Genomic DNA, 72,089 nt, shown 5'->3' on the forward strand with positions numbered 1-72,089 from the left:
TGCTCTGTGTCATTGCTGTTCTTTGCATAGAAAACAGAGAAAACATTTGCATGAGAGTGAAGTGGCCTGAGCAAACCCAGAATTGGAGGAATTACTGGATTTGCGACATTAAAAAGTATTACCTTGCTCCACTTACTGTGAGAAGTCAGGGCCAGATTCGGCCCCAACATTTACACACACACTTGTGCAAGGCCTCCAAGCAGTTTCCAAAACATATCTGTGATCCTCGTGTGACATGATGAAAACAACAGGCTGAGAAATGAGGCATCTATCTGAGCCTTTGTCGCAAGCTGGAGGCGACATTTAGTTGAGGCATGCTCCACAGCAGCCCTCAAAGAGAGGACCTTGGAAGGTTGCTGTTGTCTGGAGGAGCTGGTCTCCAAAAATGTAGTTTCATGGGCTATTTGCCCAGTTTGAAAGAAGGTGACACTCAGAGCCCTCTCACCAGTTTGGAGGTGAATTCCTCCTCCACAGCTCTGAGTTCTTCCCCTGGACAAAAGCTGTTTACTGAAAAATTGAAAAAATTAAATACTGCATGTATATTTAGCACTCTGAAGCCTTTGTAGCTATAATTCTAATTACAGAAGTCTAATGAATGTCTTTATGGCTTCATTAAATCTTTGGGATATTTATATTATCCAAAGAAATAATCTCCATCCATTAAGAGTGCATAAATCCTGAAGCAGAACTTTAGATATTGCTACAGATATGCTTATTTCATTGCAAAACACATATAGAGAATTTAAAGAAATCCATTAATAGGATTATATACCTTTCTTCTAAAATATATTTTGAACATAATATTTTATTGCAGAAGTCTGACTGCTAGCAAAGCAGTACAGGAGAGGGCATTCTTAAGCAATTACTCAGATGGTCAAATGGACAAAAATTATTCAGCTAATGTTTGAAAGATCTTTCATAGAGGAAAAGTTTAGTGTAGTTTTCATCTGTATAAAGAAGCCAGGTTCCTTTCATCTCAAAATTAAATACTAAGGGTACAAATGTCAAAATCTGGAAGTTAAAAAAAAAAAAGAAGGATATTTTTCAGGGTATATTTCTCTCAGGCATGTGCACAGGGCTTAAAGGTTCTCAGGACAGCAATAAATTGCACATGCAAAGCACTAGTTTTGCAACAAGATGTGCGTTTCTTATGGGATTGAATCTGTTACCTAGACAAGGGGGCTGATGTCACTTGAGACGCCCTTGGACAGCTGGGATAGGCTTCAGCTGCCTCCACAGATGGGCATGGGTCTCCCACAGATCCTGTGTCACTCCACCCAGCCTGAACAGACCCCTGAAGTGGCTAAGGACATCTCCAATGGAAGGAGGCAACCATGTATTGATAACTGAGTTTCACCCCATCCATCTTCATATAAATCTCATGCAGCTTTATCCCAGAGTGCATCAGAAGGTGTCCCCAGACCCTGGGGAGCTCTTCTTTCCAGACACCCAATGAAAAGTGGATCTTACCATTTGAGAAAAAAAACCAAACCCAACACTTCTGAGGCACAGATGGATTTCTTGCTCTCTTTCCTTAGTGTCCAATCTTTTCCCTTTCTTCTTCCTCACTCCTGTGGAAAAATGAGCCTCAGATCCTTCCCTGACCTGACTCTCTCAGATCCACTTATATCCTGATTGCCAAGCTGAAATCAACCAAGAACTTTTCCCTTCATTTCTCCATCTATTTCCTATTTGGACTTTCAATTCCTCCACATATATCAGGACTGTGGCCATATTCTTTCATTCTTTAACAGCTTGAGAGCTGGGGCTCTAGTTTGCAGCATGATTTTGAGCACGGTAGTAACTGGCATTGGTTAGGTTTCTCAAGGAGAGATAATATAGTTATTATTCCAGCCTTTCAACTTCTGAATGGGCTGCATCAGATCCACGTTAGGTTTTACACTTCTGCATCATTTCCCATTAATATTGCAAAGAAAAGCAGTATTCTCTCTCAAATTGGCTGAAGTGTGCAGCATATGTAGGAGCAACCTCAGCAGGAGATAGACAGTGGCTGTCCCCAGGGTATCCCATGGCTACTGATGAGGACAGGTTCAGCCCTGTTCAGACATTACATAGTGCTACTGAAAGCATATCAAGCATCTCTGCATGGAACATTTTCAGAAAAAAAGGAATTTGCTGTAAAATTTTGTGTGTGTATTCATAGATCTCTTACTGGGAATAAACTCTCTGGCCTATGGCAGAAGGTAAGGGCCATGGCAGATTGATGTGGAAAGCAAGTAGGTTGGAGGGATGCCATAACCAGAGGGGTTTGCAAGTGTATCATGCACCCAGGTGTGCAGAGCTGGTGGTTTGCAGGTGCTGGTATTCTGCGAGCAGTAATAGCTGAGGGCTGTGCTGAGCAACACAGACTGTGCACTACACTGAGATAAAATACTGGAGCTTATGTTGAGATTCAGCTGGAAGAGGGCTGAATGACACTTAAAGGGCTCATCATTGGCAGCATTTCAGGTTTTCGCAGGGGCCTGTAGAAGAAAAAGCAAAACTCTCCTGACTGTCCCCAATTACTTCATATTGGGTCATGATGCAAAACAGTCTTGGACCACAAAAATTAATTTTGGAGGAAAACGAACTAGAAGATGATCTCCAAGAGTGTACCTGATACACTCTAGCTGCTACTAGGTGTTCAGTCATGGGGGTCAGGCTAGAGTTCATCCCAAGTAAAAGCCCAAAGAACTTAAAGTGTGTGGTCAGCATTGAATGTTTTATCCTGCACATGCACTACTGTTAGGTGGCTTTACCTGTACAGGTAGACAGAGCACAACTAACTATCCACAGCTAAAAATATGAAAATATTTATATGCCTGGGGAGAAAATAGAAATTTAGAAGTATGTCTTCCTTCTGCCTACACTCTTCACCTTTCTTAACAGAAACAGCTACCATTTGTTATGCTTTACTCCAGCCCCACTGAACATAATTATAATGACTCCTTGTAGTTCAGTCAGCTTGGGTGAGATTCTTAGCTCATTTCTATATACACCAGGGACTGGCAAAAGTGCCTCAGAGCAACATATGCAAGAGGCTCATTCTGGTTAGCTTATCAAAACAATTATACAATTACTTTTAAAATACTAAATACTGTGGGCATTGTTTCTTTTTCTTTTTGATACTGCAATTTCATGATGCCTGTATTTACAGGCAAAGGAGTCAAGAGGAAGATTGGTTGAAAATGGAGCTAAGATTTGTGAAAGGAATGTTCTTGAGCAGAAAAAGTCTTTATAATTATCTAAATGGGTGAATCCACAGTATATATACATACACAGTGTGCTAGGCATGTTTGCATTAGAAATAAAGTCATGATTTGCCTCACCTGGAATCAAGTCCCACGGTTTCTCCTTAAACAAGAACATCACCGCAGCATCTGGGATCTCTGAACACAGGCATAATCAATTATAAGCTGAGATGAGCTTCTGAAGCCTCTGTGTGAAGAAGTCAAAGATAGGTGTTATGAAGAACATCTCCAAAGATATATTTCCATTTTTGAAGACTATGCAATTCTTCTGTATTCCCAGTACTTCTTTAGGAAGTGTCCCCTTTACTTCTGCCTTCTGCAAACTGTGTGGAGTGCCAGCCTGGAGCCCACAACAGATCACCCAATACCCTGAATTCCTACTGCATCTGTACTTTGCTGTCCAAGCTGGGGTCACAGTTGTCACTACCTTAGCACTAAATAACATCTACCAGTTGACTTTCTATGTCAGAGAGAGAAGTTGGTTGGACAACTGCTTATAACCTTTTTTTGTCTTGTATTTCTTGAAATGAACCATTAACAAGCTGAATGTTTGGGATAATTTCTGTTTCTTAAAATCTCCACACCAGTCATCAAAAATTGTCAGAACTTCATGGAAAGGGAACTTCTAGGAATGGGTAGACTAGAGTAGTTCACACCTGAAAATCAACTAGCAATATCCTGGGAAGGGAAACTTTTACTTCATACATTACAAAATAAAGTAATTCATCCTCTTAAACACGATTAAAGTAGTTGTATGTATGCTATAAATAAAGTGATGTCTTTCTTTAAATGGTAAACTTCATGAAATTTGTGATTTCAGGAATATAAACAGTAAAAGCTATTTGGGATTCCAGCTACCAAACATCAGTGATGATCCCTGGACTTTTCTCAGTTTTCTTAAAGAGTTTTTTTCAGTAGCATGTATTTTACCTCTGAAGATAAAATGGAGGTCAGACTTCACTTTCTGTGAAGGTAAAATTATGCAGAAGATGGAAATACTCTTAGTATTCTTAATATGTACTTTTTCTCCTGACTGTTAGGAGTCAAGGAATTTAAACATTTCAGAAGATGGTATATTATAATGGAAATTTTTATAATGAATGTCAGTGGACCTGAAAAGCCAATATAATGCACCTATAAGCAGTCTTTCATCAAAGGATCCAGTTGTCATTGTCAATGTATAATGTATTTGTTTATATTGTAATCACAGTCAAAGACTTCCTCCCTTTTTTCAATTAAATGTATTCAGAATATTATGAGTTTCTTCTGAGATAGCTCTGTGGAGGTTGATGGAACTCCAGTTTTAATTGTATGTTTAAAATTTTATATTTTTGTTTCAATCCTCCAAAATTGTTTTTTTAAATGTTTTTCATTCTGCCTCTCCTGTTTTTTCATTTGCGACCCGATTTTTTGATATCTTAACTTTTCCTCCATCCTAGCAATTCTAAAGATTGAGTAGCTGAAGGTGAAAATGTTGACCCAGGATGCTGCAAATGCCAGACAATTTCTGGATGATAAACACTTGCTAACACTCTCTTCTTACCTGTCTGTGTCTTCCTGACTTCTTCTCTCCTGTCTCCACAGAAACAGCACAAGGACTAGACAATATTATTTTCAACTTGTCAAATCATTACTGTTGGGTTTGAGACGTATTAGGCAGTATTTTGGTCATAGTTGCACTGTGGTCACAGGTTTACCACATTAAACTTGATACTTTCCAATTTTCCCATTTGTTCAAGGGGAGGTTTACAAATGTTGGAGAGGCATTTTCTGAGATGCAAGTAAGCAGAATAACTAGGTAATATTCAGGTTTGGGTCCTCATTTCCCCTCCCCATCCTACTCTATAGTAGGGAGAACTATGCTCTTTTACATACGAAGTCGATCTGTATCTACTAGAATGACTCTCCCTCAGTTTGAGCCTTGGTACGCTCAATGACAGTGACAAAATTTTAGTGTGAGTCTGCCTCTCTGTGAAGAAAGATTTATGCATATAAAATGTGTAAGACTGCACTTGTCCACGTTTTTTCATATGAACCTGCATATGCATGTACATACACAAACAGAAGCCACCCAGACTACAGAACTGCACCACTGAAGACATTCCTCAACTGATATGAAGGAGGAGAACATTGGGAAAACTTTGTCCATGTTCCTGTAGCACCCAAAATAGTCAATATGACTTAAGTGGGACAATTTTGGCTTTTCCGTTAGGAACCACAACAACTCTGGTCTCAGTGGATCTGCACAAGACACCGTCATTATCACTGGATCATTGACACGATAGACCAAAACAGCTCCAGTCTATCGTGTCAATGTGCACTTAGGGAGCCCTTAATCCATGGATCATTGGCATACGATGCTGTAAAATCTCTGTAGGAGACGTTATGGTGTAGCGAGTCAATGCACACTTAGGGACTCCTCCATTTGTGAATCATTTACAGTGCATCATGCCAATTTATACTCAGGGAGCCTTTAATCTGCAGGTTGGCGCATTTAGAGTAGCCCTGTATTTGGGAAATTCTCGTAGGTTAACTGTTGTACTGTAAACATAAAGTTCACTTTCTTAAATAAATTTCGGGTTCTCCAAAAGGAGCTCCTGAAGGCATATGAATTCCACTGGCACAATGATGTATCATGCCATGAAAATTTGTAGCTTGCTGGGGTTCTAGGGAATCTTTCAAGATCTCAGTGTAAGAACAAAGGCCAAAAAATGCTGCTGCTGAAACCTTTGTGGCTTTGACCCTCCTGTAAGTTTTTAAAAAATGCTTGAGCCAGTCTTTTTAGCACACTGCTTACAAAATAAATTAATCCCAGGGGCCTTCTGTGCTAAAGGATCATTGATCATTTTCATAAGAGCACAGAAAGTATCCTTTTCTGCAAATAATGAATGAGTTGCTGATCCAAAAATGAGACTATTGAGGCAGCTAAATATTTACCAGGGCGATGAATTTTTTTAATGGTTTTCTGTTTTGCAATGTGTATTTGACAACCTGCAGATGCCTATCTACCTAGTGACATCTGCCCATCAAGCCTAGAAGCTATGATTTGTGACCACAAGTGGGTCCAGTTATTGAAAACGGAGAAAAGACAGCCTTCCTGTTAAGTATCCATCCCCCAAGTCTTCATCCTGGTATAAATCACTGTCATTCCATTGACTTCAGTAGGTTTGCACCAATTAACACCAGCTGACAGCCTAGCCCCATATTTAGTAAAAGCTAGTTTCCAAGGCTAATGGGGTTGATCCAGACCTTTTGCTTACCAGGCAGCTTTGCCACAGGGAATTTTAAAATTCTTTTCCTCCTAAAATGGACGTAAAATTTACCAAAGGCCAGTTCTGACTGCCTTGTTATTTATGATCCTGTGGTTCCTTTTATGAGGACAAGGTATTTCTCTAATGCCCTTTGCCAGCATCCCCTGGATACTGGTGAACACGAGTGCTGGGAACCACTTGGTTTCTGCCTCTCTCCCAGCTGCATGCACAATTTGCACCATGTCCTGCTGCTCCACAGCAAAAGGGCATGGTGGGCACACCAAGCATGAACATGCCACCTCACTTCAAAAATCTACAGGAATGCAAAACCTTTCTCTTCTGTTTGACCTCAACAAAGTGCCCCAGACATTCAGCCTGGGATTAATGTAGTGTCTTAAGGGCTTTCCCTGCAAGCTTGTCAGGACTACTGCTGCAGGCTTGCGCTTCAGTCAGCCCATGACACCCCACGTGCATGGGCACTGCGGGCGTGTGTGGGAGCATGGGCAGCGGTGTGCAGCCAGGCTGAGGCTGCTGCTCCCTGACTTGGAAACAAAAGCGCTTGACAGGGGCAAGAGTGCAAGCACAGTCAGAGCCAGGGAACCAGTGAAGCAGTAATCCAGGGAGTCAGTAGATCAGCTGTGGGGATGGGGGGAGAGCGGGGAGCAGAGGGCGGTGGTGAGGAGAGGGGAGAGCTGGCAGGTCTATTTGAATATCAGGCTCTGCCACACTCGAGGCTCCGCTGACAACTTCATTACCTCCACATATAAAAATGACTGCAGGGTAATGCAAATGGCTTTTGCGTTGTACACTCGCCTGCGTTCTGCGTGCTGGCTGCAGGCTGAAAAGACCTGGCAATGGAGCCTGGAGGCAGACAAGCTTTTGTCCAATTTAATAGGATATCTCTTCAAGGCATAATCCTCCCTTCCCACTCCCCATGCATTATGGAGTCCGGTGACCTGGCTCTTCAGGCACGGGGAGAGAAGGGGGGCTGTCTCCGGCTTGACCTCATCTGTCAATCACAGAAGAAAGAAAGCGAGGGGAGAAGGAGGGAGGGATATCTATAAGAAATTTCTAATGAATGTTAAGCAAATTTCCTACAGCCTGACACAGTGATCTAATTAATATTATAGAAATGTCGACGGAATATCATTCTGCAGATAGGATTTATCACCTTGAACTGCGGTATAACTGATGGTGAAGGAATGGGCACCCCTGTCCCCTCTGATGCTGATTAAATTAGACATAAGCATCAATATGTTACTTATTGGAGACTAGAATTTCATGCTATTACTCTTCAGTTAATCAGAGAACTGTATCTTTTTTTAAAAGATATCAGACTTCCAGTTCTGCTTGTCTGATAAAACAGATGAACAGTTTGACTATACAACACTCACTGTGCGGGGGAAAAATTCAAAAAGAAATCCTACCTAAAGCAGGTCGAAAGGTCCTGCAACAACTTTGGGAAAGCTCATTCTGAATACACCTGACCCAAAATTCAGGGTGGCATTGGTACAGACAAAAGGAGCAGGAATATAATATTACTGCCCCTTTACTGAGCATGAAGAGACTATTTAGGAGGAGGTCTGCCATTCATTTGCCCAAGATATTTGGAGATAAGTCTTTTCCTGCTATACAAGATGCATCCAAGCCTTATTTCCTGGAGCAAGGGCACCTGAGAGCACTGGGTTGTGGCACAGTTCTGCTGCCTCTTGCTTGAACGAGTCACAACCCACTGGGCTCTAACATTTACCTCCCTGCCAAAACCTGGAAATACAATGTAAGCCTTAAGCTCTTCTTGTGAGGAGCTTTATCCTAATTATTTGTTGTTAGGGGACTCTTGTGTGTGAGTAGCAAACTCCTCTTTCCACAGTAGTATATAACAACTGAAGTTGGTGGGGTTTTTTCCTAGACTTACTTTTGTTTAGCCTTTATCATTCTTCCTCAAAGGATGTGTGCAGAAAACTCTTCCTCTTGGAGTAACTTTGTTCAGTGCAGAATGACCAGGGCACCTGAGCACTGGCACACCACCAATAATGATAACCAGTGATTGAAATAATTGACTTTTCCTTTATGTGTTTACTGCCTAGGAATCATTATACCAAAAAAAAGTGGGGGGTGGTAACTGTCATTATGTTTTGCAATAATGTGGCTATAAAAGAAGGCAGAGCTGTTCAAGACCATGTAACTAGGTAAAAATGCATGAGTCTAAGCATAGGAAAATTGTGGCAGAATATCAGGAAACATTTCCTCACAGTGAGGCCTTCGATTGTGCAATGGTCACCCCAGGGAAGTGATAGAAGTCTTGGCACTTGAGTAATTTAAAATCAGAGTGGATAAAGCACAGGGGAATATACTGTTGGGAACAATCCTGTATTGATAGTTGAATAGACAGAGTCACCTAATTGGTCTTTTCAGGCAGAAGTGGGAGTCTGTGATGACTGATCTGTCCCTTAGGCATTAGGTTGCAGAATGACCATTTTGCATCACTAAATGCCTGTTCCTGATTTTCTGGTTGGACAGTTTAATGCATTTCTAAGCTTGACTAGCAGAGATGAATATTGTTGCATCCTACATGGAGCATAAAAATGTTAAGCTTGAAAGAAGTTCTTACGGCAGATAAGAGGATTTGTGATTCTGATCCAAAATGTTGTGATTAAAATCTAACAGTGTGATACAAAATTTAATGAATGGCTGTCAGCATCCTTTTGCTCTGGGTTCAATTTCACAATCTGTTTGATTTTGCACTGCCACCTCACAACATCGGCAATCACTGCCTTTCCATCTTTCTCCCTTGTGCCAGCACTAGTGACTGTGGGGCTGCATGGTCAGCTAGATCTCTAAAAATGAAAACTTACACTGCAACACCCCCCAAAGACTTGTGCTCAGCCAAATCAACTCTCAAAGCAGCTGCCTGCTGCTCTGTGTGGATGCTGAGGCCAGCAGAAGTGAGGGATACGGATATAGCTATGCAGCTTCAGGCTGGGGGGTCTCAGTGATAGCCCAGACTTAGGTCAGCCTCTGCTGATCAGCAAATCCAGTCCTCTTTATTTTAATGTTTTGGAAAAATAAGGCACAGCCAGCATAAGCATTTTGCTATGGTTGTGTGGTCAGTCTCCCCGAGCTTCAGCTACCTTACGGTTGTAACTTGATGACCTTTCCTTAAAGATCCCCAGTAGAAGTCAGATCCAGCTGCATAATGCGGGATTCAGCTCATCTCATTTAGCAGACTAAAAGTTAGGCTTCCAGTATCAGCTTTCTGCATCCCAAGAAGAGAGCTGGTGTCTCCAGAGAGTGATTCACCTCCTGTAACTTAGGCTTAGCCTCGAGCACCAGTTTCAGGCTGGGTTGAATCTCAATGACTGCAAAGGGAACCCAGATGACTAATTCAGACTAGATATCTAATTTTCCACAGCAAAAGTGAGCTGGGGTGAATGCCTATCCTTGAATATAGAGAATTAGCCCATGAAGTGCTTGTGATAATGATAAGCTTCAAAATGATACTGAAATATTGTTTTAAATATGCATTTAGCAATCAAATATTCTTTCAGAGAGGGAGCTCTGAAAAATACCTTTTGGGATTGAGAAAGATTTTTTGTGGTCTCACAATGACAATTCTCTGTCTCAAACAGGTGTTTCATTTCTCTCACACATTTTTCTCAGACCCCAGAAGGCATAAACTCACAGATTAATTTTGTTTTGTTTTTTATTAACTAGAACCATTTTTTCCTTAATTTGCAAAAAGCAAAAACAACTTGATAGCAAGCTAAGATGAAGGGGTGATAAGAGAAACATGGGACATAGCCCCACTCTTAAAGCCTATTAGCTGGCTTGTATACTCCTGGGTCCAGGCACAGCCACACAGCCCCTCGCTCAGGTCACCGCCCTTGGCAATGCATTAAGGTTTGTGTTCGTGTGGACCAACTCACACATGGTCCAAGAAGTACTCAGATGCACCACTCCACGCGAAATAGGTGGTCTTGTGGTTGTTATACCTGGCTACAAACTTGGACCTCTAAAAGCTGAGCTTTTCTAATACATGTGTGCGCTAGGCAGACATGCATTGTGTGAAGATTGTGTCTGTGTGACTTCTGCTAAGGCAGGACATGACACACAACACGAGCAAACACAGACTGCATCACCCACCATTTTGTGCTGCCTGTGTCCTACCTCCCCGACAAATACACAGTCATATTTGTGCTTGTGCGTAAGCACTCATTCATCACCCTCAGTTCTAAAATTCCAGGGGATAAATACAGCGAAGTTCATCCCTTTTAAACACTTGGGAACTCCTGTGTCCTAAGGAAAGCAAAACTGGGCTATAACATTGGCTTTAAACTACATAAAGCCGTCTGTTTCCAGAGTGACGACAAAGTGCATTTTCCCAGCACAACTTAAAGACTGCTCTTATTACACATTTAAAACAGAGATGAGGAAAATATGTAACGATTTACTAACATTCTGAAATGATGAAATACAGTAAGAGAGGAATGATAACTTTCCTTTTCAGCAACTGCTCTAACCTACACTAATGAGTAGACTGTTAGGAATTTTCTTCACTTAGCATTTCTCATTATTAATAAATTTTGCACTGACAACTATAAAGTGAACACTTTGGATTTATGCACCTAACCTAATTACATATGCTGCATGTACGCATTTCATTATTTACTTGACAGATTCATTCCTTGATACCATAAATAATTAAAGAAGGATCAAATATTAACAATCAGATACATGTTAATTCTCCTCAAATCCGGGGAAACAAACACATTTTATTTTTTGTTCAATAAATATGAAATAAAATAAAATGCTTTTATTAGAAGTATTTAAAAAATACATAAGGTTCTTGAGTGTCATTTTTATTTTGCATAGAGTGAAAATTAAAATGTCCAGCTGCTCTCTAGTCCCTTTACAGGAGCACATATAGCAATTTTAATAAGTATAAAAGGTTAGTAATTCCCTTTTGACAGTTTCTAAATGAAGCATTTTGGTTTAGTGCTTGCCAGACAGTTTGTCAGAGGGAGGTGACTTCAAATGTAAAGTCTCATCCTGTCCCCATGAATGTCAACAAAAAATTTGTACTGAACTTCAAGCAGGACAGCATCCATCCCATTATTTTCTATTTATTAGCAGTTCATTTTTTTCCAGACTGAAAACCCGAATTTACCCTCTCCCACCAAGCACAGTCAGCTGAGCAAGGGCCTGATCCTGCTCACTGGGAAGCCCTGCTGCAAATAAAAGGTGCAATTCTGCTCCTGCCCCTTTCTGTTGCTGTGTTACATCCCCTCTGGAAGTGTCCTGCTCCGGGTTTGGTGGGGTTTTCTGTAGAGGGCATTGCACAGCAGGAACCAGGCAAGGCAAGGAACTATGTGGCCTTTCCTGCGCTGCCAGACAGTCCTGGGAACTGCTCAGGGCCTCCAGAGTTAGGGCTCTTCTCAGAAGAGTTACTGCTTAAGCTTTGAGTTATAATTAAATCTGCAGGCGAATTATTTGTGACGGAAAGCTGCTCCCAGTCACAAACCCGTACAAACTGTCTTGCCTGCTGTGCAATTTAAATTGATGTTTAAATATTTCTCTACACATTATTCAATATCTCAATTTGATCAAAAATATTCTCCAATTTGAACAAATTTACTTTTGGATATCACATTCCACAATTTTATCATTTTAAAGGTGTTAAAAATTCATAGATTGCCACATTATTCATCATGCAAGATTAATGCCAGCCTGACAGGTTTTGCAAAGATGTGGGCTTTTTTTTTCTAAGTGCATATACCATATCTGTATAAGATGTACCATAGTTGTTGAATATTGATTATTCACATCTCCTTTCTTATTTCTGATGCTAAAGAGAGAATATTAGGGTGTGATTGTCAGGGTTAGCATCTCTCTGACCTACACATGTACTATTAATAATTTATGAGTTGATTTGAAATAGATCTCTGTGAAATGAGCTGGCAATAAGCAGGGCTGTCTAAGATGACAAAGATTCAGAACAGGCCAACTCATGTACATTAGCTTCCTGGTTTCAATCTGAAAACAAAATGAAACAAAACCTCAGTGTGCCTTACGCAGTAGTTAGGGATATATTATTTGAATACACAAAGCAATATCACTGTTCCATATAAAAATTTATGTCTGGATGATGCAATTGATATATTAGTCAAACTTTCTAAAGTATTACGATTGTTTACTATATAAATATATCTACGTGATGCATAAATGAGCAATAAAAAGTACGGAAATCTGTTGGTCAAGCAGATGAACATCTGCTTAAAAATACAGAGCCAGCTCACAGCTCACTCCTAATTCCATTTAAGAGTTGTCTCCCTGAACCCAAAGAAGATAAAAATAACAAAGGTCAAGCCTGCAAATGCAGCTGCTGGATTGGCTTGAGATTGCCAGCATCTAATGGGAGCTCTTCAAAGACTAACATTAAGGGGTTTTCTACATTAAAAGCCTTCTTTCTTTGCACTTTATCCCTTAATTTAGAAAGCAGCTCTGCTTATGTCCACAGGCTTACCGAGGATGCCCAGATTGCATTTAAGGGGTGTTCTCAGGAGCAGACCTGGAAAAGGCAGCCTGTCCCCTGGTTGCTGATAGCAGGCACACCCTGACAAGGTGCCTCTGGTAGAGCAGGACCATGCCAGAGCTGCTCATGGCGAGGAAGGTATCCCCTGGCAAGGGGCAGTGGGACCACAGAGTGTCCTGCTGGAGCAGGGAAGGGGTGGCCACACTCAGGACCTCCTGGCACCAGCTTAGGTGCAATGGCAGTGAGACACAGCTCAGAAACCACAACAGGGCTGCCCACTGCTTTCCAGAGGGCACTCCTAGCAATTTCATAGTAACACCGACTTCTGCCAGCTCCCCCAGAAGAATCCCATCTACTAAACTTCAGGCCTCATCAGCTAATATTGGGCTTCTCTCTGTCTATGTCCTTTTCTTGACTGCTGGGCTACATGTGTTACTCACTGACGAGGGGTATTTCTGGTTTCCTTGTCATGTGAACTGTTGGCAACCTGAACCCTTAACCTGCATGGAAATATGGCATATAAAGTTGTTTGTTTTTTTTTTTTTTTTTTTAATGTGATGCAAAATCAAATGGTAAAAGCAAAAATCCAGCTGACCTGAACAGGAAAGAGACTGTTACTTAAACAGCAAACAGCCAACAGTTAGGCATAGGGAAACTAGTTAATACCTTGTTACAATTCTAAAATAAAGATGTTCAACCAAGGAAATTACATTGAACTGCACAAGCTAGGGCAGCACAGAGCAGTGTGTCAGAGTCACAGGGGTGTTACAGTGACACAGAGACAATGAAATTGGATGACACCAGCTCTTCTCAGTGGGAGGGTTTTCTCTGTCTGTCTCCTGGGAGTTTTGCTGCATATTCTTTGCAGGAAACCTTTCCACCAAAAGTGGCAGCAAGCCTTTTGGAAATCTTATTAATATTCTTCCTCAGTGCTGTAAAGTATGCTGCAGACAGGAGATGACAGTTGCCTTACTGTGAGCAAGGGAAGAACAGGGGACTAAGACCAGCACTGACATACTCCAGTAAAATTGCATTGCTGGTATCTCAGAACAAGAAATGAATCAGGAGGGAGAATTGACTCATAATCCCAAGCCCAGCCAGCAGCCAAAGAAGTTATTTATTATTTGTGGTATGGCACACCGAACACATTCTTCCCAGACAAATTGGAGGGCAAGGTCCTTGCCCTGAAGAACATACAATTTATGGAGCCGACCCTGCAAGATGCTATGAGCCCTCCCGGGAAGAGTGGAGCAATTTCATCTCAGGATCATTTTGGCACATCTTGGGAGGTCTCACCTCTCTTGCTAACACAAATGGTTCTTCTGACCCCAGGGGATGACTTCTGTAAGTGAGGATGGTTTGGTTTTTAATCTGTGACTGGCGAGAAGTAAAATCTTATATCTGTCTGTGGAGTTTCTGCATGTGCACAGTATTAATAGCTGCATAACTGAGAGGGAAGCTTGAACTTCTCAGATCTATCAGGGGAGCTGCACACCATCATGCATTCAGGTGGCAGAGGTCAGCACACATTTCTCAGCAGGCTCCAAAGCACCATTTTCTGGGGGGAAATGTAGGCAGGGCAAAACCACATGAAAAAATGGGGAATGAGCAAGAGAGGTGACTCTCCTGCTGCTGACATCCCTGACACCACTCACAGCCCTTGTTGGGTCAGAAGAGCTTTAGCCAGGGGCCCCTTCATGTCCTCCCTGCTCTGGCAGACAGAGAAACTGAGAACTGCCAGAGGAACCTTCTTTAGGAACAGCAATTCACTTTACAAAGACAAATCTTCAAAGTCTCCTTCTTGAGTTGTTCCCACAGGGGAATTTGGGTCCTGTCTTCAAAGAAATTTCAGGGGGTGCTGACATCGATGGTTATGAATTAGTGCAAGCACATCACCACCACTGTCATGATCTCTCCCCCCAAATCATGTTTCACTAAATTTAACATTCAGATCTCTGCTTCCTTTTGTTTCACCCAGAAGAACACCAAGTACTCAGTTCTCAGACCAGCCAAATTCCTTGTGGAGTTCTAAGCCCTGAAGTAGCCCAGAATACTCTTCCTACAGGATGCAATGCATTAGGGAACATTCAGCTCATCAATCCAAAGCATCAATGAGTTCGCCATCTTCAGAAGGAAACATAAGCCTCATCTTTTTACAATGGCTCCAACATCATCCAGGAACAAGGAGGAACAAACTAAACCAAGGAATTTCCTAACAGCTCTCTTTTGTGGGAAAGAGGAAAGATAACATTGTACTCCTGGCTTTTGGAAAGGACAAAAACTCTCATATTTACAGGCAGTGGCCTGCCCTGATATATGTGCTGTAGGAAGCCATTGTGATTAGTAAGGAACAAAGTGGGAGGGAAGAGCCAGGAAAGCTCCAGGAACAGCACAATGCCCTGTCCTTGGCACAGTCTTCATCTCCTGCTCAGAAGTCATCATCACTTTCTACAAACAATACAGAATTAAGGATAAGCTTGCAGAGCCTTCTGGTGAAGTGTCTCTGTCACCACTCCAAGAAAAAAGATCTGGTCAGAAAGCAAAATACGAACCTTAAATATTCTGCTTGGATTTAATTAAATGGGTTGTTGTAATCTAGAAAATTATATTTACCTATAATGCTTGCATTTTATGTCAATTTTTGAGAATTGTTTTTATTTATGAAAGATCAGGTCATACATCCCACCAGTAAAATAAACTCACATGGAGCGGAGGTCTGCTGAAATCAGCTGAACAGGCAAGACAACTTTGGAAAAAGAAGTCTGCAGTACTCACTTAACACCAATGGTCTTTACTCATGCTAGCAGTCCCAAATTGTTTTAATAACTAGTGTCATGGATGAATGAGCAAAGACTGAAGGATCTGGCCAAAATCAATCTTTCCTATACTTTTTAGTCAACATCAGCTCTGCTTCCTTCAGTCCAGTTCCAATGATAACACCATCTAATATCAACAAGACCGCAGCACTTCTGCAAGTGTCCCTCAGAGAAAATCCCGTCAGTACTGCTTATTTAACCAAGCTAAACAAGGTACCCTAATTACCTCTCTCTTCTCACCTCCTGTTTTTATGATTAGTGAGAAGAGTAAGTCTCTTTTTCCAAAATAGACGTCTCTGTTATGAATGCTGCAACCCAAAAGATAATAAGCCCAAAATTTTCAAATGCAATAAACGCCAGAGGGAGTTTGCTTTCTAAGTGCCAGAGTGCACAGTGCTGGGAAGCAAAAAGCAAATCCCTTTCAGGTGTTTCAAGTCAAACATCAAAAACTGGGACCCCTCTGCTACCTCTTTGGAGTGCTTCGTGCTGATAGCTGGGGTGAGATGTTCACAAGGAGCGTGGCACTTTGTCCCTCCCAGCAGGTAATCCAGTGGAGCCCAGCAACAGGAGGAACACTGTTCCTCCCTCATCTGAGAGACATGCCCTGTACATCATTGTGGCCACCTCACTGTTCCTCAGTTTCCTCAGCTGTAAAACAGTAGATCCTGTTTATTGTAAGGCTGAATTAATTCCTAATCGCAAAAGACTTTGAGACTCTGGACAGGAAAGCTTTATCATAAACACAGACAAATTATTAACTTCCTATATCCAGCCCATGATGTGTAGACTCTGGTGCCAAGGTGGACGTTGATTTCCCAGCAAAACTCAAACTATCCAGGAGCTGAACTTGCTTTCAGACTTGTTTTTGTGTGTGACCAAATTGGCAGCATTTTTAAGGACAGACACTCATATCCTACCTCCTCTCCCAATGCCTCAGATCATTAGATGCAGCAAGAGTCTTGAGCCTTTTAGAGAGCAGGAAACAGTAATAAAATAGAAGATTCATATAAGCAGCACTTAGAGGGCATTTCTTGGCAAAAAAATAAGAAGCAATCTTATATAAACAGGTTACTCTTCCAACAAAGTTATTTCTTGGGGCTACAAGAATGTCCCAAGGTGGACATTCATATGGTTCCATTTCTATCCTAGGACCAGGTCTTCCAAGGCTCTTGTACATGAGGGGAGTGATGGGCTTCTTCAAGGAAGAGCAACTAAATTTGTTTAGGAACCAAAATCCCTAGGTCAGTATCAGCTTCTAAGAAAAGCTCTCCCCACAATTTTAGTGCCTCAGTCTCATAATTCAACACACAAAGCCCTCAAATGACCATCGAAAGTAAAAAGTGTTGTGCAGACACAAATGGGAACACAGGAACCCTGAACATGGTGGGTGAACTCCTGTCCCACACTGAGGATTCTAACTAAAGCCCAATTTCATGAGATGAGTGCTGGGTCCAGACCAAGTTCTGTGTTAGTACCTGACAGCCACTGCCTTCAAGAAAAGTAAGAACTGGGTCAAACCGCAGTCCTGTGACTCTGAATCTGCTCTCAGATAGGGGCCAGCAGCAAATGCTGAAAGTAGACTGAAAGGAGAAGACAGGAATAGGGTGGTGCCTCTCTCCTAGGAGACCTGCCCAGCTCTCAGCCTTACAGTGGCCGTTTTTATCCCCACCCAGGGATAAAAACACAAGCCCAAAATTTAGAATAAGCCAACCAACTCCAAAAAATAATCATGTGTCCAGAAATGCATAGGTCAGAGAATGAGCTGCTAAAATACCTCATCCAGCCTAAGTGAGGAGTGTTATGAAGAACTCAGGGCTGCATTTTCAGGTTTTTAACACCCTCATCTGACCCAGGCTTTTAAGAGGCTTGGCCACCTATAGCGGCTGACTGCCTTTTCCTTGCAGAAACCTTTCAAGAATGTATTGCTTATATAGGAAATTAAAAAAATCAAGATTTCTGAGCTTGGCTCAGAGGAGTGACTTCAGAAAAATCACAAGTACTCCCTTTCTGAAGCACAAGGAGATACTGTTCTTTTGAAACCATTTTCATTAACTGTGAAGTAACAGGAAATAAGAACTTATGAGAGGTCTTAGAAACTGGAAATATATGGCATTTTGAAAGCATGAACATGAAAAAAGAAAGGATAGACTTTGTAGTCCACTTTATCATCACTATTATTGATCACTTAGGACAAAGGAAATGGCTTTAAACTTAAAGAGGGTGTGTTAAGATTAGATATAAGGAATATATTCTTTACTGTGAGGTTGGTGAAACACTGGAACAGGTTGACCAGAGAAGCTGTTGACAACCCATCCCTGGGAGCTTTCAAGGCCAGGCTGGAAGGGGCTTTGAGCAACCTGGTCTAGTGGGAGGTGTCCCTACCCATGGCAGGGGGTTTGGAACTTTAATGTCCCTTCCAACCCAACCCATTCTATAAGCCTATGAAGACTCATGACTTAACATAAGTACACCAAAAATAGGAAATAAATCCATAAAAGAATCTCTCTACTGTCTTTCAGAAACAAACAAAAAAATCCCTGTATTTGAAAATGACTGGTTTAAGACATTCTCTACTTCAAAGCAAATCTTTTTCTGTTTTCAGGAAAAAATTTACTACAGCGCATTCAAAAAGGCCACCTATTGGTTCCAACAAGAATGTCATTTTTAATCTCAGTGCCATTCAGAAAAGAGAATTTTTTAACCCCCAGCACAAGCAGCACAAAGTTTTTACCATTGACTTTAACTGAATCAGTGATTGATACGTCTTAACCACTTTTACTGTGAAATTTTCATTTAGTATTTGCACAAAACTAAAACAGTCCTCTGGTATTGTTGTAACTTACAAAATATCTGAAGCAAATATATTTTTTTTCAGAAGGCTTAACTGTGGGGCTTTTTTCTGTAAAATTTTTTCCCTGCTTTCTGATTAACCATCAAAGAATAAAAATAGTGTAAGAATCTGACAAAAATATTCATCTAATCTGATGACTGTTTTCTTATCTACAAGCAAAAAAAACCAAAAAAGGAGCAAACACGAGAAGTAATTTTGCAAGCATTCAAAATCATGGGTATCACAGGAAAGTTCTACCACTCAGGCATATTTTAAATATAACCATGGGAAGAAATCAGAGAACGTGCAAATACTTGTAATTACAGTATCCATTTAAACTTTAAAATGTTTTTTTATTGCTGTTTGAAATAATTCTAAACTCAGACATATGCTGGCACATTTAACATGGAAATTAGCTGTGCCTGATCAACATTTTAACAAGAGCAACATTTGAACAAAACCTATATCTGCAGCAGTACCTGGGTGGTTTGCTGCTCCTGATCATTGGAAAAGCAAAGATAAGTGAGTGTCTCACTGAGTGAGACAATGGTTGAGTTGGATATACCGTCATAAAAGATAAATTATTCCCTACCTTTGGGAAAAGAGTGAGATAGTTGACATGTGTGAAGATTTTTTAACATATCAGGAGACAGTAAGACAAAATACATTCTTTGAAGGAGAACAATCAAATTGCAATCCATTGGTCTGGGGGTCTTTTGTTTGTTTTGGTTTGTTGGGGGTTTTTTGTTGGTTTGGTTTGGTTTTTTACATCAAGGAGATCAAAGCTATGATCCAGATTACTGGCCCAAATTTAGAACTGAATACTCACCTTGTAGTGCCAGGATTCATTAATTATCCCAACACAGTGATGGACATCAAGGCCAATATGTATATGGTCAAAGATACCCAGAGGATTAGAGGCACATTGGCCTTATTATCTGTGTTTTTTAATCTGCATCTGACTTTCCAGTCTTTGCAAATAATTGTGGTTTTACTGTCCATACCCCTGTTTTATGACTTTTCACTTCTCCTCACAGCAGCAAATGGTGGACCTAAGCAATTGTGAAGGGGAAATGATCAACTGCCAAATGGCATAAAGCAAGGGAAAAATGAGAAAAGGAAAAACACTCCTCCATCTCTGCATGGCATTTATCACAAGGATAGGTAAACACTTAGCATGTAAAAATATGATGATGCCTCATGAAAACCTTTTAATGTCATTGCTAACAACTGTATTCACTACCAGGGCAGTCATTAACAGGTTGCCAGGAGAGAAAATGTAAGCTCCGAAACTGTTTCCATACAGACTGCACTCAATGTTATTGCAACCACATCAATGCCAAGAAATGATAATGAGATGAGGGCACTCCCCAGCCAGGAACCATGAAATACAAAACAGAGAGGCTGTTGCAAACCAGCAGACAAAAGGACTTTTCTAACTTTTTTCTTTGTACTGGGGAAGCTGAGGCATATCATGTGCAGTCATCCTTGCCATGGCTGCATGGAGGCCTGTCCTTGTCCTTGCACCTAGCTCTCACCCACCCTGAGCATCCTTTTCCCCATAGGGGAGGGTGTCACAGTACAGGCTGAAAGACAGGTACCTCTCAGTCCTGCCTTCCCCAGGATCATGACTCAAAACCCTTCTTTTCTTAAGTCCCTTCAGCTCTTGGCAGCCCAGACCCTGTTCCCAGAACCTCTGACACTGAGGCCCCAAGTGCTCCGTGGCTCCTGGGAGGGTCCATCTGAAGGTGGGCCCGAGAGACAACAAGGCCCATGGTGATGGTACAGACCTGTCCTCCAGGCACTTTCCCTTTCTATCACCCCAGGGCTGCCTTTGTGGCATTTTCATTGCCACAGAGCTGGGAAAACCCCACTCTGGTGTCTGTGCTGTCCAGGATACATCCCTCTTCTCCCTCCCTTGCTCTGCTCCAAACATGAATAAATTTATCTTTTTTTCCCCTCTCTGTGTTTATTTTTTTTTTTCTCTTTCCCATTACCCCTTTAATGCAGAGCAGGGCTGCTGATTACAAAAGAGGCAGTTTGACTTGAGCAATAGGTCTTCTTCACTAATCCTCACTGTCATGGAAATTCCAGCTGCTACAAGAATAAGAGGCTCAATCCATATTTGCCAGCTCTAATATGAAATCTGTCAGGGGCCAAATTAATGAGTTCCAAATTCCTTACATCACGATAACAGGTTAAGACTGGTCAATTAATTACATAAATCCTTCCCGATTCATTGTGCATTTTCAGGCGAGATTGTGTCCTACATAACTGGGTGACACCAGGCCTTTTGGATCTTGCTGTTCCGCAGAAAGGCCTCCATTTAAGAGCAGCCTGCCTGCCACCGAGGCCGGCAAATGTCACGCCTGGGCTCTGCGCTGGGCCCTAACTGTTTCTGTATAAAAATATTAATTAATTAATTAATAGTAACATGTATTTTCTAACTACGGCGGAGCCGTGGGGGCCAATGCGGAGGGGGCGGCGGGGGCTTCCCTGTGGGGCGGCAGGTGCAGCCCCCCCGACACCGGCGGTGCCCATCCCCAGCGCGGTGGGCGCCCTCCTGTTTCGCCCGGTTGAGAGCTGCGCGGCTGCGGAGGGGCTCAGGGATGGGGGAGCCGGTGGCGACCAGGAAAACCCACAAACAACCAAAAAACGCTGGGCCGCCCCCGCGGAGAGCCGCGCACGCGGAGCGCGCTCCCGCTCCCGCTCCCGCTCCCGCCCCGCCCCGCCCCGGCCCCGCCCGGCGGCGCCTCCCGCTGGCGCGCAGCGCCCCCTGGCGCCCGGCTGTGGGGCGCGGAGCAGGGCGGGCGCGGCCGCCTCCTTCCGCGGGGGTGGCAGGGAAAGAGGGAGGGAGAGAGGGAGGGAGCGCTGCGGCAGCGCGGGCGGCCGCCTGCCCCCGCCCCGGCTCCCCCTCCGCCGTTGCCAAGGGCTGCGGTTGCCACGAGTTACCGGATGAAGGCTGGGCGGCCCCGCTCCCTGAGTAGCGGGCGCGGGGCGGAGCGGAGCGGCCGCCGGGCGCGGGGCGGAGCGGGGCGGAGAGCGCGGCGGCCCCAGGTAAGGCTCTCGCTCCGCTCCGCGGCCCCGGGGCAAGGCAGGGCAGGGCGCGAGGAAGGGCCGGGCCAGGGCGCAGCGGGGAGCGCGATCTGGGATGCTGCCTTCCTTTTTCCTTTTTTCCCCCGTTCGTTGTTTTGTTCTTTTTTCCCCCTCTCCCCCTTTTTTAAACCCTCCCCCGCGCTCTCCGCTCGTACCGGCGGCGGAGCCCCGCGGGCTGCCGGCGCTGCCGCTGCCCGCCTGCGGGACCGCTCCTGCGGGCGCACACGCACCCACACCCGCGGGTGCGGAGCATCCACGGACGCCCCGCAAGTCAGCAGCGAGCCCAAAGGCCACAGTTCGATTTCTGTTTTACAAGGCCACTTGAATTAATTTCTAAGGAGGTTTTGTTCCAGAAGGCAAAGAAGCGACTTAACCCGTTTTAGCGCATTTTTAACACGAAGCGGAGAATAATTGTGTCTTTCCTAAAGCGTTTAGGCCTTTTGTGAAAAGAATCAGCCTGAGACTGGAAATTAGCATTTACATTTTTGCAACCTTGCAAAAGCTAGGGAAGAAAGGTAAAGCCTCCGATCCTTAGCCCTGCGCCTAGTCCTGCAATTACAGGAAACAACACAGGGCCATGCAAGGTTTCTTCTTCCTATCCATACCGTGTATAACAAAGCAAGTCACAAACACTTTTTGTTTTAATAGTTCATAGTAATTACATAAAATTTAAATATTCATCTGGAAAACAAATTCAGTATGTCACCTGTCAAAAAAAGACATGGACACCGAAGTTTGTACTGTTCTACAGTGTGGGATTTAGAGTATAAATTTTCCTCAGTGCTTATAGAAATACACTGTGATGTAAACACCAATTTTCATTCCAAATACACCATCTTTCTGGAGTTCCTTTGCTATGTTTTTTGAAGAAAACTTAAAGAAGTGAAAACCCAAACACAACAGATTGTGTATGTATACACATTGTGTATATATATCTACACATATATATACACTACATATATGTATACATATATTTATATATATATATAGACACATATTACAAAAATAACTGAAGAGTAAATTACACATGATAAGTCATGAAGTGATTAGGATATTGATATTGAAATAAAGGAAACTTTACTGTCAGGTTTAAACATGAGCTAGAAAGTAGTAACTTGTTTTATTTAATTACTTAAAAGCTTTTAAGAAATCATCATAAAAATGAGGATATAAAGTTATAAGCAAAAGATGAAGAAAAGCTTTTGAACGCAGAATTATTGCAATTAGATATAATGTAATCTGATTACTGCTTCTAATTTATAAATTAGGTATTATACTGTTTTTAAAAAGAAGCTAGCAGGAAATGTCAGCATTATTCAAAACTAAAAAATGAGAATCAAAATAGCAGCGATCAACTGATCAAATTGTATGTCGTAAGTGTTGAAAAATTACCAAATCATTAAAGTAACAAAAGACATTAAAATTAATTTTTTTTAGCATTTACACTTGTAACAGTTACATTTAATGTTCCAATGAAACAAAATGCCTTAAAGCCTTCATATGTGGTTATATACAGCTGATACAGGAAGGAGACACACTAGAGAGCATGGAGTACTTTCCCTCCCCCATTACTAAGAAAAATTCCAGTAACACTAGCTACACAAACAACATTCAAAAGATAAATATTTGAACAAATTTCTGTCAAAGCTGAGAAGAAAGATACAGTAGTCTTACATTTTTTTTAACAGGATGCCGAAGAAAGTAAGAGAACAACAATAGAGCTATTAGAAAACAGATATTTATTTCAGAAACATCTTCATTTGGAAAACACTCGCTGGTATACTGATAAGCTCCTAGAATTAAAAAGTAAAATCATCAACGAATGCTCTCCAAACCTTGTGTTTCTATAATTTTTGTCAGGTACTGAGGATGTGTTAGTAAGCCAGAACTGTAAAGTGCTTCAAGAGTTTAGCTCAGTCTTTTAAAGCAAAAGAAAAACCTACATTGTGTTAAATAAAAACATTAATACCCTTCTCAACATTATTCCAGTTTTTGGTTTTATATCTTTCCCATCTTTTAAATAAATTTGCTAAACAAATTTTTTTGTAATGTGCCATCTTAAAAAAAAAATAGAAAAAAAAATCAAGTAATCCAAATCTCTCCCTGGCAATAACAGCTATTTTTTAAGCTGCTTTTAGTGATAACTTGTTGCTTTAATTAAAAGTTATCACTTTTACATTAAAAATAGCGTTGCTGCTAACTCACACACAAGCTGAGATGGTGAATAGATACATTTGTGCAATGCAGTAAGACTGAGCAAAAAGAAACATGGATATTTATCTTACAAAGTGCTACCATCAACAAAATACAATGGCTTAAAGTAGTTACCTAAGAGATGTTATTCTCAGGCTAATAAAACCTGTTTCTAAAATTACACATTCCCAGCTGGATGCTTTAAAAAAGCATGCCCACACATGTTTATGCTACCCCTTACTAGCTATTTAATAATCTATTGTTTCTGTAATTCACAGGTTTTAAATGCTCCTTCTTTGAAAGTAACCACAGAATTCTTAAAAAAGGAAAAAAAAATAAAAAAGGCATGTATGTATATCCATTTCTAGGCCGGTAACTACTGCACTGAAGTTAATGAGAGCTTTGCTAGGGTGATCAGACCCCCTAGCTCTTTTTAATAGCAGTTAAATGTCAAATATAAATACAACACCACAGTGAAACATATTCCTTTGACAGAATCTGGGACAAGACACTACGCAGCTGCTGTGAACAATAAAGAGCAAAACTGACGTTTAATCAAAATAAGTGTTGGTGGTTAAGAAGTTGTGTTCAAGCCTGCCTTTTGTTTGTGAAAAAGTCAATATTCCAACGTGTTAACTACAGCCACAAAGATATCAGCAGCTCCTGTTACTCACAGAGAGTGGAGAGGGCCACATCCATGCAGGGTGTTAGAGCTGTGTGATTATCATAATCTCACAGAGGGAGATACTCCCCATTTCAGCTGCTGAACTAAAACACCTCTACCAGCATCTTCAAATATAGATGCCTAAAGTTAAAGATGTTTGGTGAAATCCTGGCCCTAGCGAGCTCAATGCAAAATTCAGCCATTAGTTTCGATGGACCTCATCCAGGATTTGCACTGGGAATGAGTATCCATAATTCCCTGCGAGCTGAGAATCTCCAGCAAGCCTAGAAATTATGTAATTTTTATTTATATTTCTAAACTTCTAAGCAACCATGCTCAAGAATTTTTGCCTTCAGTACTTAGGCATGATAAAACCAGTCTTTCCATAAACATTACAGAAGGACCAGAGGAAGATGTATTTATATCTCAAATTGTCAGCAGCATACAGTTTGTACGAATGCTGTTTTGCTGATGTTGCTGAGCTACTTTAAAAGTGAGTACCTTGGTGGGGTGTGTAATTTCATCACCAAAGTCAAATGACTGCTAAAGATGAAACTTCTCTGATGCAAATTACTAAAAGATGCTTTGACTATGTTTGATATGATATACCAACTTTTAAGATGAGGAATTAAGTTAGCTTTATTTTTCAAATCTGAGACGTGCACCCACTGACGGAAATATTTTAACTGCCACGTATGTCCGAAGAGCATGACTTACCCAATACTAAGATTTTAATAGTCACAAACACATAAATAGGTAGCATGTAGACCTGCATCAAGATACATAAAAAAAAAAAAAATCACCAAAAAGATAGTATCGAGGTCTGTTTTCAATATTTTGTAAGGACATATGGTTGCATTAATGATGGGTCTTTTAGGTACACATTACCAGACAGCCCTGTTTGTGAGGTACACGTAACCAGTAAACAAAGCAGAAACTGCTCTGTACTGTCCTTAAGATAGCAATACAGGAAGGATTTTTCATGATTCTTCAGAAGCTGGGCTTGCTTTACATCCACATGAAATGCTGTCATCACTAGGTCCGAGCCCGGAGGATGAACTGCAGAAAAGGGGAGAGGGGGGGAGAAAAAAAAAAAAATAAAAGGAGGAAATTGGTTTTCACAACACACTCAAAGCCTGAGTAACAGAGGAGAACTTTAATTATCTCCAGTCACAAAGAGAGACAGGAAATTTGGACTTTTAATTAGCCATTTGGAGTGCAGTTGGATATTTTTTTAGCAAGATAATTTAAACGCGAATAATTCAAGTCTGACTAAATGAAATTCACATAATCAGAATGCAGATAATTGAATTTCTACTGCATTCATTAATTCAGTGTGGAGGTGTGTGTGAAGACTTCTATGATGAGCTGTCACAGCTCAATAAAATCTCAGTCAATTAATTTTTTCATTATCTTAGTATTACATCAACAAAAAAGTGAAGCATGTGCGTGTGTATGTATGGATATATAATCTCAGAAAGTAAGGATATACGGAAATCACCTCTCTGAATCAGAGTCTGCATCGTTTTTTCCTTTTTTTCTCTCTTCATCTTCTATAGGAAAACGTCTGTTCAGAGAGGCGAAACTGTGAATCGCATCAGCAACAGAGTATTTGGTCTGTCCAGACACACAGGCCTCCATATCTTCTGGGCTTAGCTGAGTCTGTAAGAAGAGGTGAAGCCTACTATCTGAAAGCAGTAACGCATCTTGTAGGATCCTGGAAAAAGAAAAAAAAGGCAAATGCTTATATATAACCTGCACACACACACACACACACACACACACACACATTCTAAAGTGTTTTCCCAGAACAAATTCTAAACGATGTCCTGCTTTTAAAGTTTTCAGATGAATCCTAAATCAGTAACAGAAGGCAATGAACATATTAAAATGATTAGGTGCGTGTTACTTTCTTATTACATTATTTGGAATTTTAGGTGAGTAAAAACATGAAGCTAATAGTTAGGCACATCTGCTATTAGAATAACTTCAAGGACATTTCTTCCATTTAACCATCTGCTATTACCACATGGATCAATTAATGATTTTTAGGCAGTTGGAGGCATATACTCTTACAAAAATTTGGTCTTTTTTTTTAATAGCCAAACTTTTATAAAAATTACAAGTCACCGATTTGTTTGGTGGAATAAAGAAGTGTGTAGAGGGACAGTGAGTAGGCAGAACAGACTTCATGCACATGCAACATCAGGACTTTGGAATACCTGTTAACAACTGAGCCAACACTACCCAAAATTATTTACACTGTTAAAAATATGCACATATTTGAGCTAGAATGAAAATGTTAATACCAAACACTGATTTTAATTTACATGCAGATAGTTTTCAGAGACTCTTAAATTTTATTTAATTCCTGCTATTATTTTCAAAAACCACTTTTAAAATTTGGTTTATAGAGATTTTAAATTAAGTCTCCAAATAAATTTAGCACAGAGTATTTACTTAAAACCCACGACAGTAAACAAAATACAATACATTCCAGTAACACAGAAAGTTGTAGAGAGACTTTTTCAAGGCCTGAGAATGGAGGATCATGATCACTATATTTAAAGAAAAGATATGCAACTTTTCTTCAACATTTCTTTAAAGAAGAAATTCTTTACTATGCAAATTCTAGAATGATTAACAAGAAACTTTTTAAATTTGTGTCTTTTTACTCATGTAATAAAGACATCAGAAGCTATGACCATGCCAAAGAATGCTCCACAGAAAATTATTTAAATATCTTTAACGCTACTCAGAGTCAATATTTACCTATTTATACCCATTTAGGTTATAGTTTTTACCAAAAAAAAGTCATTGATGTGCAACAGGAAACAAGAGATGACATTAATGTAAGAACTAGTAAGAGCAGAAAGAAATACTGCATTTTAAAGGTACTCTGACTAAAATGAAAAGTGTAACTGATTAGTTCCTTCTCTTGAATAAGATTAATGGTGTGTTTGGACTGTAATGTTTTAAACACAAATACGTTCTGAAAACTGTTCTCTAAAGCAGCCAACATTACAATAACATTTAATAAACACACAAAAGGATTTCTGGCTTCATTCAAGCCTATAAAAATCTGACAAATTAAAACAAGTAGTAAGAGATCTCCACATGAAACCACGAGATACTTGTGTGCGTGCCCATTTCACTTGCCTAGGTGAACACACACACAGTCTCAACCACTAAACTCCAACTCCGACACCTTCCAATGAGGAAATGTCTCCAACAACCCTAATGATCTACCAGGTGCAGGTGAAATTGAGTCTCAGAAAGACCAGATTCTGCTGAAGTTCGAAATAAGCACACTTTCATACCTAAAGAAAGCCTTTTTAATGCAGTCCAAATTCTCGCAGTTTTAATAGCAAATAGACATCTGTAAAATCAATGGTGTAATGTATTAATAGACAGGAGAAGTTCTTTGTAGTCTAAAGGCCAGCAAAGACTGTGTAAAAATGATTCAAAACAGAATTTACAGGTCCACACACCTTGACAGCAACAGCTTCATGATTACAGTTCGAAAAGCCATCATTCAGCAGCCACTAAAAGAGGATTTCAGCCTTGACTCTTGATACACCCACGTTCCAAACAAAGACAAACATTGCAACAAAAAGTAGAAGTATCATTCCAGACAATAAATCCGCTTTTATAGTTTATGCAATTGGGGAGTAAATATTCTCCTCCTACTTCTCTTAAAAAGAAAAAAAAAAAAAAAAAAGAAAAGAAAAACAAAAAGAAAAATAATGTGCTGGAGTTTCCTGTAGAGTAACTACAGTTACAGTTTTTTCCAGTTTTTCCAGGCACAATGAGGGGATGCACATTCCTGCAGTTCTAATATTTGCGTGTCTAATGCCAAGTAACACAGCAAAAAGCCAAGTCATTAAATTCTGTGAATGGCATTTAGTTTCACAAATTTTCCTCTTGCTGCACCTTCAAAAGTTTCCTGCCAACCAGTGAAAACACGAGTAACTAACTGTTCATGAGATTACACTACACTTACAGCTCTGTTGCTGTTTGAAATGTATTTTATTTTCTTTATAAAATAACGGGTAATCTTTAAAATTGATTTTAGATGGTTTGAGGCATTACACCAGAGAAGTAATGAGCACTAATGTCAATGATATTGGACACAAATTCATTTTAGCTTTATTTCATGTCCAGTACAATTCTGCTAAGCCTTGAACTGCTAAAGCACTGTTATTAACTCGGCAGTAACCTAACACATGGAACAGCAAACAAAAGTGATAAGAGTACAGACTGATCAGGACCTCAAGGCTACTGTCCTTTTTCTGCAGCTATAATTCAATTTCCAATTTTACTTTACATTGGACTCATTATTTCACAGTAATTTTCTTTTCTGCTTCGTACTGCCATCTGGAGGTGAAGGGAGTGAAGAGAAACCAAGGTGCAGAAATGGAAAGATGTTCATAAAGCTAATCATACCCACACTCATATACTCATATATTGTGTGTGTGTGTTCACTATGTGTTCACATTGAGACCAAACACTCAGTGCATTTTGCAAGTCATTTAAAACCATTCTGAAATCAAATATACAAACACCTTTTACCTGGCCATACCCTTGAAGAATTTGTTTTCTCTTAATTAAAAAATAACTCCTGCTTTTCCTGCCCCCTCTGAACGAACAGGTTAGACTGCTTTTTAATTGCATGCTTCAAGCAATCAAACTGAAAAATAAATTCTGCACTACCCATAGGTGTTATGCTTTCCTGTTCAAAATACTCTTTCTTCAAGGGAATACCCATACATTTGTCACCAGATGGTACTAGTAGTATTAAGTGCTGGTATAGCAGTTGCTCTCTGGGGCTTTCACTGTCCTGGGGTCTCACTGTGTGAAGGGTTCTACATTTAAAAAGTAGACCTGGCTTCAAGGACTTAAAAATAAAAATTACAAACCACCACTTACAAATGAAAAAGGCAAGAGGAAGGGAGGAGTGTCACAACATTACTACTCTGATGTCTTCGCAGAGACTGGACGCGTGCGCAGTCTCGACACAACCGGCAGCACTCCCAGTGCTTCTGCAACACTTTCACTGCAGCCAGTGCCAGGCAGGGCTGTGGTTACAGTGATGTAAATCAGCACTCGCTGCCACTGCGCTAATGGAAGAGTCACGGCTCACGGTAATAATTCCTATAAACTGACTGAGCACATTTAAGAGAACAACAGACCTTCTATGCACGCCTGGAAGAAGAAGGAAAGGCTAAACCCTGCAAGTCTTGATCCCATCAGTAGTCATTACTTGTCAGAGATCTCACTCCTCTTGGCCAGATTGCTCACATGCACAATGACTACTTATGTGATTAAGGGGGCTGCAGGATAAGGCTCTACATTAGAATTAGAGATAATAATTTTTTATTCACAGCCACGTGAATCCTTGTTTGTAAGCTTTCAGTAAATGCTTGTGATCTCTAGACCTTTAAAGAAGCAAGGCTGAAAATCATCACTTCACAACCAGAAGAAATAATGTCATTTTTGAGGAAATGCTGGATACTATATGAGGAATATTTCTCTTTTCCTGTGTTATGGCAAAAATATTTACAAAAGACAAAACGTGTTTTTTCTTATTTGGACAAAGTCCAAAATCTGGTTTTCTTCAACATGATTTTATTAGGTATATTATACACTGTTCTGCTGGAGGAAAACAACATATGGCTGAGCAGTACAACTTAATCCTAACTAAAGATTTCCTGTATCTACTGTAACCTAATACAATGACAGATGCACACTTGAATGTGTGTGGAAGGTTAACACTCCGATTTTGTTTTCGACAAATTTACTCTGCCCGTTTACATCAGATCACGAGAGCAAGGGAAAAACCCAAGGAGCTGAGAGGCGGGGGATGACAGCCTGTGCTGTGGTGCCCTCTATTGAGCATCCAGTCCCTCAGCCCCAGCCCACACCAAACAAAGCCCCAGTTTCCTCTTTAAAAAAGCTGACTGTGTTTCCTCCTTCACTTTTTATAAGGGAGGAAATGTTACTGATATCAAGCAACTGTGAAGCAACTGTTGGGTATGTGATAATGCGTGCGGTTAGGAGATGATTAAGCGACACGTGCCTGCTGCACATTATTCCCTCACCAGATAGGAAATACCAGCAAGGCTCCACTGGAGAGAGCCAACCTGCCACTCCTTGGCCACTTGCCCAAGGTGGTTCCACCTGCCCTACAACTGCTGATGCTCCTGCCTGAGCCCCTGGCAGGGGCAAGCTGGCATCCATCCCTTTTGGAGCCAGTCTCCCAGTTTCCACATCCCCGAGACAGCACCCAGTGGAGACACCTCCAGAAGAGACCTCTGACCCTGCACCAGCTGCTGCTTGTGGGACTGCAGTGGGAAAGGCAAGGAGGTGGGAACAAAGGGGCAAAACACCAGACACCTTCAGAAAATGGCTCTGCCTTAGGCAGATGAACTTTGGGTGGCTTGCTCACTCCAGCACCCAGCAAGCCCAATGCATGGCCCTCTGGAGCAGCAACACTGTGGATGCCCTCTATCCCCGGTGGATCCAAGCGTTTCCTTTCTCAAAACTCTTAGTATGTCTTTCACTCCATCATAAACTGCATATCTGAAAAGTAATTGAAGAGTAATCCTTCTCCCTAAATCACATAAATTTTTGGGATCCAACTATATTAAATATATAAAAAAAAAAAAGTCATCAATTGAACTCAACTTCATTCAAAATGGCTTTGTTAATTAGTTTTCTCATGAGCAAACCCAAATGGTCTCCTGTGAAGGCAATCTAAATCCCAAAGTTAGACATACACATCTACAAAGGGATGAAAGCAAAGAGGATCTTCCAAAAGCTAAAATTATAACACACTGTTTTAATTTTGACCTCTAGTTTAAGAATAAACTTTTCCTGTAAATTTACAGGCATCCCCAAAGGACAAGGATACTTAGCAGGAAAAACACATAATTTTCCTTATTCTTACAAAGTAATTCATAATTGAAAAGGGGCTAGAGCTGACTTCCGTTAATGCAAATGGCCTCTTGAAATATTAAATTATGCCCAGACAAGAAGTGAGCTTTACAGCTCTTCATCACTCAGAGATAATAACCTGTAAGACAAGTAGATCTTACCCTGCATTTGTGCAGTAAAACCAAATCAAAATGGGACACCTGTTCCCAGATTTCACCAAAGTCTAGTGCTTAACTTCCCAGCTGTTGGCCTAATTCTTACGCTACTGTGCTCAGCATGGAGAGGCTTCACAAAGGCTCTAAGTGTGCACTATGCCCTGTGCTAACTCACCCTGGAGTGGGAAGTGAGGAAGGACAAGAGAACTCTGTAGCCATCCACATATAGGCAATATGGAAGTGTTCCCAAGGCCAGAAGCTGAGCACTAGAGAGCCTCCAGCTGCTCAATCCTTGCTTCTCAGGCATGCGGCTCCTGCACAGGCAGGCACTACAGCAATCTGGTCATACAGCAGCAGGCACAGGGCACAAACCAAGATGCTGTAAGATCTAAATCCCCTCTTCAGAGATGTCTTGGATGCTGATAACACCTGGGATTCCTGCATCACAGGTGGGCATTTAAAAATGTTACCTGCAAACCTCTCCCAAGACAGGTCCATGCAGACTTGAATCCCATTTCTTCCCACTGCCACAAAGAAACACCAGTAGGACTGTGAGCTTGTGCACAGTGACTGCTGTCATTGCTGGGCTGAATGGAGCTCTCAGCTTTGCAGTTTTCGGTTATGCCTCCTCTCTAATGTATCAGAAAGGTCCTGCTGCATCTGGCATTGCCACCCCACAGAATGTGTAGCATCCAGACCCAGAGCTTCAGTAAACTCAAGTGCTTATATTATACACAATATATATGTAACATATGCATATTGTACATATAAAACTTACATATATACAGAATACATGTGTATATTTACACACATATGTATATTATACCTGTATATTATACACAGGTGTATATATATTTATTATACATTCATTCTTGTTAGGGAGTTCCACATGTTCAATTTCAGAGAAAAAAAATCATAACCTTTGGCTCAGAGTCATAAAATGGGGGGGGAAGCATCATGGCAGTGTCGCTGAGCCAATAGGAAGGTGCCTTCTGTGAGCAGCAGCACAGCGGGGCCAGCCAGCAGAGGGCAATGGTACAGCACATAAGCTGCCAGGCCAATACATCTCAACGCAAGCCCTGAAAATTCCCTCCAACTACTCCCCAGGGCTGAGAGAAAGCTGACACTCTTCTAGCACTCAAGTTCAAACATTTAAATCATTACCTTACAACTGAGTTCCCTCTTTTCCCACTTCTGGACTAACAGCAGCATGGTGAAATACTCCACATTCTGTCCTTGTCTACAAGCTACAGTCATCCACAAGACTGGAGCATGAGGATGTGTTTTAAGATAATCTACCTTTCTGTTTTGCCTTTTGAAGTGCAGACAGTGTTTGTAAACATTTCTGATGCTGATATACCATATCTTGCTACCAGAATGGCCTCTTTGCCATTTTAAAATGAGAGCATTTTTTTGAAATGCACTACTCCATGGGGCAGCACAGCTAAGATAGAACTGCTCAGACTCAGAAACCTAAGCTACCACACTCTTCATTATCACTGACATGCTTCTAGGAGCACAGCCCTTCCATTTCACTGCTTCTCTTTCCTGAGGTGCAAAAATACTCTAATCCTTTTCTGCTTTCTCTTCCCTGTCTCACATGCCTTCAGCCAATATTTATTGGCTGACCTTTTGGCCATAGATCCTATATAACTGCATACAGAATATTATTCCTGCAGCAGTTAGCTGTCCCTGCCTTCAGCTGCTAAGCCTAACAAATATACCTCAGGACCAATGATTTGTTGTCTCTTAGGGGAGGCTTATAATACATTGACTGGAAAGATGAATAGCCTCTACTTGCAGTGTTTCACCATGCCCTTACCCCGAGCAGCAGCTAACAACAGCCAGCAGAGGTACACACAGCTCCTGCCCCAGCAGCTGTGAGCAGCCTGTTCTCACACCAGCAGTGCCAGGGCACTACAAGAAAGGCAGAAAAAAAGCAGAAAATTACACCAAAAGGGGCTCAGCCACTACAGAAGGTGAAGTGGTCACAGCAGTGGGACTCAGGGATGCAGTACTGAAACTCATACAGTACTCCCTTGTAATGCAGGTCAGACTCTAGCTAAGCCTGATGAACGATTTTACACAGATTGCATCTACACTGAAAATGGTCACAGCTGCTAGAGCTTGCTTATGTTAGTGGGACTAGTAAACAAAGTAATTTGCATTATAGGAAAGCTCTGTGTTAGGAGATCTCACTAGAGAATTTTCCCAGGCTCACAGAAGTTTAGCCCACAAAGACACTGATTTTCATGGAACATAAAGGGGGGGGGGGGGGGGGGCCTTTCTTCTTTGTACAAGAGCATCTAGCTCATTATTGAAAGCTAGAAATAGCATCACAGTGAAAGATCTCCCAACCTTAGTATGCAATTGCAACGTGATTTAAATCTAAACGTATTATCTATAATCAGTGCAATGAAACACAATGGAAAAGCCCCAGCTGAAGTCTCCTTATAACCAATAGAGCTGAAGTCACGTGTATGAATTATGACAGCGCAAGTAAGAAATATAGCTAAACGTGTAGCACGTACAGATGACCACACGGTGGCTCTCAAGTACCAGAGATGAGCTATTTTAAACCAGGAATTGATGACCTCATAAAAATCCCAACATCTCTACGATAGGCTGTACTCACTTTTCCAGGAATTCTTGCAGACCCTGACGGCGATGGTCCACGTGATGAGGATTGTTCATATTGAAAAAGGGATTTTTAGATGGCAGTTCAGGTAGCTGTCTTTATAAACAGGAAAAAAATACACAGTTAAAACCAAATGTGAAACAGCAGAGAAAAATGCAGTAAGCAAATGCCAACCCCAAGCATGTGAAAATCATGGGTCATGTTCCAGAAGCTCTTGAAATCAATTTGGGAACACAGAGCTGAGAAACTGAAGGGCTTCTCACACACCTCAAAAGGGAAAATAAATTAATCTGATTTTTCTGGTCCAGTTGTTAAGCCTGCATCCATGTCTGGCTGGGTGTCTTATGGTGCTTGCAAGACCTAAGCAAACTAATGAAGAACAAAGAGGAGGTACGAGCACCTACACTAGATTGTTATTTCTTCTACCTCTGCATAGCAAAAGAAAATACAGACCAAGTCTTACAAATTAGAGGGGAGCTCACCAAGCAAAGGCTATCAGTACAAACCACATTCTTCTGGGTCTAAAGCACATAAAATGCATTGTACAGAATAAAGTTGTGCTAGTAAGAAACACAGGATACTTTCCAGATCTGATTTCTGTAGTTCTCCGGATTAAGATGAAACAATCCTTCCCTCCATGACTGACAGATTATTAAATAGCCATATATAAAGTTGCTCACATAAGCACTGCATTGCTCTGAAGCCTCTGCCGGAGCCAAACAAATTCTCGAAAGCGTCGTCTAACACAGGATGTTTTCCTTGTAAAGCATATACTGTTTGTCTGTTGGGAAATAAAACACAATTATTTTGCAAATCAGCTTAAGCTGAAGCGCAGGCATGGTATTAAAAACACATCCAAGATGTTATACTGATGCCTGAGACACCAATGGAAAGCTTGACATTAATTCAATTCATGTTAAGGATGGTGCTTTACCTCAGACAGGACTGGTGACAGCTGCTACTGCTTCTCAGGGAAACATTTTTCATTGCTTTCTTTTTAAAAGCAAGAGATTTGGATTACAGTGCAATTTACAGTAACAGGAAAAACAGACCTCAAAAAAAGGTTTCAGTAGATAACATCAATCTTTGCAGGGGGAAAGGATCATCTTTAGCTATTCTAGTTACCATCCTGCAAACAGCTACACAGAGTTTTTCCTGTGCGCAGTCCCACTTAAATCAAATCAAAGAAACCAATGCGACTGCTCTCCAAGTATCAGCATTTGGAAATTTTCCCACAGAACACTATCTGTTCACTAGGAAAATGACAATTCATCAAAAGAGAAACAATATGTGGAAATTAAATACTTTTGCCAAATTTTCCCATGGAGCATGCATTTAGATGAAATGCCACATACCAGACAGGACTCCATTAGAAAACTGCCTGCAGTCCAGCCCACCCTACCCTCCCTGCCTGCCAGGAGCCATAACTCCAGCCAGCCACAAGATGCAGACTGTAGAGAGCACAAAGATGACAGCCTTCTGGAATAGAGGAGCACCCAGGATACCACACAGTTTAAAAAGATAAATGCTCTAAGAGCTGGGTAGAAGGGGAACTCAGCTGCCCTAAAATACAGGCAGACACAATACTTTGAGTCCACTGAGAAGTCTGTGTGGGAGGACTGACCTAGGGATTGGTCTCCAAAAGCCCTGGCACTGTGGTGGCAGGAAGCTGAGTTGATGCTTAACGGCTTCAGAGATGCCCAGTGCTGGATCATGTAACACTGTATGCTGGGTTTGTTGGGGGAGAGCTAATTTTCTTCACAGTGGCTGGGGCTGTGTCTTGGATCTGTGCTGAAAACACTGTTGGTAACACAGGGATGTTTTTGTTACTGCCAAGCAGTGCTTGCACACAGCCAAGGCCTTTTCTGCTCCTCACCCCACCCCACCAGTGAGCAGGCTGGGGGTGCACAAGGGGTTGGGAGGGGACACAGGGGGGACAGCTGATCCCAGCTAACCAAAGGGATGCTCCATACCATATGGCATCATACTCAGAAATAAACTAGGGTGGAGGTTGGCTGGGGACTGCCACGGCATTGGTTACTTGGTGCTGAGCATATGTTTTCATTTGCATCGCTTGTCTTTCTACAGTTTTATTTATTTTTCTGTTTTTCTTATTAGTATTGTTATTATTATTGTTTAATGTTATTATTAATGTTACTACTACATTTTGATTATTAAACTGTTCCTATCTCAACCCACAAGTTTTCTCTCTTTTACTGCCCTGCAATTCCCTTCCCTCCATCCTGCTGGTGGGACAGGGGGGATGTGAGCAAGCAGCTGTGTGGTGCTTAGTTGCTGGCTGGAGTTGAATTATGACACATTTGATCTAAACAACATCTCCTCAACTTAGCAATTGCTGAGAAAGCCTTAATACACTTTTATTCAGAGGCACTGATGTCTGTGAAACAGTAATACAGCACCCACCCTGCCAAATCTACAGAATTTCTATTTGCCAGAAACGAAAAATGCAATTGCTTTGGAACCAGTACTTGAAGCACATTGCAAACTTGAAAGTTTCACAACTCTGATTGCCACACAGGAAAGAAATACTTGTCACACAGACATTTAATAAGTCATCATTTGACTGCTTGCTCTCCTACACTAACTGCTTAACTCTTCCACAAAGGAAGGAAATGCTTTCGGTCTTGTGCCAAACATTAACCATATAACTGCTGCTCTCAACTACCTTTATTTTACACTGCAGTTAAAATCCCTGGATCTAGATTTGGCGAATTAGGGTAACGCCTTCCATATGTCATCCACCAAAGAACAATCAACAAAACAAAATTATATATAGGACGGATTTAAGGCACAAAACCACCATAATTACAAGTGCACTCCCATTAACATACGGTGGACTACAACCATAAACCCAAATGCAATTACTTCACACATCCAAGGACCACTAAAGTAGCATAATATGAATGTCAAGGTACACTGAAAACAACCACATTGCAGCAACCAAATAACTTGGCAAAAGGAACTGAGGAGAATTTAAAGTACAAATAACCAGATAATTACTTGAAGAGAAAGTTGTTTTCCCATGAATACCTGAACATTCTTCTGTAATGGTTAAGATATCACTGACTGTAACAGTCTTCTAGCTGGTAAGTAAAGCTAAGAATCGTCTGTTGCAAGACATTGTGGAATGCACAAGTGAACACATAAGGTTCAACCCCAGCTCTGCCAGACCTACTACATGGCCATTGGCAAACCCACCTTACCTGTTCCACTGCAACTCTGTTGTTGAAAAAGAATAATAGCCCCCAGCATCCCAGAAGCAGAAATTCCATTTATATCCCAAAGACAATCCTGGCTTGGACAGAAACAGCAATAAGAGCCCAAAGAATCTCTTCTGATATTTTTATACTTACGTGAATAAATATCTCATAGTCTATGTAAGAATGCCACGAGTCTTCTTTCTGTATCCTGGGGTCTCGCACCAAGACAGTTACAAACTCCTGTAAGTGCATAATAAAAATCAAGCAATTAATTTCAGAAGACAAAGACAGCCCTAAATACTCTCTTGGTTGTTCTGCTGTTCCACAAACTACTGAGTCAGATTAAAAGCTGAACTGCTGTTTTATTGAATTTTGCAACCCTATAAATGGAGAAGCAAAAAGCAATGAATCATCTAAGATACACCACATGTCTGGGAAAGTCCCTGCCAAACTGCTAGCTGAAAAGGAGTATTTCAGATTAAGTAACACTGTGAGAAGTCATACATGTTTCATGCATGGGAGATGCGATCTTGGTAGCGACAAACTGAAAACCTTACATTCTAAGTCACATGTAAAGGAGAACAAGGCAGGTATTTTAGGCTTTTCCCACATTTGTAATCAACACTGACAAAGAGTACAGCTGAAGATGTGGCACTGGGGCATTTCTGTTCCAGTCTGCCCATCAATCTGCCCAATGAATCAACACAGCTATACTGCAGAGCATAATTTCTCATTTTGAGGGGACAATCATATAGAGTATTAGTTGTAGAAGATGTCATATCTGGCTTACTTCCTTGTAATTTCTACATTTATGTAATAATTTAGAGGGATCCCAAAAGAGAGCGAGAGAGAGGGCCTGCAGATGTTACTGTAATGTAACTGGGCATCACTAATGGGAATTGGAAGAGACTGAAGAATGAAATGTTTCTGAATACCCTCAGCTAATGATCAAAATTTTCTTGTAGAAAAAAACAAAACCAAACCAAACGCGAAAATCCTGATAAATCTGTATATTCATACTAGGATGGAAAATATTCCTTTAAAATACAAAGGTCAAAAGTGTGCTTAAATACCTGCTACTTCTGGAGCAAATACACAGGCTGCCCTACTCCAGTTTCTTAAATAAACTATTCACCCCAAAAGCTAAGCCAACCACTTGGCAAAGACTAAAAGAAAAGCGTATCACTTTAAGCTGTAGATATATTCCTCCTGAGAGGAAGGCACTGCACAAGATCTCCAGGTACAGGAATCGACTGTGGGAGGAATGACAGTGTCTCTCGTAAAAACCATGCTTTTTTTAGTACATATTTGCATAAATCAAGAAATCTTGAACCAGAAAGTTCTCAAAATCTGTCTTCCTATGCCCAAACCAAAGACATCAGAAATAAAAGCCTTACTCTTCAGCCAAATCTTCTCCCCTGACACACACTTCCATGTACCACCACTGCAAACCTTCAGTGGACTGACAGGAGAGCAACAACAACCTTGGTAGGCCAAGATACACTTTTTCCTGAACAGCCATTGCACTCTGTACGTAGCAGGGAGGCATTCAAGGTCTGGATTAAATAATTTTCCTCTCTGATTTTCAGGTGTTACTGCTTCAGAGATGGGGAGCCTCTGGTCTGATGGCTGGACACAGCCTTTGGTTTTATGTCACCTTAGCCCGGCTCCTGGTCCCAGGGGTGCTTTCTGTATAATTGGTGGTTACCCTTCTAGTGAGTATCATGAACACCTTGCCAAAGAAAGCACATTTGAAAGGTTCCTGCTACGTCTGATGCTTCCTTCCTCGCTGAGGAGCACTGGAGGGCCAATTCTCCCCTGCAGCTCTTTAACCCCAGCCAGCATGACACAAGAGGAACAAATGAACAAGAGCTTTAATCATTTCTACCAGCTGAGGGTCATGCCTTTACTTTTACAAAAACACTAGTGGGACATATGAGGAAGTTATTTCTGCTCCAGAGAAGATCATGAGCAATGTGCTGAACACAGGAGAGGGAAACCATTTTTTTGGTTGTTTTTCTCCACCTGCCTTCCTGTCTATAATATTTACCACAGACAGATAGATAGATAGGGCATACTTTCAGATCCACTGTACCATCTTTTAATGTTCAAAGTTTTTGTCTTCCCCAAATTCCTCTTTCCCTGTGTCCCAGTCTTCTCTAAAGCTGCAATCACTTCTCAACATATTTTCTTTTCTTTGCTGAGCACTAAATGCATCAGTCCTGCAAGTGGAAGAAAAGAAATTATGCCAAGATGCTTTAAACAGGACACTGCACTCCTCTTCCCTTCAACTGCTGTAGCACAGGAGTCACAACCTCAGGCAGCCTGCTCATAACCTGACCTCAGTCTCCTTCGCCTCATCTACTGCTGTATCAGCTTCTTGTTGATCTTCCTTTTGTCCAGATTCCCCAAATTACCCCATTTCCAAATAACCTTCTATGACCCTCTCCTTCGTACAGAATCAAAGTAGTCTTCGAAGTAAAATACTTCTTTCGAACCTCTGTTATACCAAAGAATTCTGACCAAAAGTTGCTATTGTATATGCTGCCAGTTAGCTATGGCTTACCTTGCAAATCATTCCAGACCACAAGATTCACATTGGAAAACTTCTGTACACTTTTAACTTGCAATTAACTAGTCACTGAGCTTCAATATGGAGGAAGTTAAAACCCTTCAGACTCTACCTACCGAAGAAGGGAGACCTGCTGTATATGCAGGCAGTGTTTAAGCAGTAAAAAACTGAGCCAAGAGGAAAAACTATCTGCAGAACAGCAGAGCACCTCAGCAAAAACTTCAGCCCTCACACACGGTCACTGTCAGCTTTGATTTGAAACACCAGGATTTCAACAGAAGACTGGTGTTCCTTATTTTTCCCCCCTTATTTACTGAAAAAATGACAAAACTGAATTTAGAATGAAGCAAGATAAACAGTAAGCAACTATAAATGAAAAATAAAAATGTACAGCGTTTCTCAAGATTTTGGGTTACTTCCCCTATCCACCTCTTGAATCCAGGAAGTGTTAACCCCCATTCCCGTTACAGATTTTGCTGCTCTGAAACAGTGGCATTGCACATGTAGGCTGTTCCTTCTCTTCTGACCTTTAAGACTTCTCCAGAATACGAGAACCCACTGGGAAAACAGCATTGATTTAATCAAAGCAGACCTAACCGCCCAGTATAAATGATGATCTGCTGCCAGAAAAGGTGCCTATGCTTTTGCAACCCTAGAGAAGTAGGCTTGTAAAGGCCAATATTCGCATACAGGCTTTGTTATGGTTCAAGCAGAGTTAGGTGGCAGAATATTCCTCTGCGAGATTGCTGCTGTATGCTCAGTCCATCCTGCATTCCCTAGTCACAAACAATCAGGAGGTTACAGCAGTACTGAGCAATAACTGCCTCTCTCCTCTGTATGTATTCCACTCCCTCCCCATCATCCATTATCACATCTATAAAAATGAGGATACTCTCAATAGACGTGTCTATTCTCAAGTAATGCACTGTCCACTTGGGGGAGGTGACGCTGACCTCTCCCTCCCACAGACCAATTGAAGACTAACTTAATCATCTGTCACAAAACTGTATTGCAGTCCAGCTGTACAACATGGGAAACTCAGTACAAAGAGTGCCAAGGTTTCAGGGACTTTTTACTTTTGCCAGCTGCAATCGTGTACAAGGTGTCTTCCTCTCCTGCCCAGTGTTGCTTGGTTTTTCCAGAATTGCAGATCTAGCTATTATGCCACATTACATGTATTTTCAGTTTTGTTTGGTTTTGGTTTTTTTCTTGATTGTATTGTTGAGGTTTTTTTTTAATCGAGGGGCACAATACATGCATTTATATCAATGCATTCAAGAATGCGTGTCCTGTAACACTTCAGTGCAACAATTCTCTCAAAACCAAAATTTGCTGTTGACACTTAAAAGTGTCCAGGCTTGGGCATGGAGGTCTCTTGCACTGGGAACAATATATACTCGAGAGAAAGCTACTGAAAGATGTGGCATCTCCATTTATTCCTTCTCTCTGGAAACTGCTAAATTCAAAGGCAAGATATTTTCTGTCCAAACTGCTAATGCTATAGCTTTGATACCGATCCCAGCAGCCGTGCTGGCCTGAACATCTTCATGAATATTCAGAATCTTCAAATCTGCCCCCAAAGTAATCATAACTACTTAAAAAGCAGGAATTGCAGAACAGTTTCTCTGGCTGGATGTGCCTTATAATTCCTGGCTAGACTAGCATGGCACTGGTGGTATTTTGCTACCCTGTCCTCAAGGCCAGGAGCAGTCCAAGTAGATGGGGTCACACATAAATGACAAAATGGCCAAAGTGACACCCAAACCTGGATTACACCTACTCCCTCATGGTTACAGATCTATGCAAAGAACATGAGTGTTGACAGCAGAGTAAAAGGACAGCACTGAGGTCACACAGACACAATCACAGAAAAACAAAATGTTCCATTTGGATCTGCCTCAAAAGGAAAAATAACCCATAAAGGCAGCTGAAGCAAACACTAGAAATCTTTCTCTTTTCATTTTTCTCTTTCTTTTTTCTTCTCCTTCTCTCTTTTCTCATTGGATATATTTCTGCAAAATGCAATGGATTCCTCAGAGACAAGGATTAGGCAGAAGCCTGACTATATAGAATCTGACTACAAAAAATGTGTCCTTCTCAGAAGTCTCCTACTAGGAAAATAGGAAATCTGACATGGAAATACCTATTTTTAATGTGAGGGGAAAATCTGCCACAAGAAGGAGGAAGAAAAACAATCTCACATTGGTTGATTATTTGTATTAATCATTTCAGCTGCATTTTAATTCAAATGTCTGTGCTCAGGACTGTATCAGGTGATAAGCTTGTGCTCCTGTTACACATCTGATTAGTCAATAACCCCTGAAGCGTAATTTTCCACAAAGCTTCCAAGAAAAATAGTGTATCCCATCAGGTTGCCTGTTAGTAAAAGGATCAGCCACAAAAGACATGGGGCTTTTCATGCTGTGGGTGTTGGCATCTTCACTCCACGCATGCTGAGTAGTAAGGCTGATAAGAGACTAACAGCTGAACAAAATAATTTGTTGAAACTTTTAATGTTCATTGGACTGAGCAGAAGAGAACATGCAAGTGGGATTCTTGTGGTCCATGCAGCTGGTAATCAGAGTTCAGACCCAGCTCCAACCATTATGTTCTATAAAATATCTAAAGACTGATAAAAAGAAGACTCCATCCAAATCCTTCTCTCCCATCTCAATGTCTGAGCCCCTTATGCACAGTCACTTAGTCTGAATGAGTATTTGATTCTTCTATCAGACTTTAACAGAAGGAACTGGCACTGCATCATTCCAGAATATTCTGTATCCTGGCAACTAAAAGTATGAAGAATATAACCAATCTTCCCTGATCCATGTGAGCCTTAACGAAATTCAATCCACAACTGCCACACTTGAATACTTTTCTGTTAAAGCTTAGATACAACTTACCTGTTTTTCATGTTTTGGCGTCATCTTCACTGGTTTGTAGTACAAAAATCAACCTGAAAAAAAAACCAGAATAGACATCAGATTGGCATTTAGTAGTTATTTAAAGGTCATTATCACTTTTGTTATTTATTAGTAGACAGTGGAAAAAGCCAGGGTTAGTGCCATATACAGCAGAAAACATCCTTGCATTAACTATATCTCAGAATGTATTCATTTTAAAAATAATCCCTTTTTAGAAGCACTGGGCTAGTCCCCTGCTCTATATATTTGTCATACTTGACAGTCCAGTGATGCCTGTCCATCTCTGGAAGTCAGTGCTTTTCTCCTCTGCTCCAAGAGCCATCTCAGGGTTCATCCTCCTACCCACCTCCCAACAGCTCTGCTCTGCCAGCATTCCCAGTGCAGAAACACAGCCGAGGCAGGGCTGCCTGTGCCTCACTCCCAGATGCTCAAGCACAGGTCTGCGTGACTGCAGCTGAGGTCCAGAGACTCTTAAAACATCTGAGTCAAAAGAATCAAACGCCCATCTCAACCATTTCCCTGAAACTCAGAGAACTGGAGACACAAACTGCTTGGATCCTTCAGGCTAGCTAAAACTCAGGCTAAATTTCACAGTGCCCGTGGTTTTCAAACCTCCATGTAGGGATGGGTATAATTAGACCAAATCAAAACATCCTGTCATTAACTTACATTTTAACTCTACTCTTTCACTGAAAATCTCAATAAATTTTTAACTGCGTCTGCAGTCCAATAAACTGGACAGTTTGCTCAGGACAGGTACCCACATGGGAAGAGCAGGACAGCTTTATTTACTTGCCAGCTTATACACACACCACCTCCTGTTTAGTGATACAGAGCTTGAAGCTGCTCTTGTTATTATACAACTACACATTTAGGTCAAGCCCAGCCAAGGAGTGCTGAACACCCCACCCCTGCCTGATGCCTCTTCAAATTACAGACTCCACCCATTTAAATAAAACAGGGCACAAAGATAAGCACACACACATTTCTGTGACCAGGAAATTATTTTGGAACAAACACTTTGTTGTCAAATTTCTATAGGCTCAGTTATATCAAAATAGGATACTCTTTTTCCAAATAAAAATGCCCATACATAAGACTTCATCCTAAAGGGTGACATTGTATAGCTCCCATCTTCATAAAGATAAGGCCGTCACTTCTTTTCTATAGCTAGAATGGTATTGATAAAACAGGAATATCAAAAACACACTCAAATTTTCTTCTTTTTTTATCTCCATTTATTTATGCTTAAGTGGCATGTATGTTCTGAGCTGAAGTTATAGAAGAGCACTCGGACATTTCTTGCTGCACAGGCTCAGCAGTGTCAAGCACCTCTGCAAGGTGGGGGTAGAGAATTTGCCTCACTGGTTCTAACTGCTGTTAGTGCAAAAGTGTATTAGGAACTTTCCTTTTGGGGAGATAAACGGCTTTTACCTCACAGGAGAGCACAAGCACACATTACATGACCTTTCATGGAATTGCATAATCATTTAGGTTGCCTCCAAGATCATCAGTCCCAACCTTTGACTCACTACCACCTTGTCCACTAGACCATGGCACGAAGGACCACGTATAGCTGTTTCCTGAACTTCTCCATGGATGGTGAAGTGACTCCACCACCTCCCTGGGCAGTGCATTCTCATGCTTAAAAAGCCTTTCTGTGAAGAAATTCTTCCTGAGGTCCAACCTGAACCTCCCTCCCCTGGTGCAGCTTGAGGCCAAGTCCTCTTGTCCTGTCAGTGGTTGCTTGGGAGAACAGGCTGATCCCCACCTCACTACAGCCTCCTTTCAGGCACTTGTAGAGAGCAGTAAGGTCTCACCTGAGCCTCCTTTTCTCCAGACTGAACAACCACAGCTCCCTCAGCCTCTCCTCATAGGATTCACTCTCCAGACCCTTCCCCAGCTCCATTGCCCTTCTCTGGACTCTCTCCAGCACCTCAATGTCCTTCTCCAAGTGAGGGGCCCAGAACTGGACACAGGACTTGAGGTGCAGCCTCACAAGTGCTGAGTACAGACAAAAACACTGTGTTGGGTTCAGGCTATTTGAAGAAGATTCTTTCTGCTGTCTCTCCCCATTAAATATAGTTGTAAACCTATATATAGCTTGATGTTATTTTTCCCCCTTTCAGACCTTATTGAATTTGCTGTGTTTTTTTCAAGATGGCAATTCAAAATTTTTTCTAGTTATGTATCTTTATTTCATCAAATTCTGCAGTGTATTTCTCTCCTGTCTCTAAGCTGATTTAAGTGAGAAATTATGCAAGCCCAAAATATCTCATTCCTAACACTGCTAGCAAATGACAAGGCTGAAATAGCACGTTTCATTTTGTCATCTGTTTTTCTAATGACCGAGTTATATACTGGTGCAGGTTAGCAAGAACAGCTTAAACTCCAAACAGCCACCACAATTTTAAATATTTAATGGCAAAAAATTAATATTTCAACACCAAAAAGCTTCCTAAAATATTTAAAATACATCAGTTTTTCATGAAGTAATTTGGAAAAAAAAAATCAATAATGGAAATGCAAACCCCTCAAAGCTGCCTTTTTTCACTGATTTCCGTGAGATTGCCCAGTCATGCTGCAGCCACTTGCAAATATACTGAATGCAATACTCTGTCTGGTAGCAAGATATATATTTGGGGACTTCTGTAACACATAATGAAGCCAGTGAAGCAGAACACACAGTGAAGCCAGCGAAACTTCAGCTTAAGAGGTTATCTTTTTATCTTGAAAAAAAATCTACCCAAAATACCAGCGATGGAGCAGCCATCAATCAGAAGACAAACAGAAGGCTTTTGGTCTCTTTTACTCTAAACAAAATGTCCTCTGATAGAAATGAATGAGTGCTGGGAAACAGAATCAAAAAAAGCCACGGGTAGATCTGTAGTTTTGATAAAACACTTTCTGTTGTGACTGGGAAAACCCCCCCACATTGCTTTGAGTACGTTTTTGTTCTGCTTCTGATCCATTATCAATCTGAAGACCTCTTTTTTATTTTAGTTTCATATCCTTACTATATCAACTGCTCCTTGCAGTACGTATTTTTGATGGTTCTTAATTGTATAACCAACAAAACTGCCAGGGAACAGCTCCACAACTGCCAATGACAACCACTCAAAAGCAAAAAGATTACGTAGGATGAATTGCCATACTTCCTGTGCCTAAAAAAGAATCAGGAAGAAGAGGGGGGAAAAAACCACAAGTACTGCAGTGCTTTTCTTAGGGAAAACAGATAAACTGCAGTGCTCTTCTTAAGAGCAATAGATAAACAATATCAAGTATTATATTTTATTTCATGTTTTAGAGATTAGTTTGTATTTTAAAATCTAAATTAAAACTGATAATCTAACTTTACTAGGGAAATACCCTTTTATCATGTAGATAGATTGCTGCTAAAGGAGGAAGTAATTTCTCCCCAGCGTTCCCCAACTGAAAGATGAAAACTCAAGCAGTAGCACAGACAAAAACCACTTGCTCTAAGACCAGCATGAACAAATGCAAACCCTCCTGGCTGCCTCACTAGTAGCTGTATTTAGCTGCACTGAAATGTTATGATTTCACTCATACTGGGCAGTGGCCTATGTAATATTCTTATCTGCTTTGGGAATGCTCACGCATTCCATGTGCCCAGTGTTTGCTCTCAAGGATAAATGCTGGTAGTCAGCTCATGCATGCATGCATGCATGCATCCATCCATCCAACCACCTTTGGTTATTTCTAATCATATAACTAAATGACCACCTTCAGGCTTTAATGGGGAAGTGTGATTTATTTTTAGACCTTGGTGATGATTGAAAGTACTATCCAGTCACAAGCAAAGTCCTCAGCTGTGCTTTCAAGGTTGTTCCCATCATCAATATCAAATGAAACTTTCATTCAAGGCTTCAATATGACCGAGAGAGATAAAAATTGAATCGCTAAATGCTTACAAGACTTTCCTGCATTTTATGTTTTGCTCACCTTAAGACTCAAAAAAAAGTCACAGTAATTTTCATTTACAGCCTGTAGAAAGTTCAGCTGCATCCATACATGGAGTTCACTATCAAGGAACATGCCCATGTACACCTGGCCACGCTATAATCCTGAAAGGCGAGTGATCCACGTGGATTTGTAAAGAAGGGGGAGGAACAGGAAGAATAAGAGAAGATCTGGAGTGTTCAAAAACCCCCCAAACCTACAAAAAACTCAATTCCATGCTAAAACATAACTATTACTAAGATTTGGGATAGGATAATGCAAATTTCTTTTGGGGAGCATTTGCTGTATTTGCAGAAGCCTCAGGTTCTGTACTAGTTCTTAAAGGTCAGTCACTGGCAGAGAAAGTCACTGATGTAGAAAGAGCATCTCCTGAGTTGCCTGTGCCGCTGCTGTTCCAAGGGAGTAGGAGATAACAGAGCTAAATCCCCACTTAGTACTAACCCATAGCTAGTCAGAAGCATGGATGAAATACTACTAGAGGTTTCAAATGAAAGGATAACAAGTGAGAGAAAGCGATGTTAATTTGTTTATGGAACAAAAGTGCCTGAAATTGTAAGATCAAATACACTGTATGTATCCATGGAAAGGTCTTCTAGTCCAGCAGTGACATAGGTGTGACTTACTCTGCAACCTCAGAATACAAGAAATAGGCAACATTTTGAGGGCTTATTCCCCAGTTTTGAAGGAAAAAAAAAAAGAAAACTATGTATGTATGAGTGTATGCCACCTATATAAAGTGTACCATTCTGTGCTTCCAAACTCATCGCACCCTAACGCAGCTTGGCACTTACAGCAATCGGGTACATGGCTATCACAGAACTACTGCTCTTGTTGATGGGAAAAATCTTATTCAAATGCTGTTCCTCAAGCAGGGACTTTCAGTCAATCTGGAATAACTCAAACTCAGCATAAGCAAATGCCTTCTACTTCACCTGTTCCACCTTAACACCTGGGGTCAACCCAACTGCACTGATGAGGGTGATGAGTTCACTTCTGTTCCTCACTGTTCATGAACCAGATAGTGAGAACTGAAACTCCAGACTGTGCAGGTGACAGAGCATCTTTCCTCCTTTCTTCTATCCCGATGGTTATTTGCCTCACCCTCCCTCAGCAAATTTCTGTAAGGATCTGTTGTTCAGATGCAAAAAGAGTATGAAAGACATCAGCATTTTCATCTAAACTCTACACAACAGTCAGGGGGCCGCAGCCTGCTTAGTGAAGTCAACAAAATTAAGTACCCCTTGAGCAAATCCTTCACACTTCCCACACTCAAGGTACCTCTTTCATCAGTGTTGTATTACAGTAGGAGCAGAATCACTTCATTGCTGAGCAAAAAACAAACACACTGTCTAAACTGCTTTTAAAAGAACAAGAGCTTTCCAAACCACTGACAGAACTCACACACCTTCCCTTCAACCACAATGCAATCTCGAAAGGCACTGCCAAACATCATGCCTTTGTGGCTGCACTTGAAATTCCCAGGCATTGTTGCCAAGGTGCTTAGTTAACTACTCCTTCCTATGGCATTTCACTCCATTTGGTTTCTAAACACTTGTTTATGGCCACCAGGTATAAGACAGCTTCTCCTCAACCATTACACTAGCATTTCTCCCCAGTCAGCCATTCCCTTGTCCTGGAATCTTCCTGGCTATCAAGACATGTTTTACCAGAAGAAAAAAAAGACACTATACAAGAAATTTTCACTCATTTCAGAGGAACTTGAGAATCAAAGAGTTAATGAAAAATGTTAATTTCCCTCTACCCTCCAAAACAAATACATCACAAGGATTATAGTGTCAGGTGTGGGTCACAGATTTCCAATTACAGTGGTATTATACCACACTTTGAATTGCTTCAAGTTAATACCATATTGCTGGACAGCAGTATGACTTACCTACCAAGTCTCTCTGAAACTTCTAAAAGCCTAAAGGTAAACAAGGAAGAAGTACTAGGAAATCTGTTCAGAGTAGGAGAGAACATCATATGTTTCCCCATTCTCTTATTTTTCTTTTTTTTTTGTTGGGCTGGTTGGTTTTCGGGGGGGGACAGGTGGTTTTGTTGGTCTGTTTTGTTTTTTGCTTTTCAGGCTCAAATTGCAGACATATGCACAACCAAAGGACTTCATGGATATTCTGCAGTTTCAGGGGGTTGCTGATCTCAGAGCGACTATTACTTTGGTTTTCTCGTATTAGAAACTACTGGTAAGGCTAACATTGGCATCTTGGGCTTTTAGGCAACGACTACAGAATAGTAATTGTGGGTCATGTCACTGAAGGAATAGTACATGGCAGAGTTGGTCATGGTAATTATTTATTACTCAGGGCTAGTGCTTGCCACCGCTTCTGCAGACAACCTGGGGACCACTCAAAACGTTCCTGCAGCTCTAGCTCCTGTGTTTTCCAGGCAGCCTGTCAAGCTGGTCTGCCATGTGAGACTGCCTTTGCTACTCTTTCCAATTCTCATGGTGCATAAGAAGTAGATTAAACTACACAAAATGATTTTGTGGCATAAATAATCACAGGTTTTGTTAGGACATTTTCAGAAGGCTGACAAAGAGATAAGGCAGTCTTCGAAGGGAAGCACTGGTGACCTTCAGAGTAAAGTTTCAGGAAGCATGCTTGCTGCAGAGAGCTTCTGAGATCCCTTGAGCTAGCAGAAATCAATTTCAGAAGAAACAGCAACCTTGGCAAGCCAGCAAATTCAACCATCTTTTCACCTGTACTCAAGATGGAAAATACTGGACAGGCACTAGGCTTCTTACTGATACTTACACACAACAGGCAGACCACTGGCACTGAAAGTACCTTTGAGAAGGGAAAGCAGCAAGAAATTTCCAGGCTAAACCACTTGCTGAATAGCACCTGTGTACTTTGCAAGTGACAGTTCCACTCAGTTGCAGAAGTGATGAGTGAAGATGTACATGTTGTGCACTCATAAACCATACACAGATCTTACTAGGTACACCAACACAGACAGATAAGCCACCCCGAGGTATTTTTCACATGATGCCAGTTACAAACAACACATCAGACAGCTGTAACTTCTAGAAACCAACAAGATGGGGGTTGAAAAGAGAGACTAAAGTCTCAGCATTTTGGAACACAGATTAAATTCCTAAGAAAAATATTAAATGCTGCTTCTGAAGGAAGGTTCAGACAATGTATGTCTTTCTTTGAAAAATGCGTGTTTCTGTCAGGAATTAAGTCTTTAAGTTGCCTTAAAAATAGTATCTTTCTCAAGGTATCTCTGTAATAACTAACTTTTACTTATCACAGGAAAAGAAGGGCTGGTGAAAGCCGTATCTTTGCTGCTGAGTAAGCAGAGCAAAAGTCAGCAAATACCATGCAGTCTTATCACTACATTTGTGTCTCTGTCTCTCAGATGCAGAGGCTGCCATCACCGGAACCCTTCCCTTCCTGACTCACCCACTGAAACATTTTGAATCTCACGTGCCAGAAACTACTCATTTTTTGCTCATTTCAAACTCTTAATTTATGATACAATTTTTGTCTGCTGCTTGAATTGCACTGCATGTTTTAGCTTGGCTTTTTTCCTGCTGCAGATTTCCTTATGCCATCAAAACATCTATTTTTGTGATGTGCTACCTGCTCCAATCCAGGAAGTGTCAGTGTTTGGACTTGGGCCCAGAGAGGAAAGTAAAGCAAAAGTGATAGTTTTGGCCACAGCCACAGAATTAGAAGTCTCAGTCTGATGACATGTGTCTGGGGAGATGGCTGGGAAAGACCTAGCACAGATACGGTCAAAAATAAAATGAACAGTTAAGTAGTAACATCTTGAGATAGATGGATCCTAAGTAGTCTGTATAACTGCAGCTCAAAACAGTGGGTAAGATAGGAAATATTGCAGTCAATACAGTGTGCCCACAAAGCATTTTGATCAACTCTCTGCAAACTGTTGTGTCTCTTGTGTCTTTTATGCCGACCAAGCCCATGAAGGATCATTACAACAGTGCAGCTGGATCAGATGTCCAGTCTTTCACACTATGGCAATTCACTCTTAGGGCTCTCTTCCTCTGAACAATGTATCAGATGGCCCATCACTGACACAAAATCCTACTGCTGTCACATCTGTGTAGCTGCATCCATACATTGCACTAGTTTGTGGGCTGGGTCTATCAACCATCAAATTAACCATTTAAGAACGTATTTACAGTGAATTTGACTGGGCAGTTTGCTTGTTCAACAGGCTTTGTTATCTTTCTAGATGCTACCCTGTGCCAGTGGCATGACAACAATATTTTGGAAATAAATAGCTTCAAAATAGTGTTAATTATTACTAAAGCAAGCAATTCGGAGAAACAAATGGCATTTGGCAGAAGAAACTTTTCATGAGACTGACCAGTAAGAAAAACAAGCTGAAAATCAGTGATTCATCCATATCCCTGGATTTTCTACTTCTCATTTGTTTTGTGCCTACTGAACATTAAGATGTGATTTTGGTTGCTTTCATCCCACTGCTGCACTATAACTTTAAAAGACTGAGATCAGCTTTTGTCCAACTCTTGGCACAGGAGGCTCATCTGTGACGTGGCAAACTTCTTTCCAAAGTCGTGAGAGAACAGCAGGAGGCATAACAAATACACAAAAATGGGAGGGAGAGAAGAAAAGCAGCACTTGGGCTTGACTGCTCTGCCATCACAGCCAAGTCAAAGAAGTTGCTGGTCAGCCTGGAACAAACACTGGTTGAAGATCAACATAAGAGAAGCAAAGGTAGAAAACTTAATGCTTGCAGGACAAGTATGGCTCACAGCTTGCTTTCACAGTGCCCAAACCCACGTGATGTTTTTCCAACAATGAATTCAAGCAGACCACTAAGTGGTCTGAACAACAACTTCTGCCTTCAGTAGGAGAAAGATTTCACACTCACAGAGCAGATGCTGCATAAATGAGCAGAATGCACAGATCTGTATGGCAAGCCCATGGGAAAACAGTGCATCAAGATGAAACTGGTTTGTGTTAAGTAACGCTTATTCCAAGTTCACTTAAATGTATTTACTTCAGGCCAAAAAAAAGCACAAACCAGTCTTTAAACAGAAAAAGTGTCAATTTATATGATCACTTTAACTAAAGCAGTTGAAACCTATACATTATGTATGGGTGTATTTGAAGGGCTACTTTGTGGTCTTACGGTTAAATCCATACTAAATGTCATTCACATGGCTGGTGGGATCTGATAACCACCAAGAGATCCTCTCTGGCTCTACTGGCTTGTAGAAACACAGCGATGTTGCAGGGACAATCACAATCCCAGGGCTCTGTGCGGATCGCTGAAGGAAACTGCAATCACGGCGCCTCAATGAAACCAACAGCCCAGATGAAGCAGGAACTGAAGGTACCATTTACCACACACCCCTGTAGCTGGAAAGCCCACAGAGGAAAGCCCCGCTGCAGGTATCCAGCCTACTCCTCACTGCCTGTAACTTTTCTGCAGAACTGACACAATTAGGTCACTAGTGCCACCAGAGATGTAAACAATCACTACTGAGGATGCATTCCCCTTTATAGGTGAGTTTCAAATCCTGCACCACATTACGTACAGGCAAGTGCTTTACATACTCAGAAAGAACTCTGTAAGGACAGTACTGTCCTTGACAGGGTCTGTGTTACTGTTCTAGCAGGAGAACAGGAAGGAGAATGAATGTTATTAACACTATTAACACCAACCTACCAGGGTTTGCATTAAACCCCAGTGATTCAGCTGCGGAAAGCTCACAAAAAAAAGACCTCAGCTGGGAGAGGATCTTGGATTTCTACTCTAAGGTTTAGCACTGTATTACACACCATCTTTTTCCCAGCCCGCAGGTCAAACAGATCTTCCAACTTGGCATATTCTGTGATTCATCTTCATCCACCCAGAGAGGGGGAGACAAAGGGCTCTCTCTCTTCTGGAATGAGTGATGTCTCCTCCTGTCTCCCCAACTCTAAGCAGTCATACCTGCAACCAGTGGCCAGACCGATCTAACAAATGCCACGTAGTCATAAATCCTTGGGGAGCACAACAACTCGTGTCTCAGCCATTAAACACCAGTCTCATTATTTCATATGTCTTCAGACATGTGAGGGTGTCTTTGGGCTGTGCAAGAGAGACAAGGCTGTTAGACTCAGCTGTTCTCAAAGCACGATTGCAATGACACTACGTGCCAGCGTGACTATTTATACACGAGTGCCTGGCACGTCAGAGGCTCTGGCATTATCAAGATGTTCTTCAGTGCCTGAGACTTGCAGATATGTCCCTTCTCCCCATAACTTGCAGATATGTCCCTTCTCCCCCAAAAGGTGCCACCTCACCTTTTCATATGTCATTAGTAGAAATTCATTTCTTCTGGGAAAAGCACACTACTCCTGGGAAAACAAAGCCTTCCCCTCGAGGAATACAACTGAAGATCTCATTAAAACAGAAGTTAAAGTTATGACTAATTTAAAACCACACATCACCATTACACAATTAAAACAATGAGACTATTAGAAGGCAAAACTTATAACCTGGTGACTGTTGCTGTACACAAGAAGCAGGGTAGGTGAGCAGTTAGGGCCTCCCTGAAGGAAAGGAGGAGCAGGAACTTGAAGGATGCGTTGGCAGCACACAAACAGAGGTCATGGTAAATTACTCATTGTCAATTCTACAGTAAAATAGATGCTTTACTACAGGAGTAGAACATTTGGCTTTGAAATGTAGTTTTAGCTGTAAGTGAGTGCATCTTTCTAGACATTTCTGCTGGAGAAGAAAAGGAGAGGAAATAATAATTTTCTTAAGCCACAAATCCTTTCAATATCAGGAAACAGGAATTCCTTCATACCACAAAAAAGCAGGCATGGGGGATAAATTGCTTCCTCATTTTGTGCACAAGAGTTACCAGAGAGAAGATCCATTATGAAATCATTGCTGGTTTACTTGTTCTCAAACAAATGGACCTCACTGGTGTGCATCGTGCCCCTCAGCTCTGTGACAATCTACAACCAGTAACATGAAGATGCTGGAGCAAAGAGAAACTCCCTTCAATCCAATCAAGGACTTCCTTTCGGGCCGGGCCCACAGGGTGATGCTTTTTGTAATGTTTTTTGCAAGGTTCATGTCTATTGATGAATTCACTTGCCATACTGGGAGACACTTTGACATAAGTCATGCTGAGGTGCCAGTGGGACAACGTGCAGTGCTGGTGTGCTGTGAACACCTTGAGCAACACCTGCACACCATCAATCCAGGGACATACCCTGTTTAACTGCAGACTTTCAGCAAAACAAAAGAAAACAACCAACAATGTAGTATGTATGTTTTTTATGTCTGTCACCTAAGTACTGAAGGAGTAAGTGCACCAGGGAGCAAGTCATGGCCAGCACAAAGCTGGCAGACAGTGTGGGCTCCTTTCTCTGCGGACAACAGGCCCAACAAAACCAGAAAGGAAATTGAAACCAGGAGCCCTGAGGACATTTAAGGGTTCTGTGAAGAAATTTCACTAATTAGACCTTGAGAAGAAAAATACAGGTTTGAACTTCTCCAAGTTGAAAGAGGATCCCTGGAGGAACACTATGGAAACTGCAGAACCATTTGTGATTTCATCATCGGATTATGTTCCATTAAAACTCCTGCTGTTCTGCCTGGTCTACAGGAATCTGGACAAGTAGGATTCAGACAGCTAAACTTAGATGTTCAGTGTCTTCACGAATGCTCACAAAGTGTCCTACTTACTCTTCAGCTACTGCTCAAGAAGAGGGTGGATCAACTGTAGGTCATGTGCCAGCCTCATACAAGTATCTTGGATCCCTCTAGACAGTCACCTTGAAAGGCACCCCAGTCACACACATCAGGCAATTGACCCGTGCCCAAACTGCTGGATGCTGCACAGGCAGCACGTTGGTCCTACATGCAGTGCAGAGGGATTGCTCAGGAGACCCTGCTCCTTCTGCAACACCTCCCACCACAAGGGTTTGTCTGTGCCAGGGCTGCTGCGAGTGGTTTCAGCTCCAAGCTGTCTTTGCAGTCTCTCTGCTTCTTCTTTCCCTCCCACAGATGCTTGATTTTAGGAGTACAGAGAGCTGTTGACCAAGTGTGTGATTCAGTTGGAGCTTCTGCCAACAAGGAAATCGTGATGGCAGTCTGCTTTCTGTAGGCGGAGGGATCACTCCTGCAGCCACCAGTGAAGTGGATGACAAGCTTTTTCTTTTTGCCTTCCTGTCCTTCAGTGTCTATATACAAAACATGAATGTTTTGTAAACAGACTAATCAAGAATTCTTCTGGGTTTGTTCTTTTCCCTCCAATCTGGGGAAGAAGAATGCTTACTAAAGGTGTTTCTATTCTTAAGATCTGTGTAGAGATTTAGCAAGCAATGATACAAAGATCCAGGGCCAAACACTATGCAGCAAACTTGAGCATGTAGCTCCCTGTAGGCATGATGCATGATTTGCTTCTCTATTCCAAGACTTATCTTGCCAAGAAGTCAGGAAATTCCTGTAGGACACATAGCTGTGCTTTTCTTTTTGTATTTTTATCAGAAGAACAAAAAAGTTGCTGAGGGTTTCTTTTATTTTTTTAGATTATAAAAATATGCAAAATGTTTAATAAGAAAGAAAAAACACAATATCCTAAACTATTGAGTTCTCTTTTACTTCTCTGTTTACAAAAGCCAAAACCTTATGCATAGTACACAGCACATGCATAGAAATAAGATCTGTGTGACACATTGCAGAGATACGTTACATCAAAGTTGTCACCTATCTTATACCACCTACCTACTCTCAGAAAGCAAGAAACACCCCCAGCAGTCCATGCTGCTGAGTAAATGTTCACAACTTTTTTGCTTTGTGGTTTATCACAGTGTGGGTTTTGTTCTTTTGGGTTTTTTGTTTGCATTTGCTTTCTAAATCAACCTGCCAGAGGAGCGCTTCCTTCTTTCACATGGAGAAGTTACAAAATTGCATGATACAAGCAGAGACAGTTGCAGTTGCCTGAAACTATGACAATTAAGAAACATACTGAGCAAAAATTGACTAAAATGAGGCCACAAGACTGATTCAGCCCTTTATGGCCGCAAAGGCCGCAACTTCTGCATTGGCACCCTTGACAGTATCTCTCATTCCCCAGCAGAAGGGTGGGCAGAGGGGAACACCACACTGAAGCCTGTGCCTGACCAGCAGGCTCAGCCCAGCAGGCCAAAGGCAACGCTGCCCTGTGGCAGGGGCCATAAGCTGCCAGGGGAAGGAGGGAGGGAGGCATCAAGGAAAGGTGCTCTACAGTTGCTTAGCTAGGTATGTTCAAACTGATGTCTGCCATGGCCTTTGGGTGGAAAAAGCTATTCTGTGAGAGATCCATGTGCAGCAACAGCGGCAGTAAGGGCTCTAAAATTTCTGTGAACAGGGCCTTCACCCTTATGATGTTCTGTTCCTCATCTGTTCAGTGGTAGCACTGAAACACCTTGCATCAGTCACATCACCAGTCCTGGCTCGATGGTTACAGTCCACCAAGAGGTCACTTCATGTCTGCCAACTGATGGTTTGATTCAATGCTCTGCTTGCTCTTATGCCTGAGAATTGCTCAGTTTGACCCAAATCCTCAGTAGTTTTTGCTCAGTATGGCAGAGTGCTTGGGAAGGGAAATCTCAGGACACTCGGAGCCTCGGCACAGCAGAGCACCACTCATGTGCGACCTGTATGCTGCACCTACGCTAAAAGCATCTCATCACTGTGGGCATGCAGAGATCACAGAATTAGCTCAAGCAGCTACACCAGGGCTGGCTAACCTCCAGAACAGCTGTTCTTCAGGAGTTAATGTGGGAAATCACAGCTGTTTTGCAATGCTACAGGAGCACAAAACCTTAGTAGTAACATTTTTGAAATATTTTCCTCCTTTTATAAAAAATAATTAAATGTAACTATTTTCCTAATAAAATTGAAAATTTTCATCATCATCATCTATAATAAAGGTAGAGTATTTCTGTGAATACAACCATGGTATACCAATGCAAGACCTTAAATTCATTAAAAGGTAAACACTCATTAGATTCAACACAAAATATACATTATAAGCAAGAGATTTCTGGATTTCAAGGCAAGCATCATAAATAATACCCTAGGCTGAGTCAGGCATAATTATTATTTGCATTTTCTACACAAAGAAAACGTTGGTATTTCCACTTTTCTAAAGGAAGTCCAGTATTGTGTCATTCAGGAAAGCCCTGTCTTGCATTACTTTCAGTTTCAGTTGTCCCTAGCACAAATAGGAAAACCTTTCCCCTCACTTGAGCCATTTCTGTCAATGTGAGAAGCAGGATGGGCAATGAAAACTCCAGTTGCAGTTTCCCTTGGGAAATGTGTGATGTGGGCACGTGCCAGGTGGGAGCCTCAAACACACCCGAGTGGGCCAGACCCTGATCCTCAAGAGCTTGGCTCCACATTTCCATCTGCCTTTATCCCTTGGACACTGCTAGCAGAATTAGGCAATATTTACTTAGAATTGCCATATCCTTGAAGGACTGTGAGAACACCCAGCCAGTTGTCCTGATCTGATGGCAACTGTGTCTCTAGGGGGGTGATCCCAGCAAGTGTGAGATGAGCAGCAAACACAGGTGCCTCAAGGTAAAGCACTGGCAGCTGCCCCCATGCCTCTGTGCCCAACTCCAGAACATGACCCAAGGCAAACCCAGCAACCCTCAGTCACTGGAACTTCCTTTGGTTTATAAATCAGTTAGTTTTAATTGCATACTGTGTTTTCATAGGCTGTCTTCATACGTACCTAAACATTTCTCATGCTGCTTAACTTAGATAACACAGAATTTTAAAATAACATAAGGCAGTCTCCTGACTAACAGAATAGTCCATCGAATACGATGCATTTAATACAAAAACATGCTATGATATCCATTATATATTTGTATAAATACACTGTATGCTATATAATGTACATACACAACAACAACATGTGTATATATACAGACAGAGCTTTTGTACATCCCTGTGATCTTCAGATCACAGTTGCCAAAGGCGATGGATTTGCTATAGCAAAACAAAAAGGAGTGGGCCAAAACAAGATTAGTAGTTGCTTAAACCGAATTTTCTCCCTGCCCGGCGTTAATCATTGCTAAGAGCAGTCACCGCGCCGTAAACCGCGGCGGAGCCCTCTACCAAAGATCAGGGGGAAAAACACACTCCAAAGGGCCGGGAGGAGCCCGGCGACAGGGCTGGCTGCTGGGCCAGGGCTCCCGAGCCGCTCCTGAAGCGCGGCCGATGCCACCGAGCGCGGGCAGCGCCCCTCCGTGCCCCGCAGCCCGGGCAGGGCGGCCCGCACCCCTCGCCCGGCGCTCCCGGCGCCACACACGGATACAGCCCCGGCAGCCCGCCCCGCCGGCCCGCCGCGGCCGCCCCGGTGGTCCCCGGTTGTCCGGAGGGTCTGACTCCCCCGCTCCCAATCCCGCTCCCAATCCCGCTCCCAATCCCGCTGCCCCACAGCTCACCCCCGCCGCCGCCGCCGCTCCCGCCGCCGCCAGCGCCCGGCAGAAGCCGGCGCGTCACCGGCGGCGGGAGGGGCCGCGCTCCCCGCCCCGCCCGGCCCCTGGAGCCCCAGAGGTGCACAGAATGGCTTTCCCCGAGCAGAGGGTTTGTCAGCCTCAGCCGCTTGGGAGCGGGAGGAGGCTGAGCGCTAGGGCTGCGCCCATGGAGCGGAGCGGGGATGGAGGTGTCCTGTGACCTGCGTCCTGATCAAATCTGCATCCTGATCAAATCAGCGTCCCGTGGTTGCGTCACCTTGACTGAGTTGGGCTCTTTGGTGTTTGCAACATGTAACACCTCACTTGCAGGCGCCCGATGTGCTTGATGAGATTGCACCCTATGCACGCATCCTGCTCAGACTGAAAAAGCACAGGTTTTACTGGGAGTCTTTTAGAAGCCTTTTAGTTAAGAAGGGGGAAAAGAAATTAAAATTATCCTAGAGTTTTACAAGAAATGACACGGGAGTTAATGCTGTGGTTTAGTTGACAAGGTGTTGATAGGTCAAAGCTTGAATTTGATGATCTTGGAAGTCTTCTCCAACCTAAAGGTTCTGTTATTCTGTGATTGATAAAATCCATCAGCTAGTTTTTAAAAGGTGAATGAAATATCTCCTGAAGGTTTATTTTCAGCTTTACTTGGTTTCTCAGGAAATCTAAGTTCTTTGTTTCCTTACTGGCTAGATATTTAAGTTCCAAGAGGGATTTGAAATACGGGATTAATGTTGTGTGCCATCACTTGGATATTTTCGTCGTAATAGTGTGGTAACTTTATGCCACAACTCTGGAACCTTGGATTCCTGGGTTTTGGAATCTGTCTTCTGAAAAAGAGCTTGGCAAGCTAAAGGAAATAATTTATCTGTGACAGTGCTTGTCTCTTGCTGTTGAGGCTTTTCTTTTGTGCCGAAATTTGTTTGAGAGTAATAAGTGAAAGCACCTTGGAAAATATCCACTGATGAGAGTGTAAGGAAAAGAGTTAATTTTCTGTTGCAATAAGAAGTGGTAAGGGTTTCTGCTTCTGAAGAGCTCGAATTATCTTTACTTATCTCAGTACTGGTAAGAATCACCAGACGATCTGAGCAACTTCTCCTATTTTGAAAAAGGGAAGTAATTTTAATACATTATGCATATTTACTTCATTTCTAAATACTGAAAAGGCTATAATATTTTCTTTTCTTTGCCTTTTTCTGTAATCTGTGGGCTAACTTTTCCCATAATACATCAAAATATGATGCAAATTCTAGGATAAAAATTCTCAAAGAAAATAATAACTAATTTGTCTTGAAACTTTTATCTGATAAGAGCCCTTAGCAAAACACTACAGTGACAGGTAGAGATCAACATGAACAACGACTGGACCATAGTAACATTGTACAGAGAATTACGGGGATGTTACATGAGGTGTCTGCATCAGCCTTTTCCACAAAACATCTGGCGATGGTGGTTCAGGGGAGACCCCACGTGGGTGTAGACAGGGCTCCAAGTGGCGCTTGTCCTGTAGTGGCAAATTTTGTGGTAGGATGGTGAAAGCACCTAAAGGCTGAACATCACCTTTTTTTTGCTGTTGCTGTCAGGTGTTGTGCTGAACAGCGGCTCTGAACAACCACCCTGTCCAAGAAGGGATTCAGAAAGGATGGCCAGCATGGGAAAAGGCCGAAGTGAAAGAATGAGACTAACATAATTAAATAGCTCTCTGCAGGATTGCCAGTGTAAACTCCTTTTCAGAAATCAATTTTTTCTTATATTCTAGCATTAAAAAATTAATATCAGTGAGATTTATAAATCTTGGTTTTCTCTGCATAAATGTGAAATAGTGCTACCTGTAAGCCGCACAGTTTTGCCAACAAAGAAAAAAATCATAATTAGATATAGTTAAATTTAGCAAAGAGGGGCTATAAAGGCAAGTGTTCTTAATGGGAAAAATGTGAAAAACAATTGTGCCAGGGAACAATTTTTTTCTTTTGGGGGTCTTTTCAAACTTCCAAACTGCTTATTTGTAGGATTTCAATCCTTAATTCATTTTCCAGATTTTTTTTTTTCTGTCCCACTTCAGTGTCATACTGAATAGCCACCTTTCATAAGGCTATGGTGTGCAGATATATTCCAAGGAAAGAATGGAAAATGGAAGACATCAGACCTTACTAAGAAGACTGTGATGAGCAGCACAATGAACATGTGAATGATGCTCCTACAGAACCTTTCTTCCTTCCTATTTTTGTAGGAAAGCTTGCATCAGGAAGACTAGATGCCAATCACCATAATATTCACATTTTGTGGTTCTGAAGTGGAAGATCTGTCCAAAACCTCCTTGATGGATTTCCTCACAGGGGTGGGCTTCTGTCCATAACCTAATTTGGTTGATGTACCCAGTTTTTGCTAGCATGGACAAAATTTTCCTAATCTAAGTCATCTTCATGATGTTTCTTATTTTATGTTCTGCTCTCCATTTATTCATGGATGATGGGGGCTGTATACTCCAACTGATTTTCCTCCTTGTTTTTGCCAGCAGAACAGGCTCTCAGTTTGCCTTGATCTATATAAAGCTGTCTGGTGAAAGATTCAGAGGGACCAGTTGGTTACTGCTCAGAGCATCTACCACCAGACCTACTGAAGTGAAAACAGCTTTCAGCTCAACAGCAAAATTCAATATTATTACAGCTGATAAATAAAGTATAACATCCTCGGGAAAAGACAGGAAAGATGGAGGAGAAAAAGACCAAAGGACTAGAAAAAGGAGATTGATTTCCTGGGGAAAGGGATAGAAATCAGGGCAAGGGGGAGTTTTAGAAAACTGGTGTTGCCAATTTATTCTGTTGACAGATAAGAATTTTCATCAAGGAAATTCCTGTGTATTTTCTGTGAAGTCCTCATGGTATTTTTGTCCAGTTTTTTTGTGCCAGTGGCACTGTGTCCTGACATGATGTCCAAATGTTTCTCGGGGTGCAGCTGTAGTGCTGGGATGGGTGATTGGGCCTGCTGCTGGCATTGGCTGACCTGCTGGTCTGAGGGGAATTCTTTCCCTATGCCAAGAACTTGCCTCTCAATGCTATGATAAACTAACTGCGATTCAGGGAGTTATTCAATCTATGTAAAGTATTCTTTATGTTTTTCAGCCAAAAAAATAAAGGGAACTTTATTCCACAACTGCTCTCTCTTAAAATTTCTACAGAAATAAGATTTTATTCTGCTATCTTTCCATCAGTTTGATTTATTTCAGATTAAATCTGACCATCTATTTATTCATAAGGGTAAACTTAAGCATGCATTCATCTACACTAACATTTTGTTTCAGATGAGGTATGTATTTTTTAATCTTTGGTTCATTGTGTGGAGCAGTCCCAAAAGACACAGTAAGAAATGATCCACCTGAAACATAACAAAAAGCTGCAGTCCAACCACTGATGGAGCTAGCCTGGAACAAACCTTCCAGAGTGCACAGAGGGGGAAGGTTACGTCCTCCACGAGCTGGTTTGCACTGCAGAGCTTTTCCTGTTGGAATCCTGCTGCTTGTTAACATAGACCTAGTCTAAGTCACAGAGTGATTACAGTGCTGGTTTTGTTACCCCATGTTTATAATCCCTCATTTATTTCATTGGATTTGAATAAATTTCTGCATCCAGAGAATGCTACAGGACTGGATCCTGACTGCTTGATCATATAATGAAAAGTTCCAGATAAAAAGGAAGATTCTTAAATTTCCAAAGTACACTACCTCGAATGAAATAACTAGAGTTAAAGAACAAAGAAATATGGCATATTATGAGCATAAATTTTTTAAAAATATTTTTAAGACTTTCCCATTATTTCCTTTTCATGGCTGAAAAGGGAAGGAAATCATGCAGCATTAGGCTGCAGTGGGATTCTCAGGCGTTACTCTTAGAAAGCATTAATAAAAAATGAGAGGAGTTGTGTCAATGACTGCAGTTCTGAAAAATGTTTGGTAAAGATGTTCAGTGCTTGCATCTTGTGGCAGTTGTAAGGATTAAGAAAAGAACGAGAAGAGCAAAAGAAGGAACTCTGCAAATGTTTTTCCCCTTACTGGTTTGTGTTCCGGGGTGGAAAACAACAATTGTCCCTCAACAATGGTGTCGTGTTTGTCAAGGAGTGATTTCTTTGTAGCTTATTTGCAATAAAGCATGAAATCAACACATTTTCTGGTGTCTTGCTACTAATTTGTATCCATTTTTCAAGTATGTATGGCAATAAGCAGATGATCATTTTTAAATACTCCTGCCTGCAAATAGAACATTCCCTCATGCAGCTTGGGTAGATGTTCTCATGTCGGAAACTGCAGAAGGAATGGAACTCTTGGTTTAGCTTGTCCATTTATGTGACCAGGCCTAAGGGAGGACTTCTGGTTAGAACAGGCAAGTTTCCAGTACACTACATTTTAGTGCAATGAGTGCAGTAGCTTTAAACTTGGTTTTGCAAGAGCTGTGCTCTCACATTCAGTAGTATCTGCTAAGTTTGCAGTCTCAAAGGTGTCTGGCTTAGAAGCACAAAGTCTGCCCAAGCAAAATTGGGCCAGACTGTGGGAGGAAGAGGATTATTTGGATTTGCAGGTAATATGGAAAAGAATTGTTTATTTCACTTTTTTCTTTTTTTACCCATAAGTAATTCCAGTTTTCCATATTAGATCTGATCTGAAGACAAAGTCAAATGGAAGGCCTTGATATTTTTAGTGTGAAGAAGAAAGTTATCAACTGACAAGAAAAGGATTATTAATGAAATCCCTTTGCCATCTTTTCAACTTGAGCTGAAGCCAAGAGCATTATTAAAAACTGGAAACCATCAGAGAGAGCTATGATTTGTTACCACACGCTTAGTGTTTCACAGTGTTGTCTAGCCAACCTGCAGGACTTGTGTGACACTCTGCAGTAAAAATAAGCAAGGATGAAAGAAACATGAATGTTTTTAAAGGGACTCCTCCTTTACACATTTGATTGAAACAAAGTAATACAGATTTTCTTTTCCTTTTTCTCCCCTAAATTTGCTTCTTACAGGGTTTTTATTGTTTCCTCCCTTTATTTCTAGGCAATTTTTATTCTGCTCAGTTTTGTTTCTCAAAGTCAGGTTTAATAAAATAGCACAGAGCCACTGTTTATTTGCATGAATAGACCAGACTGACCAATTAAAATCAACATCCAGGGAAAATTCTAAGCTAACAAAATATACAGCCCTCAAATTTGGCTTGATATTTATGACTATTTCAGAGAAGGGAATAATAGTGTAAAGCAGTGGTTGACTGGAAGAGCCTCATACACTGGTTTTCGATCTGCAATTTCTTATTGGTTGTGTGCTGGTTTCTTGCAGAATGTGAGACCAGAACAATCTTGTTCTTGGAGGAGACTCGAGATAAGTGGTTTTTTTTTCATCTTTCCCATCTCCCCTTTCTCTTTGTGTCCCTTTCTACTGGGATGCAAGGCACAAAGGCCAAGCAGCTAGCTGTCCTATTTTCCCTGCTTACACAGGGTACTTAGATGTTTGTAGTCAAGGCAGATACAAACACTTCCTTCAGACAATTCAGATTGCCTAGGATTTAATTGGTCCTCTGAAAACACCTGTGCCCCCAGGGCCCAGAGCGGCAGCCTACAGCAATTCCGTTCCTCAAGTGGGAGATGGCTGGGTCAGGCTGGCTATAAAATGGTAGCTTTTTCTTTGGGTTTCCAGAGGCTTGGCCGTGAGCTGCCATTTGGTTAGCACAGAATATGTGCATGTCATATGAAAGGCAGTGCCTACGTGGATTATTGTGCACTGCCCGCTGTTGTCCTGATCCATTCATAAGAAGAGGTAGAATAAGAAGAGGCTTATGATATTTTCAGTCCAAATACTCTCAGTTGGTACAAGCCTTTCTGGTTTTTCTTTTGATAAACTCTCATGAGCCATTTATTCCACATCTGGAAAAAAATAAAATAAAATTTAAAGTATTATCCATTCTTCATAAACTTTAGATGGAGCCCTGCTTTAAGCAGGTTGCACACCTGTATTTCCAAATGAGCATCTCTCTCCTTTGGCAGATTACCCCACAGTTCTCACCACACTCCTAAAGCCTCAGAAACTTGCTTCTTCTGCTGATGGGACCCCAAGCCTGAGGGGCAGGTGGGTCTCACCCAGTGAGGTGGGTGAGACTTCTGCAGTTGACTTCTAAGCAGTGTCTGTGCAGTGGCCTGACAAGGTAACTTCTTGTTCCCCTCAGGCAGAAGGAAGTTGGAGTACCAGCAATGGGAACCAGGTGTGACAGTGAAGAGGCTGGGAGGAATTAGTAATTTTGAAAGGCATTTGGATTGATAGTTTTTGTCTGAGATGAGCACGGATGGGAGGAGTCAAGTTAGAGGTGAATATTTTAGGAGAAGCTACAGCCAAGTAGCTACCAATGGAGTTAGAAGATCCAGAACAGCAGAGATGAAATTAGGAGAAGCAGGCTTGGAAACAACAAGGTTTACAGGATCTGGCATTACTGACAGTGCTTAGGATATTGGGGAACAGACCCCTTTTCCTAACATCCAAAGAGCACGTGCTTGTACTAGTCACACACAGAACAAGCCTCTCCCACTGGTACTTTGACAGCAAAGTCTCAGGGCTTACACCTCTGCTGAAGATGTGGCAGGCAAACAAGTTACTGTGCACCAGCTGAGTTTCAGTGACTCTGCTATTGGTTCATGTTAATGCCACATCATACAATCTCATTTAGCAGGAAACAAGAGAGGTTTAAACTAAAGGCTGTCACCTTGCTTTCCCAGTGCTCTGAGATGGTGTCTGTGGATGGATCTCACCAGGCCAAGGAACGATGGTGAACTCCCATGGTGGACTCCTCCTGCCATTACCCCTGCCTTGGCCCCATAGCCTGGTTACATGCAGGGTTTGTGCTGGTGTAGGAGCCGTTTAGGGTGGTTTTTTTTTTTCTTTTGCCAGAATAAATATACTGGTACAATTCCTGGCATTAATATATTAAATTGATCTAAAGCTATGTTACCTCAGTGTAATGTAGTCTCTTCCTCAGCACAGGCATAAGCATATACCCTCTGAATGCCAATTTAGTGAACTCTTCAACAAGGCTTTATTATTTTAGGCACACCTGCATAATTAGAATGAGACTACTCTCATGTGGTGGTAAGATTCCCATAGGCAACCTGTACCTACAGCATTTAGCATGGCAATGGCTGTCACTTTTAATTCTATCAGTACCTCATTGCTGCAAATAAATTCTACAAGTACAGGTAGTTGGTTGAAATCTACTAAACCAACTGGTTTGTTCAGCAAAGGAGATGGGCAAGCAAAACTATCAGTTGTTCAGAATCCCCTCTTGTATTTTAGGATGTTTTGCTTAACTCTTTCAATAGTAATTGTTTTGCTTAGCTCTTTCAATCAGATGCCTCCTGCTGCCTGGCACAGCCACATCAGACAGGTTTTGCCCTCCCTGTTTCCCCACATATTCTGTTCCTTTCAGAAGAGTGTATCCATTGTCTTAAAGTTATTACCATAAAGAAAAGCTGCTAGATTTTTCAGGCACAGTCTAAAATCTGCATGGAATAAACAGTCACATCTGTATAATATTTGAATTTACAATATGAATTACACTGTATGCACTAGTGTAATTTGAAACAGCTTCTTGATTGTCTGAAAAACATCTGCAATGCCATTTACAGCCAAAGAAACATGTTGTAGGGTGTGAATGGTGCTGGACTATTGTTGCTTCTTTGCAGTTGGCAGCCTGGACTTTGTGAGCCTACCTGTGAGAGTTGCAGCAGTAGCTCAGCACCACAAGCCACTTCTGGCTAACTATTACCTCATCATGAATCCATGTGGTCTATTGTTCAATTTCCTTCATTTTGTGCATTTACACTGGAGGAGTAGTGCACTTTGGATTGATCCATGCAAGGTGGTTACTAGGAAAAGATCTGAAGTGCAGAATTGAGAGCCCAGCAGCTGTGGTGTACCAGTTCCTAAAGGAGATGCTCTTATTTTCCATGATGGATGAGTCTGTTTGCTTTTAACACAGCTCACTTCTCATGGTCGGCTAAACCACACAAATGAGTACTTAGTGCAAAAAGAAAATTGTCCCCATGGAAAGCTGTTGCAGAACAGATATTCTGCAGTGGTTATTCTCAGCTCTTTCCTGTGTAGACAAGTCCTGTGGTGTAGATCATTGCTTCGTCTGCCCTTAATGTCCTTGTGTGAGGTTTATAAATTATATTACATGGCCAAAAAAGCTAATGCCAAGGTCTATCTGAAATGTGTTACTTAAGTAGACATGGCTTTAGGCATTTGATTGACTCTAGTTTCCACCTGTGGCTTGATTTCCTCTTTCTGACTCCAAATTTTAAAACATTTGGGTCTGTTTTTTAATTACCTTGTAAATCACCAGTTTTGGATAACAATGTAATGTGTGAAGAATGGTTAAGAATTTCTTGGTTAAATTTTTACAAAAGTCATTGGTCTGACCTTGAGATTTGTTGGTATTGCAATATTCCTAGGGAGATTTGTAATGCCTCCTGTCTCATCTCAGTTTGGGATGTGGGACTCTACTATGCACTTGCCGTGATTTCATGTAATTATCTCCATGCTGTACTGTGCTGCATTCTCTCACTTCATTAGCACAGTTAAGCAAGAAACCAGAAGCATTTTTGCAATTATTTATTTATTTTCCCAGAAAGTTTTTGTATTACTAAGCCAAACGAAAACGAAATAATAAAGAAACATTTTGCCTGTGTGAATGGAGAGCACGGTAGTTGGGCTTGCTGTTGCTGTTACAGCCATTATACTCTGATTAGAGAAATGTTGTGCAATAGCTGGGGAACAGGGAGAACTGAGATTTCAAGGGACTACATAAGCAACTCTCCTTTACCTGTGGCACTCACCTGCCTTTGCAGAGCATGTATTCATTCATATCTGCAATGTCCAGGCCTTGATATACTGACCTCCACTCAGACCAACCTCAGCAACTAGTAAATTCATTTCTCCCTACGTACAGGAAAGAGGCATGCAAATTTCAAGTGAGATCCGGCCAAATTGTCTTGATAGTGACATGTGGCTGGGTCAGACTCAAAAAGATGAAGTCAGATCTGGTTTTGTGTTTATTCAAAATAGAGACAAGCGGTGGGCGGTCTGTAGCCACTCTAATTGAGCAGCTTCAGATGGCAAGGAATATGAAGGGTGATAAGAAAGAGAAGGATGTTTGAACCTCAGTTTTGGTTCAAATGTTTGAACCTCATTTCTGCACCGAGAGAGTATCTCTTAAGATTGTAACTGTCTTTGAAATCTACTTCAGTGCTGATGTCTTTAGGTACATACATCATCCTCTGCTAATCCAAGCTTTAGTATTGCCTTAAACTTCAATTTTGCTTTTTCAAAGCACCATCAAATCGATTTCCCCCTTTTTCCAAGATACAGCATCTCTTACTTTGAGAGAAGTTTATATTCATCATGGGAAAGAGTGAGGGACTAGGAATCAAGCCTGTGATGGCATTGGTGTTATAGGTTTCTTGCAACTGTGTTAAAAAAGAAGGCTCCAAGTCTTTTGTTTTCACATAACATCCCCAGTATGTACTTGGTCATTCTATCTATATGGGTAAAGTGCTCTCATTTATTTTCACTGTTTTTCTTCAGGTGCCTTGCTGCATCCTGAGCCTTGCATTAGCAGGTCAGCTCTGTGAGTCTCCTCCAGCATTTACTGCAAAAACAGCAGGAATGTTTCGGTAGGTGCTGCTTCAAGGGCTGTTTTAGCACTACAGCTTTCTTGGAAAGATAGCGATTTATCAATGCATAGTCTTTTAACCGATTCGAAATATTCACATTTTGCAGAGGCAACACTTCCAGCTGTTGAGAAGTTTCCCAGATCTGTTTATCACCATTTGCTCTGGTTCTTCTGTTGCTCTTGCACATAGGCACAGCAGGCGAACTGCACATCGCTGTGTACAGCTGGTCGGCATTCCTCCATATCTGCTCTCTCCTGCTCTCCACACCTGTCCTGGATGAAGTTAAAAAACTTCTGCCTCCTGCCCTAATGTTCAATAAGGCCATTTGTAAGCCAGTGAAGCTCATAATAAGTTGTGTATTTAGAATGTCACACCACTACCAGTGTGACAAGCAGCCATGAAATCACATGCAGGAAGGCAACCATGACTCCCCCAAAATCAGCTTGAGAAGCTGATCTTTTGCATCAGAACTATTGGTAGTTTTTAAAAGAGTCCTTTACAATGTCTTTGGCAAGGGATTTTAATGTTCTAATCCATTTTACATTTCTACTGAATTTAATATTTGGTCATCATTCATCCTAAAAATGCATTTACAAACTTCAGCCTGGATCTTGCATATCTGCCATGAGATAAAGAAAATCAAAATCTCATTATTCAAGCCTTGAACAATATATAAGCAGTTAATATCGAAGACTTACAATACTACCTTTATTCCCCTGGTTCACTTACTTCCCTCTAAAAGAACACAACATCCTCTTAATGGAAGCACTAATCTTCATGACAGCAGCTCTGACCCCTGATCTACTGGCGGCAAATAGATCAGTCACTAGAAAGCAATGGGCATAATTAGATTCCTGGAGGAGATGTCAATGTCTGGAACCATCTTGAGGGAAGTCACCATTCACCTCTGAAATTTTTCAGCCACTGTTTGCCATTCCATTCTTGGGACTAGCACATCCTGAGTGGACCTTCACAAGGAGATGGCCATACAGAAACAGCTGCTTTCATGGTCCCCCTTCTCTGCATGTTATGTCACAGTGGCATAGAATCATAGAATCACAGAATGGTTTGGGCTGAAAGGGGCCTTAAGGATTACCTAATTCACCCCCTCTGCCATGGGCAGGGACACTTTCCATTAGACCATGTTGCTCAAAGCCCCATCTTCCAACTCTTTGAAGCCACCCACCAAGACAAGGGCCAATATGGCTGAAGAACAGTTCAGTGTTAGTGTCTGTCAGAAAGATGGTGCACGGTATTTTGAATATGGCACCCAGAACATTGGCAGCAAATTTACTCTGGAGCACTGAACATGGAAAAAAGGGTACATTGTCAGTTTGACCCCAATCCTTAGTATTCTGATAGGCTGTAAGACACGTTGCATGGGGCAGACATAAAGTATTTCATTGCAGAATAGCACACGGGCTATGAATTCTTTGCAGTTATGTGGGGAAACCCAAACATCACCACCCAGCACATTTCTGAAAGGGGAGGAACAGGCTGCTGCAATCTGCTGTTAAAACACAAGAGCTTCGGGTCCCTTTAGCCATGAAGCTCGTGGAAGAGTCAACAGCAGGACGGCACAAGGATGACTGACTCCCTGCACGACCACGACGTCGTTCACAGCATGCACAACCAGGTGTTTTCAGAGGTCCCCTGTGGCTCCCCATCATCTCCTCGTAGGTGCCCGCCCAGGCAGCGCGGGCACGGCCACTCCACCTGCTGGGGGCTGGCAGGGCTGGGTGCAGGCAGCAACATGACTCCCAGGCTGGAGTGCCACCTACTGAATCACCACTACTGCTACCCGTGGCAATTTGGTGACATAGCCAGAGAATTTGAAACAAAAGCAGCAACACTGGAGATACTTCAATTACGTCGTATATCTAACCACATGTTCAAATGCTTAAACCTAGAAATTATGTCCTCAGCTGCCCCTGAATGAGTAAAATCAGCTGTAAGTCAACAACTCATTAAAAAAAAAAAAAAAGATAGATTTGACTAGGTTCTTTTCTAAATTGAGGGTATAGCATACATTTTCTAAGCAGTGATGTGCAGAATACTGACAGACATGCCACCTGTACATCTATGACTGCTTAGAGAAACAACAGAATTTTAATGGGAAGTACACGGATTCTGCTATTTATCTAAGAACTACCATAAGTAGTTCTTAGATAAATAGCAGAAATTTTAAGCACCTCCACCTGGATCATTAATAAAATAATTGTTAACACTGTCAGGATACAGGCATTTCTCAGGTGACAGGAAAGTTTTTAAGCACCTCCACCTGGATCATTAATAAAATGATTGTTAACACTGTCAGGATACAGGCATTTCTCAGGTGACTGGAAGCGTGCTGCCTGCACGCTGTTTCACCTGGCTTTTGTTCAACAGAAATGTTGTGTCCTGTCCAGGCTTCTTGTGGTGCTTGGTGATTGAAGGAGTAAATAGGTTTTTGGTTCTCCACCTTCCCAGTACATTTAGTACAAACAGCACTTGGTGGTTCTGGGAAAACCAAAGTCACAATTCATTCCCTGCCTTTTGATTGGTAATTTAACAGGTGGAGGAAAAGAAGTTCAAGCAGCCTTTGAATTGCAGACAGTGGAAGAATAAAATACATTTAGCAGCCTTCTGTTGTCCAAGTTGTGTGAATATATTGGCTCCTGTATAGTTGATGCCTTTTCCTGGTCTTAAAATCAAGAGTCATACACGGTTAGAAGGGGAAAAGGGATTTTACCTTGGTATTTATTTTAAGGATCCTTAGGTGCACACGTCTAGGTCATATGCATCGAGATGCACCCCGCAAAATGCCCCCCTCAAAAGATCGGGCACAACACTACAGGTTTCACCAACTAGCACATCCACCAAAGATTCCTTAATGAGAGGCTCGAGTGAGCCTCCCTCCCCAAGGAGCCTTCTCCTGGATGGCCTCATCCCAGCCCACAGAATGTGTTCTGGAGAGGACCTTGGGGTCCGGGGCACACTGATTTTCAGCTACGAAGCTTCCAAAATGTTCAGTCTCTCAGCTTGACAAACAAGTCCAAGAATGTAGGGAAAAACACCAAGAACACAGAAGTTGTAAAAAAGGTACAGCAGGGGTATAAAAGAAAAGGCAAAAAATTCTCATGGCATCATAGAAGCCTTCATAACTGTATTTAACTTGATTGGTGACATTCTCTTGGCTTCTTTTGAAACAGATGGTCCACAAAAATGAGAGTTATTTTTAGCTTGCTGACCATAGCATGTGCACACTCAGGATAAATTGTTACTGCCTATGGGACAGCAAAAGACAATACAAATCAATATTGTGGTAGTAAGTGTTATTGTTCTCTCTAGCTGAGAACTGCTTATATGTATTCCTCAGTATTTTCCTGTTTTATTTGTGTTTAACTGTAGTTATCTAGTTTAAAGTTGTCATTAAAGGGAAAGAAGGTCTGACTTTCTAACATAATTTACAGAATACTTGAAAATTTGCAACTTGGTCTATTAGGGCAGACATCACTGAGAATTATAATGAAAATCAACATTTGTAATTCCTAATCTCTTAACGAAGGAAGAACTCTTTATTCACCTTTACATACATCTCAGATGTATGTTTGTAGTATCTCTTGCCATAAATTTCCTCATCCAGAGAGTTGCACTGACCTATTTCTTTGTCAGATTTCACGTTGCAGTGAGAGAAACAAGGGAGTTGCCAAATATAAAATCCTGAATTCAGAGAAATGCATTTGCTAGAGAATTGACCATGCTGTGACTTGTCAAAATCAAGAAATTTTTAGCAATAACATCTAAAACTGCAGATTAATCAGCTACAATAAATGGAATCATAGAGAATAATCAGAAAT

At 41.5% G+C, this 72,089-nt stretch overlaps 1 protein-coding gene across 1 annotated transcript; it reads right to left on the reverse strand.

Moving 5' to 3' along the window:
- Positions 1-23,175: 23,175 nt before the first annotated feature.
- Positions 23,176-58,558, reverse strand: SNX10 (sorting nexin 10). Its single transcript, XM_039549560.1, has 7 exons — positions 58,526-58,558; positions 43,059-43,111; positions 37,737-37,823; positions 35,043-35,143; positions 34,360-34,458; positions 26,135-26,350; positions 23,176-25,692 (listed from the first exon to the last, which is right to left on the reverse strand). Exons 2-7 carry the CDS (start codon positions 43,080-43,082, stop codon positions 25,614-25,616), a joined length of 606 nt encoding a protein of 201 aa, XP_039405494.1. The 5' UTR covers positions 43,083-43,111; positions 58,526-58,558; the 3' UTR covers positions 23,176-25,613.
- Positions 58,559-72,089: the final 13,531 nt, after the last annotated feature.

Source organism: Corvus cornix, chromosome 2, assembly GCF_000738735.6.
Source record: "Corvus cornix cornix isolate S_Up_H32 chromosome 2, ASM73873v5, whole genome shotgun sequence".
Classification (NCBI taxonomy): domain Eukaryota; kingdom Metazoa; phylum Chordata; class Aves; order Passeriformes; family Corvidae; genus Corvus; species Corvus cornix.

Coding starts and splice junctions, on each gene's coding strand:
- SNX10 (XM_039549560.1), bottom strand. CDS start 43,082: ATGACGCCAAAACATGAAAAACAG. Junction 37,824..43,058: donor CGCCAAAACATGAAAAACAG/GTAAGTTGTATC, acceptor ATGCACTTACAG/GAGTTTGTAACTGTCTTGGT. Junction 25,693..26,134: donor GCAGACTCTGATTCAGAGAG/GTGATTTCCGTA, acceptor CCTTTTCTGCAG/TTCATCCTCCGGGCTCGGAC.